The sequence below is a fragment of the Beta vulgaris genome, chromosome 6 (assembly GCF_026745355.1).
Source record: "Beta vulgaris subsp. vulgaris cultivar EL10 chromosome 6, EL10.2, whole genome shotgun sequence".
Lineage (NCBI taxonomy): Eukaryota > Viridiplantae > Streptophyta > Magnoliopsida > Caryophyllales > Amaranthaceae > Beta > Beta vulgaris.
Window position 1 is genome coordinate 27,605,878 of NC_079207.1, and position 60,948 is coordinate 27,666,825.

Here is a 60,948-nt window from a genome sequence, read left to right on the forward strand (position 1 = left end):
TTGTGGTGGGTTTTTGGGAGTGAGGAGATTTTGGGTGATTGTTATTTCTGTTTTTTGGGGGGTGGGTTTGTGTTGGTGTTTTTTATGTGGAGATTGTAAATTGTAATGAATAAAATTGGTGGAGAGAGGTGGGACATGGGAATTGATATTGTTGCGAGGCATAACATTATAACAATGGAGTAATGCCAGGCTGGAAAGATGATAGGGACCTATTTTTCTAGGTAGGTTGCACCAAAAACAATTAAATGATCGTATAGTCTCAAGATCCGTGATTGTCTGATTGAGATAGAATTGGGAGTTCTATTGTGGTTCTTGGTTGGAACAAATCTCTTGCGCCATTTGAGGTTTATTTCATGTCCCATGGAAAACAGGAGCTGTGTAGGAGGACTAAACTGCAAAGGAAATTGTGGGAAGGAGTTTCCATAAAGTTGGGTTTGAAAAAAAAAAGAAAAAGCATGAAATGACATAAACTGTGGCATAAAGTGACGGCTGAGGACAAAAAAAAAACTAACGTGTGTATTTGTGTGAAAGAAACAGGAGGAGAGAGAATTATCAGTACTCTTGACTGAAAGATAAAACGAAGAGAGAGAAAGCTTTGGAGAAGCAAAAAAAAATCGTCGGAGAAGACAAAGAAGAAACCTGCGTCGATAATGTAAGTAAAATTTGTGAATATAATTAAATTATTTAAAAGTGGTATTATTATATATTTACTGGTGGAAAAATCTGAATTCTATATTTATATTGATTTAAAAAAATTCATGTAAAAATAGTGATTTTTTGTAAATTTTAAAAATTAAAATTGTATAATTAAGTGCGCGAATAATTGAATATAAATTTATATTGAGAAAAAAAATTTTGTAGTAATGCACTGTGAAAGATAGGAGTTGATGTGAAAATAAAAAAAGTTATAATATTTGTAAATATAATGATGGTTAAAATCAAATTTGAAATGTTGATATAATTGTTGAGAACTTGTGTTCGAAATTTTGTAATCTTCATTTTAGAATAAATTTCAATTTGTATGTGTCATTATGATCTAGAGGTTAAATATAAATTATTGTGTAATTTCTGCTGGTACTAGATATTATAGAATCTGCTAGTAGATAGTATAGTTTGCATTCCAACTACGAATCTGAATATAATTGTATGTATTTTGTTAGTGTAATCAAGGAGTATTGCAGAAATGGCGAAGAAGCAAAAGGTAAAAATTGTTGTAATTTGGAGTTATGAGTGCTTTTAATTTATAATGTGATTATTGGAAGTTTGTAACTGATATAGCTATTTAATAATTTCAAATGGAGGTGTCTGAATTCGATGATGTGCATGTAAGTGATGACAATGAAGAATCTAGTACCGAGGATCTTCATTCAGACGAGGAAAGAGAGGTACATTTGATGTTCTAATTGGCATATATATATATGATTTTGTTATTTTTTTGTAATAATGATATTATATAGAAATGGAAAATAGGTAATAGGAAAGAAATCTGGAAGAGCGTATAAAGAAATAGAAGCACGAGTGTATCGGGTAAGTAATGTTATTGAAGTTCTTATTATTGAAGTTTTGATTAGACGGTGAATAAATGAAGTATATAATATGTAATGCATGTAACTTATAATAGGAGAATGATCTAAGCAAAGGTGGATGCTTGAAGGCAGAAGGCAAAGTAATTGCTACACAACGTGCCAGGAATAATAAAAGAGTAATGTTATATGATGATTAGATTGTGTTTTGTTATATATTTAAAAAGTTGATTTTGATATGTTAAATTAGGGGTGAAAGTTCGGTGTGCGGTTTGGATTAGGTGCTAATCCAATCCGATCCGAATAAAATTTGATTTTCAATTTTTCAATCCGAATCCAAACCAATTAGGGTCTGAATCCGATCCAATCCAATCCGAATTTTCTACTCTAGATTGGATCCGATCCGAAAATCGATTTTTTTAAAACTCTAGTTTTTCGATGAAATAAATTAAGCACACAACTTAGTAGCTTTAGGAAATAATGAATTAAGTGCACTTAGTGTTTTAGGGAAGGGTTGAAGTTTATGTGTAATGGGCTATGAGAGTTTTTTATAAAAAAAAATCAGTTAAGCACTTAAGCTCAATCTAAAACATAATACAAGCCATATTACTATTTGTTATATTGGATTTTTGGATCCGATTGCCCTCAATCCAATCCAATCCGAAGTCCAATTTTTCAAAAAATCTCAATCCGAATCCAATCCGAACACACTTCAAATCCGATCCGAATTACTAATTCGGATTGGATTGGATTGGATTTTGGATTTTATCCGAATAACTTTCACCCCTATGTTAAATGCTCATATATTGTTTATTTTCATGTAGGAGAGTAATATGAATTGTAGAGTAGAGACATTTGGGAAGGTTGTGAAGGGATTTGATGAGAGGAAGCGAAAGCTAGTGACGGAGATGGCTTTGGTGGTCTTTTGTTTTTCGCTGGTAAAAGTTTGCCTAGGACCTTTGTTATTGGCTGTGTACAAGGGTTGATGTTAAGAATAGGGTGTTGTTGATCCCGATGGGCTAGAATTCCCTCTTAGTAAGACACAGGTTTATTGGGTTATGGTATTCCGGCGGCCGAAGATGTACCATTCTATGTGATGATGATGAGTTTTTGATGTATATGAGTATACTAGTCGTTCTGGTTTAGGGAATTAAAGCTAGTGTAATTAAACAAATTGTTGAAGGTGAAATATCTTCAGATGCTGAATTTAAGAAGGCCTTTCTGATGATGGCCTTAAATGATCTGATATGCCCTACGACATGTCAGAGATTGGCTGTGAGTATGTTGTATGCTGCATTTGTAGCAGAGAGAGCTCATGAGTATGATTGGTGTAGTTTGTTACTGGATCATCTCATGAATGCGATTGGTGGATTCAAAAAGATTCTACCTTGATGGATTTGCTAAGGGGTGTGGGGTGCACTATGTTCTTAGCGGTAAGCCAATGTTATAATATTTGTAGTATTTATGATGTAGTAGAAAATTATTTTTGCTTTAGTAATTTTGATCGGTTGATGTAGATTCTATATCTTGATCGGTTGCGCCGACCACCATTGATGTGGGCGCTTTTCCAAGGATACAGGCTGGAGTACCGTAGATGTGAACAAGGTGAAGAAGGAAGATTTGCTGGCCACTGGTGATTATGGCAAGCTTGGGGTGTGTATATTATGAATCCGTATTGCCTATTTGGTTGGGTTATTTTTATGCGTTTAGAATATTAATGTAGATGTTGAAAAGTTAATTAGGGTATTGATGTCGCTTATGGGGAAGACATCCTCTGGAGGCTCGGGATGTCATGCCAACAGTAAAGATATTGAGGTACTTTTATATCTAGCAATTGGTTTTGATTGAAGACATCATCTTCAATAATGTTTTTTGAATGCAGGAAATGAGTCGTTGTAGTGTTGGCATTAGCACGAAGAGTAGAAGAAGGAGAATGAAGAAGAAAGCTCCAGTGCATGAAGATCCAGTGCATGAAGGTCCAGTGCATGAAGGTCTAGTGCATGAAGAAGTTGGTGAGCAGCGGCCGGAGTTGGAAAACGAGACGGGCCCCAATGATGGCTTAGGAGAATATGGTAAGTAATGGGTTTAGTAAATGTAAAATTGGATGCATCTTGGTGAAGTAATTAATAAATGTTGGAAATGATGTATTAATGTAAATGTTTACTAATTTTCCCAACCCCAACCCCATACAGAAACATTGCATCTTCGTGAAGTAATTCATGTTATTGGTCAGAATAATAATGTCGGTGAGGATGACCCAGTTTGTGGAAGTCAAGGGGAGGGGTCAAAATACTGTTGGGAAGATTTTGGTGAAATGTTTGTGAATAATGTTGTTGGTGGCAGTGGCAGTGGTAGTATTGGAGCTATAGGTGAGCAGGTTGGTGGGAGTGGAGTTGTAGGTGAGGTTGTTGGTGGCAGTGGCAGTGGAGCTATAGGTAAGCAAGTTGTAAATAATGTTGTTGATGAGATGAGGTTGGTGGAAATGGTTCTCGAGGTATAGGTGAGCAGCAGGGTGTGGTGTTGGTGTGGTGAACGGTTGGAAATAATAGGATGAGGATGAGGATGAGGGGTAAGGGATAGGGGGATGAGGATGAGGGGGGTAAGGGGGATAAGGTAATTGAGTATGAGGATGAGGATGAGGGTGGTCGAAGTCGCAAGCAACGAAAGACTAAGTGGTCGATTAAAAGAATTGAAGGTTATAAGGAGACATGGCGGCCATGCCAATACAAGCAATACAAGAAAAAGCTAGGGAGGTTTGTAAGGATAATTATCGGAGTGCGCTGAATACAACAGATATGATTAAGTGTGACAGAACTACGCGTCTTTACAAGGTTTTGCTTCTGTCGCACGTCCTAGGGGTGGGTTGACATAATGTAAGTATTATATCGTATTTTTGAAATGTATTTGTGTATAAAAAACATGTTAAGATCCTTAATGCTACACGTGTGGTTGCAGTATGTTAGGTTGGCAGCAATTTTATACACGAAAGTGTGGGAGAAACGTTTTCCAGGGAGGAGTAGGAGGTTTATGATTAACCCCACATTTGCGGTTAGATTGAAATTAAGTGCTTAAAAAAATGCAAGGAATGTTATAATTAGGAAATAAGGCATGTGTGTTATGTTATCTTGTAGATACGAGTACTCCAGGATGGTATAAGAGATGTAGAGAAACTTGTATCGTCTTATGCGAAGCAAATGGTTGGAACTTCTTCGAAAAGGATAGTACACGTAAGTACTGAAAGTTGTGTAAGTATTTGTTTATGGGTATAGTACAATTTCAAATTAATTGAACATTGGTGAAGGTATTTGTTCCGGTTCTTGAGAATAAGCATTGGTGGTGCGCGGCTTACTCTCCAAATAGGGGAGAAGTGTTGGTGATGGATTCATTGGAGCCAAAGAAGGCACCGGATTGCCATCATCTCAGCCTCACAACATTGGTAAAGTACCATTGACCTTTTTAAGAGAGTATATATTTATAATGAATGTGGTAACGTTGAAGGAACAAATATCATTGTAGGGGTATGCTATGGATACGTTATTTAGTGCTTTGGATCCATCTTGGAGAGTAGGGCGCATACATACTTGGCCGACTGTGAGCTTGGACATGAACATCCAAAATGACACGTATGATTATCTTAAGTTATATTTCGTGATTGAAAATTTAACTATTTATACAGGTTACAATATAACGAATTGTATTTTTTTCATGCACACGGATAGACATAGTTGTGGTGTCCATATGCTCATTGCGATTAAAGCTTGTGCGGATCGTTTTGTGGAGAGAGTTGTTGTGGTATTTGTTTCTTTATCCAAGTACTTACTTAAGATATTTTTTTGTAAGTAACATAAGTTTACTCACACTTAAATTCCTTTGTATCCCTAATTTATTAAGGAGAATATGTCGAAGGAACGGGAGCGGCTGCTATGTGAAGACGTTATGTCAACGGAGAACGAAGCAAGAAGTAGTGTTATTGATCTATTAAGTACATTGTGACTTGGTGTTTGAAATTTAATTGTAAATGGCCATTGTAATTAACAACATTGGGCCAATGGGCCCTTTAGTAGTATGGGACCTTTGTTAGTTGGTCTTCATATTACTATTACTAATTTATAACGAGGGAGAGCTGGGCTACTAAGGAGTTGGTCATTGTAATTAGTAACATTGCAATTACAAATTGGGGAATTAGTATGCCATAATCATGTATTACTTGGATTTTATAACGAGTAAGAGCTGGTCTACATACTCGACCCCATGAAATCATTATTCAATCCAGTCCAGAAGAATTTAATATTAAGTTACAATAAGTTAAGTGATTTATTGTCCATTACACCATAATGAAATTTAAAACTTAACACAGACCACTTTGTGAATTGACTATATACTCGAACTTCATTTATGTATTTCAATTGTTGGGAAGAGAAAATCATACCTAAATAAATCTTCATTACGTATTTAAATTGTTGGGAAGAGACAATCAATTAGTGCGGAGAGATCATTATAATGATAGTGTCGACGAAAAAAATTTATAATGGGGAATTATACCATAATAAGGATTCACGTGATTGAGAACACAAATATTTACAACGCAGATATTATACAGTTGTCCAAATTTTTAGACATATCATAGTGGTTGACAACAGAAATTTTAAATATATACATACAACTATATTAGGATAAATTAAATATAAAGACGTATTAATTACACCACTTGTCCAAATTTGATAATGATAATGATCATGTAAACAAGTTAAAATTAGGATAAATACTTACATACTACTATATTTATGTCTTTATGACAACACAAATACCAAAACAAAAAATTTAGATTAAAGAGTAGTGAACAGTACGTTTTTGCATCATTCAATTTTGTTAAAAAAATATGTAGAATTAAGGTATATTTTAGTAACTAAAGAACGTAAACTACAAGCACACCCAATCTGTTGACATGGTTGCATGTAGTGTCACAGCATCATGACGGATAATATGATTAGCCATATCCGCCCTCTTCTTAATGTCATACCTTTGCCATGCAGGTATATCTTCATGACGAGGACGGAAAAACTCCCTCCATAACCTGCATGTTCTTTTGATTGCTACTTGTGTATCCAAATCACACCTTGGTAAAATCAATTCTCTCATTACGTGTTCTACGGAGAACATAGGGTACAATATTATGGTAGAGGTTTTTCTTACTTTCTTTGTTCTTGGTTTAGAAATGTAAAAATAGAGTAACAACCTGTGTTTGGTATTTATAAACTAATATATTATTAGCTGGTGTCTAATCAATAGTCACTCTCTTCAGTTCTTACTCTACTCTACTGTGCGTCATTATTGTCCACAGTTAATTTCTGTAATTTCACGCTCTTCAATGTTAATCTGTGCCACTTGACCTGGGATAATTAATCTGGACCATTTAACAAACTGGTAATTTCTTATGGCCAGAAAATTTAGCCAGAGATTATTAAATTTTTTTTTACAGTAATTGCAAACAAAAAATTGACATATATTATAATGAAAACTCAATTCACAAAAATACCATGTAAACAATTATAAACCATAATTCCATACAAAAAAAACTATATATATCATAATAGAAGTTCATTATAATTACAACGATATATATCATAATTCCATACAAAAAAAAAACTCAGATCACCAACTACAATTATATTTATCTACGTACTATATACTATATAAAAACTTAAAGTAAAGTAGAATTAACTTATATTTACGTAAATAACTAAATAACATGCAGTATAACTACACCCGGTTCTTTTTGCTGCATCCTTCGTCTTCAACCAAGAAATCTGTTGCCTTCCTTTTCCCCTTCCCCTTCTTCATGTCTGGAAACATGTCTTCCCCGAAGAGAAGCGGAAACCCATCACAAAAATCCACCCAATCCCTTGACATCCTTGCATGCAGTTGTACGGCGTCGAATCTAATGATATCCCTAGCAATTTCCTCCCTCCTCTCCATTTCAACACTCTTCCACACATTTATAGGGGGGGTCTTCAGGACGGGTAAATTCATACCATAACCTGCAAGTCTGTTCCATTTGATCTATTGGAATCAAGATGACATCTGGGATAATATCTCTTTCTGAATCCTAGTGACACTTCGGAATAATATGTTCTCTCATTAAATATTCATTTGAGAGAACAGGGTGGGCATCCGGTTGATCAGTTCCTCCCTTCCACACTAATTTTTTTTTTCTTTAATTGATGCTCCCCAACGAGCATCTGCCTCTCTTTGTTTCTCACTCAAGTTTTCTTCTGACTGTGGGTTTTTTCCATCCATTTCTCCCTTCTTTCTTTCTAGTAGGTTTTTTCAACTGGTGTCTTACTTTCTTTCTTTTGTGTTTGTGTTTGGTGCAAAATGAACAAGTTTCTTGGTATTTATATAGAGACGTAAGGTGACGTTCCAAAATATGACGTTTCATTTATTTTTTTGTTGGGAAATGACGTTTCATTTAATTAAGTGACTGTTAATTGTATTTCCCCACTTTGGGCCATATAATTGTTTAGTCATCCATAAGTTAATTAAGAATTATAAGAATTACAGGCCCATTTTATTTAGAACCCCAATTTTTATTGATTAACAGGCCCAATTACTAACTTAATTACATCCCCTATTTTTTAATTTAATACAGGCCCATTTATAATTTAATTAACGCCATTATCATTTGGTTCATATATTTGTTATGTATGGGGTTTAACTTAATTATGGAGTTGTAAAAATAGGGACATACATTTGTCATGTAGTAAATTGTCTTGTTTCTTGTTTATTATATGCACATACTTGTTTATTATATGCATATACTTGTTTGTAATATGCAAAAACTTGTTTCTTATATACATATACTTGTTTCAATTATGCAAATACTTGTTTCTCATATGGACATACTTGTTTCAATTATGCATATATACTTGTTTCAATTATGCAAATACTTGTTTCTTATATGCATATACTTGTTTCTTATATGCAAATACTTGTTTCTCATATGCAAATACATGTTTCAATTATGCAAATACTTGTTTCTTATATGCAAAAACTTGTTTCTTATATGCATACACTTGTTTCTCATATGCAAATACTTGTTTCAATTATGCAAATACTTGTTTCTCATATGCAAATACTTGTTTCAATTATGCAAATACTTGTTTCAATTATGCATATACTTGTTGTCATATGCACATACTTGTTTCAATTATGCATATACTTGTTTATTATATGCATACACTTGTTTATTATATGCATAAACTTATATCTTATATGCATACACTTGTTTATGATATGCATAAACTTGTTTATTATATGCATACACTTGTTTATTATATAAATACACTTGTTTATTATATTAATACACTTGTTTATTATATGCAAATACTTGTTTCTTATATGCACACACCTGTTTCAATTATGCAATACTTATTTATTATATGCAAATACTTGTTTCTTATATGCACACCCTTGTTTCAATTATGCAATACTTGTTTCTTATATGCATATACTTGTTTCTCATATGCACATACTTGTTTCAATTACGCATATACTTGTTTCTTATATGCACATACTTGTTTCAATTACGCATATACTTGTTTCTTATTTGCATATACCTGTTTCTCATATGCACATACTTGTTTCAATTATGCATATACTTGTTTCTTATATGCATAGACTGGTTATTATATGCATAACTTGTTTAGTATATGCATAAACTTGTTTATTATATTTATAAACTTGTTTCTTATATGCATACACTTGTTTATTATAATCACATACTTGTTTCTTATAAGCATACACTTGTTTATTATAATCACATACTTGTTTATTATATGCACATACTCTTATTATATTCACATACTTATTTCTTATATGCATAATCTTGTTTAATATAATCACATACTTGTTACTTATAATCACATACTTGTTAATTATATGCATATACTTGAAATATATTTAAAACTATGTTTTAATTAATAATATGCCCAATTTATAACTTCATAACTTTAACTTTAATTAATTAGCGGCCCAATTTATAACTTGATAACTTTAACTTTAATTAACTAGAGGCCCAATTTATAAGTTGATAACTTTAACTTTAATTAATTACAGGCCCAATTTAGAACTTCATTACAGGCCCAAATTCTTTTTTTTATTGCATGCCCTATTTATGATTTTATTGAAGCCCCCATTTATAACATAATTACAAGCAATGTCATTATCAGACTAACGAATCAATTCTATTACAAAAAGGTAAGAAAAAAATCATATAGTTCAGTTTAGAAATCTTGGCCCGTATTATTGTTTTTTACTAAAGTGACAGTTTGGCCCATGTTTGTTAATGTAGTGAAGTAATACATGTAAATTTGGGCCATTTCATAAATTTGGGCCACAATGTAACAATGAACTCAATATGGGCCGACATTTGCTTAAATAGATAATGTTTTAACAACAACATAATACTAACTACAATTATAACATAGAAGTAAATAGAAATAGGGAGGAGAGAGGTACAATTATAACATAGTACTAAACATGGACACTCCCACTCCATTTGTTCGTTTTCATTGCATGGGGAACAATACTTGGTGTTTTGTTAGTTTGACCATTAAAAATCGCTATTCCACCTGCAACACCATCTGCATCGGCCATTGAGAAATTTTTCACTTTAAATTTACGCAAAGCAATTCTTGCCATTACCTTTGACGCCTTGCACTCTGACAAAATAACTATATCAGGTGTATGTACACCCAATATTTCTTGTACTTTTGCTGGAAATGTTTTCCGACCTATACCACGACAATTCCACACCGCAAAAGTTAGGAACTTCGAAATGTTGAGTTTTCGTCGCTTACAAATAGTAGTAGAATTGTTTAATTTCTCCAAACTCAAATTAAAAGTACGACCATCTCTAACATCATTGGTCGTTTGGTGAGAGTTAGCTATTACTCGTAATGCTATTTCATCACTTGTAAATGGGATGCGTATAATTGTTAACCTGTATTGGAAGCTGCGGATTGCCATCGTGTACTTAGTGGATTGAAGTACAATAACCTCAACACGTGGAGTGAGAGGAGAGCAAATGTCAATCAAGTGTAGGTTACTCATGACATCTACTCTCTTTGAATTTACAAGGAGCCATGTAAGTACACATTTAAGCCACTTCGGATGTAATGCTATGTCCCCAACGTCTGGACAGAAGTATGGCGTGATGACGTCGTCGCTGTCGATTTGAACTAGATCATGGGCATTGAAGTTCGTATTTGGGTGGAGGACACCTTGAAGAACGTCGTCTATGGAGATGCATTCCATGGACAACAAGTTGCGTGCTGAACTACATGGCTTTACAGCAGCGACACTTTTCGACACCCCATCGTGCTCGACATTATCCATGGTAGAGTGTAGTGTTCGTGGGTGGCTTTTAATTTCATGGGTTTTTATCAGCACATTATCCATGGTAGACGAAAGGAAAATTTTAGTTTGGAAGGTTATGTGTGGTTGTGAATAGAAGATTTATGGGAGGCCTCCCACTATTTATCACATGGTCTTCGCGCGCAACAATAGAAAATGAAATTTCCAGTTTTTGTTTTCTAATTTTCGGCTCTATTTGGCGGGAATTTTCCGGTTGTAATAAATTAACAAGGTTCATAGTATATATGACACTTGGCAACTCATGAAGGATTGTTACATATTGTTTACTGCAACACACTTGTTAAAGATTAATAACACAGAATGTACGTTTCAGTGACGTCCAACAACATCTAATAAGTTTCAATAATTTCCAATAAATTCAGTTTAGGTTCAATAACTTCATTTCATATAAGGTCGAATAAGCTTCAATAAGTTTACTGCAATAAGTTCAGTTTACTGCAATAAGTTTATTTTAGGTTCAATAAGTGCAGTTCAGATATGGTCCAATAAGGTCAAATTAATTTCAATCAGGTCCAATAAAGTCAAATAAGTACCAATAAGGTCAATAAGTTCAAATAACGTCCAATAAGTTCCAATCAGCTTAAGGGTTTCCTTATCTGAACTGAACTGATTGAACCTAAACTGAAGTTATTGGAACTTATTAACGGTGCGTTTTGTTGAACTTCTATAATTAAGTTTCAGGTCCAATAAGTTCAGGTAGGTTTAGATAAGTTTAGATAAGTTCACATAAGTTACAATAAGGTCTAATTAGTGCAATAAGTTCCAATTAGGTCTAATAAGGTCCAATAAGTTCGCATCAGGTGCACTAAGTTCCAATCAGGTGCAATAAGTTCCAATCAAGTCTAATAAGGTCCAATGAGTTCCAATAAGTTTCAATGTTCAAATAGTTAATGTTTAACAAACATTTGTATTTTTGTCTATTATTTTGTTATTCATATTTTCATATCACTATTAGCGGATTATGTTATTATGATACTTTTAATTAAAGTATCACAATCATTATATAGTATTATACTTGTATTATGTATATTATTTTATTATATATTTGTATTATGTCTATTATTTTATTATTCATATTAGTATTAGCTTATTATGTTATTATTAGAAATTTGTACCACAATGTATAGTATTATACTTGTATTATTGTCTATTATTAAATAATATTATAATCATGGTCTAGTAATAATAATAATTGTTAATTAATTTATGATTATCTACTAGTGTTTTATAAAATCAAAACAAGACTATTACATATATTATATTACTGATTGAAACTTATTTGACCTTATTAATAAGTGTTTGTTTTAAAAAGGCATAACTTAATTATGAAGAGGCACACTATAAATTTAAAATAGTGAAGAGTCACACCACTTCAAAACTAAACTTCATTATCTAAAGGGCACAATTGAAAAGACACGTTTATGTCGCACCACTTCACAAGTAAACTAATTATCTAAAGGGCACAATTGAAAAGACACGTTTAAGTTGTGTATAAATAAGGCAAAATAATCATTAGTCATTCATAATTGACATACAAAAGAGAAAGTATAATAGAACAAACAAGAAAAAAAAAATGGAGCGAAAAAACGAACAAGATAGAAACATGGATGGCGAAAACAAACAAGAAACGAATATGGATGGAGTGAACGAACAACAAATTAATGTTGTGGACGATACTGAAAATGTTGATGTCCCTAACCCTCGCCATCCTTTGCTGTCAATAGAACACATCATGAGACATGAAATTTTTGAAAGGTGTTCGGACGATGACAGAGACGCACTTCGTGGCACATGCAGGCTATGGAGGCTATTCAATGATGAGTTCCTTGAAGAATCTAACTGGATGAAGAATTGCATGAGGAGGAGAGCGGAGATGGCAAGGGACATTATTTTTTTTAATGCCATTTCTCTCTACAACACACTTTCAACTGACTGGGCAGACTTCCTTGATGGGTTTCCTCTTCTCTTCGGGGAACAAATGTTTCCAAAACCTAACAACGGAAAATCTGACGAGGGAACCAGCAAAAGGAAGCGTAACGATATGGACGAGGGAACGAGCAAGAATACGAAAGCGAAATGTACCCATTCCGATGAGGGAACGAGCAACAACAATAAGAGGAAGGAAACCGATTCGGACGACAAGGGAACAAACAAGAAGAACAAGAAGAAGTGCGTGTAAACTAATATAGTTTATTCAATGAATATAATAAGTATATATTTTCTTAAGTTTGATAAGTTTGTTAAGATTCATAAGTTTGTTAAGTTTGATGAGTTTCTTAAGTTTCGTAAGTTTGTTAAGTTAGTTGATAAGTTGAATATAAGTTGTATATATGTATTGAAAAATTGTGTTCCTAAATTGTGTAAGTTATAAATTGTGTAAGTTATAAATTGTGTTTTAAAGTTAAAAAATTGTGTTTTAAAGTTGTGTATAAGTTGAATATCAGTTATAGATTGTGTTTTAAATTTATAAAATTGTCTTCATGGATTTATAAGTTGTGTTCGTAATTTCACTTACATAATCATTTCATGCCCATCCAATTACATGTGATATGCGAAGTGGAGAGATTGCACTTAGAGCTATCTTCAAAACGTGACTATTAATTTCGTAACCAAACTTAACACATTACTACTATTACGTAATTAATAATTTCATTTCCATTACACTTTCCTAATAAAACATAAATAGTAATTGGTAGATTCCCATAACCCTTACATGTTTGGGGGACTATTAATCATGCACTTATGGGAATGCATTCAAAATAACTTTAGGCATTCAAAATAACTTTAGCGTACCATAAAGGTTACATCGTAAATGCTAAACTTGTGGCCTATGCATTACTTGGGCATATATGACTGCCCCATCATAAATTTTTGCCTTCTTAACTCGCATGTTTGGGTTCAACGGAGTTGCATCCAACCACATGTGAACTTCTTCAATATCGTATCCTCGATTTCCGGCCCACTCATCCATGAATGTTCCAACAAACGATTCTTTCTGAACCCTAGTTTTTTCAATATTAGGGTTCGTTCGTAAATCTTGAATTGTGAACACCACCCAGTGCGACGTAGCCACAAGTCGTGGGTTAACGGACACAGCAACAAAATCCCTACCCTGTACATATTAAAAAAACAATTATTTTAGAAACTAGAGTACACACTCATTTTTATTGTTTAATTAGTTGTATTTGGAAATAGAAGATTACTGACCCTCAAATATGCGAGAACCACGTCATTATCTCGCATATTCACCTTCAATGGTGTGGCAATTGGGCTCAAGTACTTTGACCTATACTCCAAGAACAAATCCCCCACTTCGACCCCCGCTCTCCTTGCGTAATCGACATAAACAACACTAAATTTTTTCGTTACGCATATATCGTACACTGCCCCAAGGTCATCAACGCGACCACCCTTGACGGTGAAGTTGCAGGTTATAGCATCTGCCCGACCTTCTTCTACGGTACTCTTTGAGACCTCACTCCCAGAAGAGCCACTTTCAATGGCTGCAACATCGTTTGAATTCTCCTGGCTACCTTCGGACATGCTATCTTCAGACATACTATCTTGAGACATTTTTTCGTTGAGTATAATTTTTGATTGTATGAGAATTGTGTGACACTAACACTACATTAGTTTTATAGGCACAATTGGTTAGTAGCATTTAATGCCCATGTCATTACTTTAACTCTATCACTTATTTGATGTATATTGAATATTGTGGTTGATATATTAAGTAAACACACAACCTGATGTCAGCTGCAATTAATTGTAAAGGGTATAATTGTCTTAAACACAGTGGTTCAGATAAACCAAAATATAAATTACTTGGAACTGGAGTACATTAAACCTACAATAACGCATATTAGGCCCAAAATAACACAAGATTTAATGGCGTCCTTCCTTGCTTTCGTTTTATCGGCGGTCTTCATATCATGAACTGCAATTTTCAGATCTCTCACTTCCTCCTTCAAACGATCTCTGTCTTTCTTCAGTTTTGCAATTTTCTTCGTATGATTTGCCCGTTCGACTTCAATTTCGAGCAATATAGCTGCCCTTTCGTCTGTCATGGCACCGGAGTCGACGACCTCTGAATCCCACCGGAAAAACCCGCAATCTTTTTCCTGCATTATATGTTTGACGATTTTACATTACTAAAAAAAATATAATAAATCGCGGGTTTAATTTTAACAACTTACAGGCCACATTGAACATCCATGGAACTTTTTCCCGTAGTTTGGACCATATTTTGTTACTCAAAGAACAGCATCCAAATTGTGATTGCATTTAATTCGTGGACTTCCCTTCGTGAATGAGGTAGACTGAGAACCAGATGAATGTGAGTGTTCGCGTGCCATAGGCGCTTTGGAACCCCAAAATTACAAACCGTATACTACAATTATCCAAAATATATAGGTTTCAAGAAGAGTCCATTAATAAATTTCGAAATATTACCGTTGAAATATTGTACAAGTGTAACAATACATTTAAATATTAGCGTTGAAACTTACTTGACGGCCCAAAATTAGGGTGCGTATGAGGAAGTCCTCGGTTAACACGCAACACATATTCTTTAATAAAAAACATGTGTAATATCATCCAAAACAAGTGTTTTTCATTAGGATACATGTTAACTGTTGCAACAAAACATGGTCAGCCACATAAGAAACAAGTCTACTATAACAAGGCAGATGTATATTTCCTTAACTAACATGTGTTGTGTGAAATTAAACAAGTTCTTGTTTTCAAAAGAACACGACATTCAAACTGTGGCATAGTGTTGCGTACAATATTGTAGATGGTTATTTATTGACCGTTGACGAAGTCAACATTCACTGCATATATTGCCTACAAATAGCTATAATTCTCACATTCTAATTCAAATTTCCAAAACAACACCGCTTTCATTTCCTTTTCTTATAAATTATATCTTGTGCCTATTTTATCAATGGATCCAGCATTTTTCAAAGATGTCAGAGATGTAGTGAGTGCTTCTATAGATTTATTAGAGCAATTAGCCGAATATCGTGATGGTATCTACACATCAGTGGCGAAATTGGAGGAATTTGAGAAAGAAGGAAAATACCCACTCCCCACTATACGTAAAATAACCAACATGGGTAAGGCAACTTATAAGCTTGAGGAAATTATTGGCAAAATTGTTGAAGAATTGGAATTATATTCGAAGGATGAGTAGAATCATATACTTTAAGAAGTTCATATTATTTATGTGTTTTAAGTTTTTAACTTTGTACGTTATTGTGACCAATGAATTTATTTGAATTACAAGTGTACTCTACTTTAATTTATTTGAATTACAAGCGTACTCTAATGAAATTTTTATTTGCATGACTGGTGTACTCTATTAAAATGCCTGTGTTTTGTAGTATAAAACAAGTGTATATGAATGAGAAACCAATGTATGGTATGATGATATCAGTGGGATGATAAGTGTTCAGAGACGACACTTATTTAACAAGAAACAAGTGTCTATGACTAAAGTACCAGTTCTCTTACATGCAGAACAAGCATCTTTTAGACTAAACAAGTGTTTTTGAACATATAGACTAAACAAGTGTTTACTATTTGAATTTGGACAAATTCCATAATTTCAAATTCCTTACCATCCAAACAATAGATTTCATCCATATTCAGAATTTGAAATGAAATCTTGCTATCCAAACATAGCATTAGGTTTATTGAACTAGTAGTAATGACAATCGATAGTCTATTGTTCTAGTAATGTTGAAATATATATGTGATCACAATAGAAACTCTATTGTTTTAAATAGAGATGTGATCACAATAAAAAGTATAATGTTTTTGTTAATTTCAAATATAGACATCATCACGACACCGAAACACTATTGTTTTATTAAAGATCTATTAGAAACTCTATTGTTTTAAATAGAGATGTGATCACATTAGAAACTCTAATGTTTTTGTAAAATTCAAATATAGACATCATCACGACACCGAAACACTATTGTTTTACTAAAGATCTAAAAGAGATGTGATGACAATAGAAACTATATTGTTTTAGTAATGTTCATGTTTCTTTCAAAAATCGAAATGCCATTGTTTAACTTTATTCATGTTTCTTTCAAAAATGCTTTTTTATCTTCCTACATAATTAAATTGTTAGTTCATTTTTTTATCGACTCTAGTACACTTGTTTGTTAATTAAATACACTTGTTTCTGAATTTAGAACACTTGTTTTGTTATTTAACGCAGTAGTTTGTATTTCGAAGACAACTGATATTTTTATATGACATACAGTTATTTATGTTCATTTTTACTTGTTTCGTAATCAAATACACGTATTTCGAATTCAAAACTACTTGTTTTTTTTTCCCAATTACACTTGTTTCTTATTCAGAAACACGTTTACTATTCCAAATTACTTGTTTTGTATTCAAATATATACTTGTGTTTGATTCAAATAATCTTATTCAAAACTACTTGTTTTTTATTGAAATACTCTGAATTCTTATTCAAATAAAGTTGTTCCTTAAAGGACACTTGTTTCTTGTTCAATTACACTTGTTTCATATTCAAATATACTTGTTACTTATTCAAATAAACTTGTTTATTATTCACATTTTCAGTTATTTGTTTTACACATACACTTGTTAATCAATTAAAATAAACTTGTTTGCTGATTCAATAACACTTTTTAATTTTCGCACTTACATTTTGGTTTTTATGACAGTACACTTATTTTTAATAGTTATAACCCAAACTTCCAAACACTTATACTTAAACCCTAACTAAGTCACCCCAACACACAAAAACTATCATACCCCCAACCTCCAAACCCCCCCAACCTCCCATAAGAAAATATTCAATGGCAAACAACCACTCAAATTTTTTCCTACCTAATGGATGGAGTTTTGCTGAACATTACGACCTTAATATTTATGCAACTCCCCCACTTAAATGCCCGGAGATGTTCCCAAACAATTGGAACTATTTCTGGCACCATGAATTCTTTGGTCTAACCAAGCTTAGGCCTGAACACGTGAGGGAATTGGTTCGTTACCCGACTATGGCGAAAATGATAACAAGGAATACAGAACTTTGGCCATGATGCGAGATGGAAAGGCTGATATTGCTCATCTTCCGAACAGGTATGATGTCAACATGCAAATTCATGCAACATTTCAAGTCTTCCTAGATTGGAGTTTCGAGAAAATGGATAAAACAAAGGATCAACAAATTCTCCCCCTATTCGCTAGCATCATCCTCGACCCTAGGCCAACTTTGCTTCATAGGAACGAAATCCACCTACTACGTGAAGAAAGGGTGCAAATAGCAATGGGTGCATACACTGACGCAATTCACGTTATGCATGTCGCATCACCTTTGACAAATATTGCATTTGGCATTTCGTCCATTCAAAGAGTCAAATTCAAAGTTTATGTTAAGTTCAATTTGGTGAGGGTTCTAGGGAGCTTGTTAAACGATGCTGAAACGAACAATGTGTTGTTTGATGAGCACAGTCCTATTTTAATTTGGAATGTGAAGGGAGCTTCAAGACCATCGTTCGTGGGAAATTTTTTGAATCTGGTTGGTTTACTAAAGCCAAGTGTAGTTATTTTGTTGGAAACAAGAGTGTGTAAGGCTGAATTTAATTTAATTCATAGACAATTGGGGACATCCATGGATTGGAGTGCGGTGAATGGAGTTGGATTAGAGAATGGGATTGCAGTTATGTGGAGTGGAGAGAAAATTAACATGACGGTGAACCGTGTTACTCACGGTGAGCAAGCGGGGTTTATTGCCAATGTAAAGGTAAGGTTGCAAGCTAAATTCCATAATTATTCTGCTGTTAATTAATTGCAAAATTAAGGTTAAAGTAGTTATGCAAAAATTATTTATTGAGCAGTTTTTATTGTTTATGATTTTAACTAGTAATTAGGATAAATCTTCCATAATTATTCTGCTGTTAATTAATTGCAAAATTAAGGTTAAAGTAGTTATGCAAAAATTATTTATTGAGCAGTTTTTATTGTTTATGATTTTAACTAGTAATTATTAGGATAAATCTTCCATAATTATTCTGCTGTTAATTAATTGCAAAATTAAGGTTAAAGTAGTTATGCAAAAATTATTTATTGAGCAGTTTTTATTGTTTATGATTTTAACTAGTAATTATTAGGATAAATCTTCCATAATTATTCTGCTGTTAATTAATTGCAAAATTAAGGTTAAAGTAGTTACGCAAAAATTATTTATTGAGCAGTTTTTTTTATTATGATTTTAAGTAGTAATTAGGATAAATCTTCTATAATTATTCTGCTGTTAATTAATTGCAAAATATAGTACTTATGCAAATATTATTTATTAAGAAGTTTTATTGTTTATGATTGTAATTAGTAATTAGGATAATTCTTCCAAAATTATTGTTGTAAGGTACTTTATTACTCCACTTGTTTATGAATACAAATTCCATAATCTATAATTTTACTAATTAATTAGGCAAAGCCACCCATTGCGTATCGCCGGAGAAGACTCTATGGTGCGTAGATAGGTGCATCGTCCCCCTACTTATATGTAAGCGTTATATCTAATTTCTTATGGACGTTAAATATTCGGTTAAGACATTTGGATTGTAATGGATATTAATGATTTCTTATCATGTTTTAGAACTGTTGTTAATTGTTATGTTCTTTATTTGCAGTTTCGTTATTATGTGCACATAAATTTGTTATTTAAACTTATATAATTTATTAATAACTGGATATCGACATAAACTTTGGTAATGAAATTAATTGATTATTATATTTATAATATTGTTCATTATATAAGGTTTAAATGCAAACTTTAAAATGCAAATAATAATTAATCTTATCTTAATAGAGATTAAATAAAAAGTATGGGAATTCTCAAAATTATTAAAATATAAAACAGATTCACAAATTCATTTTTCGAACTCTTCTACATATTATTCAAAATTCAAACTTTCATAAAAGTAACAATTTAAAAATTTTATACAGACTAGTTGTTGCTCCGCGCGCCTCCGCGCACGGCGCCCCAAAATAGTATAATTGTGATATTTGTAGTCTGTTAGCTTAAGTGTTGAAATATCTATTTAGCACGTATTCTGAACAGACGCTGAGTAAACACGTTGTATTAGTCGCATCAGGTAAACCAATGAAGTACGGTGTGCAAACACGATTTATTTACTCGTTAATTTCATTTGAAAGAGAATACATAATTAAGTTTATTTGAAGTGCAATTCCAATAGCTAAGGTAACAATTTTGATTTAGAACTTGTTGTTAACTTGTAGGTTTCTCGCATGCCTTTGAAGTGTTTTGAAATGGAGCTATAATCTATTCCTGTAGATAGTTTTTTCCCCATTGCAACATCCTATTTCTGGAAATTGATGCAGCTGTTGTGATTTGAATCAAGTATTTTGGTTTCATTAGTTCACAAAAGATGTTGGTAAAGGCCTAGCAAGAGGATGCAAATAGTAAAGGAATTATATCAATGTACATTTAAATCAAGTGTGAGTATGTGCGCAAAGTAAGAAAAAAGTGTTAAGTGCAAGAATGCTTACATTAGTCGATAAATTGCTAACATATTCGGCTGGCATTTTAAAAAGCACTTCACATCGTTCATAGGCAGCAATGATCGAAGAATGTTGTATTTGTGATATTCGAAGTAAGTTAAATATAATTAGTATATTGAATGTCAAGCTATATGCTAAGATATTTGATGCTTTTTCTCTAAAAAAAAAGATATTTGATGCTTTATACTATATTAGATATTGTTAGCGATGTGTGTGCGAGGGGGGTATCATTCTTCTGATATGTGTTTTTGCGACTATAGAAGATCTTTGAAAGTGCTCCTCTCTCTTTGTCCTCCCCTCTTTCTTGGTTGTTATGTTTTTGTTTATAACATCAAATACAACATTATCCGCCTCTCTTTTCCTTTTCCTTTTCTTCGTTCTCTCTCATCTTTTATGATTTTTTGAATTTTTACAAATTCTCTTACAAAATAGTATGATTGTGATATTTGTAGTTTGCTATTATTGAGTAGTAAAATATTTCTTTAGCATGTATTCCCAAAAGGTGGTACATACTGAAGGTGTATTACGTGCATTAGCCAAATCAATTAATAACGATGTGCAAACACGATTTTTTTTCTGATAACTTTCATTTGCAAAAGAAAATACATAAATAAGTTTATTTCAAGTACAATTCTAATAGTTAGGTTAACAACTTTGATTCAAAACTTGTTGGTAACTTGGAGCTTTTGCGCGTGCCTTTTGAGTGTTTTTAAAGCGAATCTACAATTTATTCCCGCAAGATATAGAGTATACTCCATTGCAGCACCCTGTTTATAAAAGTTGATGCTAACAATGGGTAGTTATACATAGAAACAAGGATGTGAGCATGATGTTTTAACCGCGTGCCTACGCGCGCGACACTCCAAAATAGCGTACTTGTGATATTCGAATTACGTTTTTTTCAATTAGCAAGATGATTGTAAAGTAATTATTCCAAATCCATGGGTACTTGCTGTTTTGAGTGCATGGGGTAAAGCAAAAAAAAGTAAGGTGTAAATCCACAATTAATTGGTGGTTGTTTAAAGTGCAATTTAAAGATTAAATATAACAATTATAGAGAGTTCTCTAAACTGGCACTTATTGCTTAGTCGTGATTAATTCACATGTCTCTAAAGTGCTTTTGAAATGGAGCTTCAACCTACTCTCACAAAATCGATATAAGCTTCCATTGCATGACCCTATAGACTATAACAAAATAAAAAGTATTTATATAGTACGACTTCGTCGCACCTAAGATGCAGCATCCCATAAGGACTCGTATCAAATAGCGGTTATGTCGTCAAGGGAAATTAAAAACGGAAGTATCACTCTAATCACAAGGCGTTCATGTTTAGCAAGAATTTAGATAATTGAAAAATATAGTAATGTTCAATACTTAATTTTAAAATTTGTTAGGTGCATTTTGTCACTGCATAGTGTAATTGCGGTACTCATAATTTGTCAAATGCATTTTAGATTTCAATACTCTACGCATGCAGCACCCCAAAATAGTTTAATTTTGGTATTCATAATTTGTTAGGTGTAATTAGTACGATAACATTATTTGCAATTGGTTTCAAATAGGTGGTAAGCACATGATGTGTTTGAATTGCATTAGGCAAATCACGGAGGATATGTGCTTGTACTAAAACTGGTTACACGTCCATATAACTTTAAAAAAAAATGCATGGTATTAGTTGTTTAAACTACAATTTGAACGTCATATCTAGCAATTTTCAATAGCAATAAAATGTTGAACTGGTTAACGTGGACGTCGTGGAGGCTTCCAACATGTCTTTGAAGCATTTGTCAAATGAAGCCTTGGCTTATTAACGTAAGATGTTTATAATGTCCTAGCGTAGCACCCTATTTCTGAAAAATGATGTGTTTGGTGTGACTCGGATTAAAAAAGTCGTTGTCTTCAGTTCATGAAAGATGGTGGTAAATTCCTGTTGCGCGCGTTATGCTAGGAGTAGCTAGATTGGTGCAGATTTTGGCCAAATATCATACATGTATTTACACTAATAACATGTTGATGACTTACAATGTTAACATTCTTATTTATGCAACTTGTTATGGACAAATCAAGCAATACATAAAGAGTAATTCCTTATGTCACCAATAACATGTTAATGACTTACAATATTCAAGGTCGAACTCCGACCATCAATTACTCTCGATTCAAGTTCATAAAAAATAATAATAAGAAGATAGTATTGCTATAGCATTTTTCGAGATGAATCTAATGACATAATTTTTATGATTTTTACTTATCATAATATAAGAGATGTTTATGATCAAATTTAATTTTTGTAAAGCATGAATGCACTATATTTTGAAACGGATGAAATAGTTAATATAATTTAAGTTAGTAGTTTTGGAAACAAGCATATTGATCATAAAGGATTTTTAGTTGCAAAAAGGATACAAATAGCATTAGTTTTGGATGTTTCCCTTAACGTTGAATAAGCCTTTCGACAATAATCTAGTGAATGTAGCAAGATAATTTTGTTCAAGTTTCCTATTTATAGCCAGCTAGTTAATATAATTTGAGTTCGCGTTTCAAGAGTAATTGAAGTTGCGACATATAGCACAAATTTGGGATAGGTCTTGTGGTTGATTAAATCTCTCCTTAGCAGTGAGATTAGAGAGAGCGAAGAGACAAACATAAGTTCATGAATATACATTCCTTGGAAGATTTATACAACCATTTCTGCCATAGTAACCTCTTTAAAAAAAATTAGATTGCGGCTACCACTAAACATTGAGGATTTACCCAAGCATTTTATTTGGGATAAACTTTGCGAGAAATTTGGCTCAAAATTACACTTAAGCCTTTCTACACATCACTCTTGTTGCTCATCCTTTTAAACATCTGCTAGTCTACTTTTAACACACTTTTTAAACTACAAAGCTGGGAATTAATTGAACATAAGCATTCTTACAACTTAAAAGTCTTGTCACACTATCAATACCCACACTTGCACTTACTTACAAACAACTGGAACATTGTAACACATCTGAAATAGGAAACTCATCCCCACCCTAATCCTCTAAAATAGTTACACCTAGGAGATCCCTCTTCATTGCCTCCTTAACATAATCTTGAGCAAGAACATGAATTTTCGAATTCTCCTCCCTTTCTATCCCATATTTAGCCAGCAGGTGAGCCACCATGTTAGCTTCTTTTGATATGCAGAAGCTGGGCCTCGAAGTGATTTTTGATATATTCAGTTATCTCATGTAACATTATGACCCCCGATTGTTGCAACTTTTAACAAACACAATGGGCTAAATCTCATCTCCTGTGTACATGGAACCCATTGAATTAAAAAAGCTTTGTTGGGTATCTCTACAAACATTTCTAGATGGTATGCGATTCTAGTATATGTGAATGCAAAATAAAGACCTAAAAACATGACTACCTCAAGATGTTATACTAACAAGAAGGGCGAAAAGTTTCATAAAAACATTATAGAGGCACCGTTCCTAAAACATAAGAAGAGTTTCAAATACCGTGCCAGCTAGGGTTCTTTGTTTGTTATCATTGGCTCATCTCACATCAATTATTGGGGAGCAACTTAACTGCACAAAATCTGATTTCAATTCACAAAAATAGAAATGTGTAAAGCATATACCAACTGAGTTATCTGAACTCAAGTTTTGAATAAAGAAAATGTGGTGAATTTATGCACTATCTCTAAAAATACACACACTTGATTTTCATCGCTATCTCTAAAAAAACACTTGATTTTTCAGAAACTCAAAATAAGGTTAGTCATTCACATATTTGAGAATCGATGTCGTAAACATTATAGGAGGTGAGTCAATTGTAACTACTATTATTGCAGTCATACACAACAAACACTACGCCAAAATTCACTTTCGACGTACCCACTAATGGGGTCAGAGTAATTCAAACTGCTAGGAGAAGTTAAAGATAAAATTACACATAGAAATGCATCCCAAATCCAAGCACCCATAATTATCCTTTCCTAATTATTATTCTACTTTGAGCAAAAAAGTGCAGGTTTCTTACTTCCTTCAGTTTCTTCTATAAGGGCCGCTATTCCCAATGTTAAACCAATTTCCCCCTCCTTGATAAGGCTGAACCTCGATCGCTAGCAGAACTATTATATATATATCAACCTACTAACCATCAAATCATAGCATAGTAAAGAGTGAACCAAATTGTAAACAAGAACTGAGGAAAGATAAGAAAAAAAAAAAGCCTGATTAGAAAGCAAAGAACCAAACATGGATACATATAAGCCTAAATGATGATAGAATAGAGAAGAGATATCTACCTCAATCAGCAGAGGTGAGGCAAGGCGACCACCCAAAATCCAACATCTGGATAAGAAGGAAAAATATATCTTATAAGGGCTTCTTGAAGGTGTGAAGAACACTTAGACAACCATTTTCGTTAATAGATAATTGCCAAAACAGACTACAAAGTTTTGGAAAATGCTAAGCTAAGACATCATGATTCTTCGAGCTAATTTCTATGTGAGGAGGATAGAGATTATAAAACCTGTCTACAACCATCTCTAATAAAATATGTACGACAGATAAGTATTCATTAAGCTCACGTTTCCCTCCAATAAATTCATCCAATATAATAATATGTTAAAATGGTCCCATGGTTGCGGTACCTGTAAACAACGATCATTCTATCAAAAGTAGGTTCTTGAATAGTAATCTTGCTCAACAGATTCCCAAAACTGGAGGAAAAAGCAAAGCAAGAACATTGATTAGGAGCAACCATCAACAACAAAAAAAAAAAACAAGGCAACTGAATGATGAAGCATCAGCATTCTATATTGCATCGGAATACACAAAGACAAAGATTTGTACAAATATCAGAACCCATCATTTCTGTATATTAATTGTTTTATCATGATAACTTATAATAGTCTTGGCCAGCACAACCTGTCGTAAGGTAAATGAGCCCTTGGACTTGGTTGCTTGAAGTACGAAAGAGGTTCCGGTAAAAGCGCGGGTAGAAGGCTTTATTAGATGAAGGACAAGTTTGTCTGCTCATTTTAGGAGAGATTGGCTTTTATATTCTCTAAAGTAATAACCCATTCTCATGCTACTCCAAAAAAGGACCGAGAACTAAGAAACAATAAGAGGGATGAAAGGCTATGCGATTATGCAATTTGCATACCCAGTCACTTCTCTCACATACCCAAAATCATTCAATCACCCGCTTCATATTCAAAGTAATAACCTCCCTGAATGAGGATTGGTGGATTACTGATATCCTTGTGATCACCCACTTTCACAAAATATTAATCCTTCCTATGTAATCTTCGTTCTTGAGTACATTTTGTCTCTTTTCACCTGTATTGATCTCTACAATTTATTTTAAAAAGATACCCATGGCCGGCAACTAAGTTGGGCAACGAATTGCAGCCTCTAGCAAGCTCCAAATCACGAAAAGGGTAACATTTCCTACATGTATCACATCCACATTTTGGATCATGTCTTCTATTAACACCCCTATTGGGTCACCATCTATTTTCTATGTAGATTGATAATATGGTCGAGTACGAATCAGTTAGTTGACTTCTTTGCATAGATTTGCGACTTATTTTTTAAAATTTTCTAATAATTTAAAGAACAGTTGTTAATCATTCATGGTTTCTGGGGTTTTGAATTTATGAGCTTCACACCATCACTTACACCAATTCCTCTTATAATTGTTGGTCGTGCTATTTGGGAAACAAAATGATCAAAATTGTAATATCCACTCATCCCAGCATATCAGGTTACATTCTTCTCATCATTTCTAATTTCTAACAAGAAGTGATGCAAAATTGGCAATTTTTCTCCTCTAAAGATACTTGTAGGAGACCTTATCCCACAATAACTTAAGAGACTTGTAGAGAACTTATCCCAGAATCACAGAGAACTTGTACCTAATTAACCTTTCATCAAGTACGCTAACGATGTTCAACAGTTTCATGGTAAGGTCCTTAAGTCAAACAATCATTTCATCTAGATGATTACCATCTATAAGCTAATGTTCATTTATAATCGAGTCAAAGATCCATAATTCTTTCACTTTTGAATTATAAGGTGTTGATTCAAATAGTTCACTAAAGTATAAAGCTGCTGCCTCAAATCATTCTAAAGTACCAGACTTCAGTTGCTAAGAGTCACTTAGGAATAGCCCCTTAGCTCCTATACTAACCCAAGATTTAAGATCATTACAAGTAAATTATCAGTCATATTAAGACAATCTTATTAGATAATACTTTTGACATCAAAAGAGATTATTGTTGAATTGAATTGTGCTAACAGTTAACAACAGAATAACGGAATCAAGAAAACAAGAAGCCAGAAATTCTGTCGAACCTGCTCATTTATGCTTCTCATGATAAAGTTTTCTCCTTTGAATGTGAACATGTGCAAGTTCGAGTTTTATCATCATCGATCAGTCTCTAAGATTTGGCAATTGATTACATCTGAGTGGGCCAAAGCAGGAGTTAATCTGTTATTTGCTGTGCAGCTTCACAAACTTGGGTTCCTACAATCTCTCTTCGAACAGTAGAAAAAAAGTAGAAAACATGGTCAGCAAACCTCCTTAATGAAGAGGACTAATTAATTATGATCCATCTCAGTCACTAATTACTTTTCACTCCAACAGAGTGCAAATTTCACCAATAAATAATATACAATTCTCATTCATATGCACAATGCATATGCAATTATTCAAGCACTCATCTCTTGAGTCCAATATCTCTCGCTCCTTTATCCCCTTTGTGGACTTTTTATAATGTTTCATATCACCACCATCAAACCTATATCAGATGTTTTCTCAATTTCAATCTGGCATAGCTGTTTCACATGAGCTACAAGACTTTTACTTTAATACCTAGTACATCTCAAAGTGTATCTTTGTACATGTCGACATGAGCTACTGACTTTTACTATTGACATGTCGAACCTGATGATTTCTGTCCCCGAAAGAAGACTTTTACTTCTGTGAACCTGCTCAGTTATCGACACGCTTTTTACACTTTTTATCATCTTTTTTTTAATGCTTTTGAGGGAAGGTAGTCCATAAAGATATTTCATACCGACTATGATCTTTATTGTCGTGCCTTATATGCCAATAGATAATTTCTTGAATCATGATTTACTAAATTTCACGTTATGCTAGAAAATTGTTGATTTCCCCTTAATTCAAGTGCTATTTGCAAAATTCACCAAATATGTAAGATCCAAGTTTTTGCTCCACATTCCTCTGAAAAATTCATTGGGCCTCCGTGCTTTGTCCCTTGTCCCTTTCTAAGAATTATTTTGCTCCACATTCCTTTGCAATCCTAAAGTGTCATTCAGTCCATATTACACTCACAATGACTTCTAGAACCCCCCCTCCCCTGGTTTGGCAGAGTTTTTTTGCCAATAGCCTAGACAGCGAAATAAAATTACCCGCAGAACATAACTCACTTCCTAGTGTGATGCGATGCCTCATATATTTTTTTTGTTTAGAAGAAAGATGCCTCATAATCTACTATGGCATGTATATCTGACAGACCTAAGAGCTTAGATCTCCGCCAACTTCTCAATAGAACCATTGAGCCTCATATTACAACTCAAAAGTTTCACTTAAAATAGGCAACCTAAAACGCATAAACTCAATATATAGTAGTGAAAGGGAGAGATTACTGAAAGTGTATGTTGTTGCTGCTACTGCTACGGACGGTGTGAAGAGTTTATTCCCCCCCAAGTTGAATCCAGGTGATCTTCCCATCTGAGTATAAAGTATTTTAGCATGCATTTCCGCAAAGCCAGCTGATGTATATATAGTCACTGAAGTGTAAATATTATCTCAATAATTAACAAGATACTCACAGAGAAGTGTTGAAATTGCATCGCTATACCATTATCATGAATCTGCTCTTTTTGCTGGAAATCCATCCCATAATCACCATTTCCACCTGCCCAAATATCAAATTTTGAAACTCTTGGATAAGTACCCCTTCAACTACAAAGGTCCTATGATTAGGATTTCTAGCTGAACAAAAATCCAATTATTGATGAAGTATGTAAGACACGAAAAAAAGAATAGTGGCATAACAGGTAAACCATCATAGTGGCTGAACATGCTAACTCCATCCTAGCACCTTTGTCTCAAATAAAAGATTCAACTTCTTAGAAAAACATTGGTAAACAAGTCTAAACTCTATATTGTGATAACTACTCATTAATTCAATGTTTATCCATATCCATGCATTACTACTCTTACCTAATCTAGAGCTATCCATTAATCAAGGACAACTATAGAAGCTCACAAAATTTTGTCATCTAATTTTGGGCAAAGAGAGTCCAAATTTACCAATTTGGCTGCTCCGAAAGGTCAAAATATACATCAAAAATCTTGTGTGCTACAGGTAATTATAGCAAATAGCAAACTTTAAGAAATGGAATCCAAAAAAAGAGCTGAAAAATAATTCTCCAATCCCGGATTTTACCCACTCTGAAAGGTGTGACTTACAACATTATGAGCCACATATTTAAAAGTGGATTAGTTAAAGTTGGGACACAGCAGTATTCATCAAGAGCTTAAAGCTCAATCAGTCACTAACATCACATAATAGAAAAAAAAAAACATTTCCCCAAAGCAGCAAAGATATCACAAGCCTGAGGAGAAGATTGGAGTGGAAGAGCAAGGAGCAGGGCCCAACCTTTAAAACTTGGTAAGGCAGGAAAAAGCCTCATTTTGGATGCTGAATTCCTGGTTTTGCTGAACGATCGGACTAACACCAAAACATAAAATTTTAAATCAATTCAACAGATCTCCTCCAAAACACTAATCCACTTTGGCTATGCATTGAGTTCTAGTTATGCTAGTAATCATATAATTTCCTCCTTTGGACCCATACATGTAGAAATTTTCCCAAATAGATAAGTTTTAAACAAGGATGAAATAGGTCTGACAGTTTGATCTTATTTAATTTCCCTTTCTCACCCAAAAAAAGTGTTTACACTTTAGAGAAAGTAATTCACATTTAAATCAACTTATAGTACTTGTCGTCCTAATGAAAGGAAATCCATGGCAGTAAACCTTTGGCTAACTCAGCTACTATACTTAATGTCAACGTGCAACCAGTTGCATGAATATTATGGGTATTAATGTGTGTTAAATTCAACTCATACAAACTTTCTCATGTACATAATTTAAAAAAGGAAAAAAAGGCAAAGTTATACAACCTGTCTCAAAACACTAAAACAGGAAAGAAACAATGCAAAATGGTGCTTAATAAACAGAACCAAAGAGCGCCTCAATTTCTAGAAACCAAAGGGCACATAAGATTGTTTTCACATATACAAAACAATTACTGTAGATCACCTGATATGTGTTCCATCTTTAGTAGTATACAGAAGAAAATCTCTGGACACATTTTTTTTCTTTTAAAAAACCTGATTATCACGTTAAACAAGAACAAACAAAAGCAACCAAAACAAAAGCATCTTAAAATCACCAACAAAAAGCTAATCTTACCCAGATTTATGAGTATCCATGAGAGTTCATGTAATTTCTTCAAAGGCAAACTATACATTCCAGTTGAGAAATGCTTCCTTTACCCGCCAGAACAAACCCTATGAAATCGCAAATAAATATAACAGAAATTAAAATTTATCAACGAAAACTGAAATTCATCTAAATTGTGGTTTCATAACTGAAAATATCGAAGAAATTAAAGATTAAAATAGAGAAAACTACCACGCTTTGAGAAAAACGTTGGATTTGTGTCCGTCTGTGAGTAGAGGTTTGAAAGCTGCAGCAAAATAGAACACGGGATTTTTTTCTTAATTTACAGGGAGTTCGGAAGAGAAGAGTGGATTAGAAAATCTAATTAGCTTTTTTCCCAAACTTATAGATTTATAGATTCAACATCAACACCAAACCCTGAAAAAAAAATCGAATTCAATGAAATATATTACTTACAATTCAAAATACACTCTAAAACTTGTTATCTTCCTCATTATCTCCCCCGCCTTGACCGCGAACAATTGAGAGGAGCTATTAATAGACTGACGAATTCGGAATCGGAATTGGAAGATGATTCTCATTGGTGATTTTTCTGGGCGATCTTCTCAAGCGTTGATTTGGCCTTCGATTTCTGCGTGCTCAACCATAGCCAAAACCCTAATTTTTAGATCTAGAAAATCGCGAAACACAACAAAATATGATAAATTCAAGGAGAGAGAAATCATGTTCACGAATTCTGACCTCACGAATTCAGAATCAGAAGTAGAAGAAGAAGAGTCGCATTGATGATCTTCTCTGGCGTTGATTCATCCTTGGATTCTCCGTGTTTTGCCATAGCTAAAACCCTAATTTTTCTAAATCTGGAGGAAAATATGAGGGAGAAGACAGAGAGATATGAGGAATAAGGGAGAAGGAAGAAAAACTGATCGTGCGGTTTAGATGTTGCAACGATGGAAGGCTCAGATTTTCCCATTCTTATGAACAGTGAATTTCGCTTGTTTGTGACTCAGAACACTGTAGAAATGAACAGTGCCCAACTTCCAACTTTTTAAGGGTTTAAGATTTAAGATCTAATAACAATTTGGAGGGAAGAGGGGAGAATTTGGGAATTAAATCTTTTATTATGCTCCTCTTTTGCCGTGCTGTCAATCACATCATACCTTTTCTTCCTCTTTTGCCGGTTTGCAGAATTATAGGCAGCCCATCAATCTTTCCTAGGCCCTAGGCCTACTGCTGGACACAACACTCTTCCACACTCTAATTTATAATTTTGTTCGGGTCCGCACTTTTTGTTCACCTAACATTTTCAATTCACTTATATATATATGGGCATATGGCATGACAATGAAGCCCACTCCCAAATTAATTTAACACGTAAACACTTTTTATGTTTCAAAGGCCCAACACCATTCCCCTAATAACGTGTAACAACATTAACCCTTAACCCTTTACCCTTAACCCTTACAATCCCATTTTCCTAAATCTACCCAAATTAAAGTAGTCCTAGTGTTTTAATGGCAAGCCCACAACCAATCCCGGCAGTCAACCTAATTGGTTCGCAAAATAGATTGCAACTTAAATGTTCACGTTGACAATTTGTTATTGGGAGGATTCTCAACTTCTATGATATCTGAATTATGTGGCGAGAGCGGATCAGGTAAAACACAATTCTGCTTACAGCTTGCTTTGGTTACTCAGCTACCACCAAATCGAGGAGGTGTATTCGGTTCAACCATATACATTCACATAAATAATGTCTTCCCTTCAGTTCGCCTCAATCAAATGCTTACAAGCATGAAGGCGAAATATGATGATGAGGCAAATAACTACATGTCACTTGATAATGTTTTAGTGAAACGAGTTGACGATTCCAAACAATTGTTAACCACACTAAACACAATAGAGCAAATGTTTGACGCACATTCGCATACTTCAAGACATGTGCGGGTACTAGTGATTGACTCAATAACTTCGTTATTTCAATGTGACTACGGCAACACCGCAATTGATATGCGTGCGAGATCAAAAATGTTTTTTTACTATCTCAGCTAAACTAAAAAGTATAGCGAATGCATACAATGTAGCCGTCATTATCACAAATGACATTAGAGATGCATTTGATAGTACCGGATACACAACAAATAATTTAATATTAACATCTTCCAATCGCTCAGTTGTTCCTACACTTGGTCTAGCATGGTCGAACTGCATCAACAATCGTTTTTTTCTTGGTAAAGAAATAAAAATCGATGAAACTTATAGGTTTTTTAGAACTATTTTCTCACCCTACTTACCAAATTTAGAGTGTGCTTTTTCAATTACCACATGTGGAGTAACTTAAAATATATGTTAATCCAGTTTATCTTTTGTCATATATCTATTTCTCCATTTAACCCACAACCTTCTCACCAACTACGTATTAAATAAGGGAAACTATTCATACAAGTGGGTATTAAATGTGCTATTTACCAGTTAACATTTACAATTTCAAGGTTAACATATAACAGTTAATAGATGCCTTAATTTCACATTAACCATCACACCTCCACAGCTCATTTTTATGTTCTTAATATCTTCTCTCACCACCACTTCCTCTCTCTTAAGTTTCTACACATTCCTAGAAGTAATCATCTTCTTCTCAAACATGGCATCCATCATAAAAATGATTCAACCACTTAGAGATGCTGCCAACGATGCTAAAACGAATGAGGAAGCTAATATTTGCAGATTACTTGCAAATTCAATTGCCGACGGTGGCCCTTACGCATGGAGTTTTTTCTATTCCGGCAAAGCAGCTACTAAACTCAGCAGCAAATCATACGAAGCCTTGCAAAAAGTTATGAAGGATGTGGAGAAAATGTTCAATCCCCCTCAATGTAAGTCCCCTTCACCCCCTTAATGTAAGTCCCCTTCACCCCCTAAATGTAATTCCCCTTCACCCCCTAACTCCCCTTCATCCTCTAAATGTAAGTACCCCAATTGTAAGTCCCATGCACCACCTAACAACCGTCCATACCCAATAACAAGATCATTTCGTAAGAGATTGTTAGAAGCAAGAGGGATTAAAATTAGTGAACCAAAAGGGATTAAAAGTACAGAACCCACTGAACAAGGGTGAGGGAAATCGAAAATTACTGAAACGCCCATGACAGGGCAAAAGGGAAAACAAAAAATATATGATGATTCGTTCATTTTGTTAAAAGAACCTTGTATCGAAGATAAAACCTTGCCATGGGTAGGAATGTTCTTTGGGAACGGTAGTTATTATGCGCAAGGTTTGAAATCCCATGAAATGTTTGTTGAGGATGAGGATGGAAATTTACGTCCTCTGGAGGTGTATGAAGATGTCCAGTACTCTAATTGCGAAGAGGAAGAAGAGGATAGAGATTACTGTCTTTGCGAACATGAAGAAGATGATAGCGATTCCTACGATTTTGACAACCCATATCACAACAATTCTCCATGAGGTGTGCGCTTAGCTTACTTCCATGTAGTACTTTCTAAAACTCAGTTTCATTAATATATGTAATCTTGTCATGAATTAAGATGTTTAACTATGTTTCTTGGTGTACTGTTATGTTGTTTGTTGGTGTACTATTATGTTGTGGTTGTGGGGGATTCGTTACATATATATATAGTACTCGTGCTGTTGTGTTTTCATTGAAATTCGCAGTTGTGTTTTGATTGATATTGGTCTTTGGAAAATAAGTAAATGTTCAAATTGTTTATGGTGATGTAATTGTTTTTGTGTCATTGGAAATTAACTATGTAGTTGTGGCTTGCTATGTTGAAGTTATAAATAGTTTGATATGTTCAAGTTATACTTGGGTTGATATGTTGAAGTTGTAAGTGGTTTGATATGTTGAAGTTCTAAATGGTTTGATATGTAATGTGTCATAAATTATAAATATGTGACAAGGTTGATTTATATTTCGTGATTTGCTTGTCTTTTGTAGCACTTGACGAATGCGGAGTCTTCATACATAGACGCGCGTACAACCCGCAAGACTTCGTCATTTTTTGCCTGATGTTGCCTTCCTTTTAACATGTAATTATTATATTTTGGAACTATTTTCCCACCTAAACAATTGTCTTATTTTAAATTGTCTTGTAAAATATCAATTACAATAATGTTGTTTTGGATAACTTATCTTTTATGCAAATCTGCAATGTGATTAAGTAATATTGTGATTAAATAATCTGAAATGTGATTAAGTAATGATTATATGATTTTCCATTGGAGAGTTGTGAAGCATGCCCAATTACTACATTTAGCTAATTATTCTAAGTGGGGCCTAAAATCTGGTTACATTAGTCAAAGCAACTTAATCTAAGTGTTGCATGTATGATATTTGGGCTCAATTTCAATTTTTGTAATGTTAGTTGAGTCACATAGTTAATTATTGGGCTAACGGAGTTAAATTGAAGCTGATTTACTGCTTTATTAGGCTATGTTAGTTTAATTTATTGAGTTAAACATAATGTTGGGCTTATAATCTTATTTACTTGATTTTTAAGATGATCTAAAATATTCAATCACACAAGTTATGCCTAGCTAACTTGCATTCAAGTTGCGACTCTTTCTAAAGAAGCTTGTATTGTCTTCAAGTGATATACATGTTATGTCAAAATTGAGATAATACAAACAACTAAGCATTATGTAACTCTTAAGCCTTAAGGTATTTTTATTAACTATGTCAGGTTATCACTATATTTTAGTATTTTCGAAAGCTAAGTGTATCATTGGGCACTCCTATCACCAAGCCCAGTCCGAAATAAATACAGCAAATAGAAGAGGCCAGTGGGTCCAACATAAATAAAACATGGGCTTTTTCTTCGACCTGCCCCAATATGCGAAGATTTGATTAAGTTGGTATTAAATCGACCCTGACCATATATTAACCTGTCCCCCTAATTCATGACCTTCATCGTCATCGCTCTCTGAATTGCAGGCTTCTTCATCATCATCAACCTAAAAAACAATGACAAATATAAACCCATTAATCTATATACCCTGCAAATTTCAGCACATGCATAGCAAGTTAGCAAGATTGAAATAAATAGTCAATACCTTGCCATCTTTGTTCCCTTTCTTCTGTTTTTTGGATCCTTGCCCTTCTCGATGCATGAAGGGAATCGAACTGAGCGCGATCCTTTACGTGCCTTCCGAGGGGGGTCCTTGACGCCCTCCTTCATGTTTACCGAACCAGGAGTAACATCCTGTCTAATTGTATTATTACCCACAGATGAAGGAGTGCCTTCTTTTGGTCCATTACTAGTCAACTTCAATGCCTTCCTCTCATTTATGCGATCATCAAGCACCTTAAGTGCATCGACTACTAGATCAACCTCACCACAATAAGCCGCCTTCAAGCAAATTGGGTCGAATAGGACCATCATTTTATCATAACACATTACCTCTTCAGTTTTGGAGGGATCATGATACGCCACTTTTATCATCGTATGTTTTGAATGACATCCTTCCTCCACCGATCAAGGATGTATTATGAAGGAATTTCTTTTATGTTCAAAACATCATACAAATTAATGATGTGCCTACACAAAATCCATGACACTCAAACATCTTACATTCACAACATGCCAAGACCGTACCTACGTCAATTTTCACCCGATAGTTCCTTCTTTATTCGTAGGTACCTCCTTCTTAGTATCCTTGCACATAACCCATATTCTATCTGCAAATGTGTGCTCCTCTATATTGTATGTTAATTTTTGAACCCCTCTCCAATGGACATACAACATTTTGAGACACTCCGCTTGCACTTCCTTAAACTTACCATCTGTGTATAATTTTTGGAACACAACCTCCGCTTTACAATCAGTAGCAAGTTGTCTTACGTACCTAATACTATTTGCATCTGCTACTTTCTCAGAATTTGCCCTACTCTCCATAGCATTGCAGTATTGTTCAGCAAAATCACACAGCTTCGTATTCTTATGCACATAACCGTCAAAAAAACTATTAATACTTTCTGAACGTTGCGTCGTCTTCATACCAGCCCAAAATATGTGCTTCATATATGCCGGAGCCCACATCATCCTCTCCTTATACAAACCTACATTAACACAAAATTAATCAATAATACTTTAACAACAATTACCTACTTACTCCTCCACTACAATTAAATATTCATATACACTACCAGCATCTAACCACCAATAATGTTGAATCATATACTATAACATCTCACCACAAATTACGTAACAAACCAGATGCTACTAATTTTATGATAATCATATACACTACCAGATGCTATGTAAAAGGCTATGTATAACATGCTACTGCTATGTATAACATGCTATGCTAAATAAAACGTGATTAACATGCTATGCTAAATAAAACGTGATTTACATGCTATGCTAATCATTAGTATATAATCACCTTCAAGCCACTTATCTTCCCCGAGTCCGTATTTTGATATTGCAGCACACCATTCAACTTCAAATTCTTCAGCTGAAACACTGTCATATATGGCATAGAAGTACCCTTTTGAACTCCTTATAAAGCGCGTACTTACCCAGCTTCTTACCAAACTTCATAAGAATGTGCCATAAACACCAACGGTGGCTAGTGTCGGGCATAGCATTCACCAACGCCTTCCTCATTGCAGCATCTTGATCGGTAAGAAAACAATTAGGCGCTTTACCACCCATACACTTCACCCAAGTACTAAAGACCCAAGTATAAGTTTCAGCATCTTCGTGAGATACTAAAGCACATCCTAGTAATATACTTTGACCATGGTGATTTACTCCCACAAAATTAGCAAAAGGAAGTGCATAATCATTAGTAAGGTAAGTAGCGTCAAAACATACAACGTCCCTAAAATACTCATACGCTGCACGACTTCTCGCATCAACCCACAATACATCTTTCATGTGACCTTCATCATCCAAACGATGCATGTGAAAGAATTGTTGGTTATCATCTGTCATTCTGTTAAAATAACTCAACATGGCATTAGCATCTCCGTCCTTAAATTTCAATCTACGCTCCTTTGCTACTATGTTACGCAAGTCCCTCTCAGTTATTGGCGTATTCTCGAGTCCATTCCTATCCGTAGCAATGGATTTGTGTATCTGAGATATACTCACTCCAGCAGCTTTATCATTAAACAACTTCCTCCGCACAGCACAACTAACTTCTTCTTGTCGAAATTTGCTTATGTTTCTAACCTTGCTAGGTGTAGAATTATGATTTTCATGTTGTAATATTGCTTTCCTTATTTCCCATAACCCTTCTTCATTTACACTAGCATATATCATCACAGGACAATTGCACTTCTTCGTCTTCCTACTAGATACGTCCACACCCTTTTTCCCAACTGTTAAACGCTTACCATCCACCGTTCGCTTCCTGTCTGGTTCACCTTCACACTCACATCTCCACGTATAATTACGCATAACCTTCACCTTCTCTTTCTTTTGCATACTACTACCACCACCTACCCTACGAACACCAAAACCCTCTTGTTTCCCGTATTTCACAAAGCATTCGTCAATCTCATCCCATGTACCAAATACCATGCCAACATTAGGAACATCAACCTTATTATTTGATGTATTATTTGATGTAAATGATCCACTTACACATTCCTCAACAATGTTATCCTCGTTGCACAATTCAACTAACTGTCCTGACTCCTCCTCCAAAAATTGTCAGGCACTTCCTCATTCAAATCAAAGTCAACTCTTCTACTTCTTCGCTGCTAATACAATCACATATATTAATTATCTTAAATTAGACAAACATATTGGTCAGATCAGATATTAATATTCTCCAACTAAAACACATTCTTCAAGTCAACTGTTTGACAACATATCTTCAAGTTAGTCAGTTTCATTTTTTTTTTTTCAAAAACACACTATTTTAACACTGAACCATGTTTTTTTTTAAGTCAACTGTTTGTTGTTTGGTATCCTACAAGTGTTTAGCATATCCAACTAGTGTTTGCAGATAACTAACAATGCTCGTTTGGTTTGCTATTAATGATTTATTAAAGTTTCTTTAAAAGACAATATCTAAACATTAATATGGCGCAATAAATTTATCCCTTTGCAACTATACTTTACTGACCAACTGGGTATTTCTATGCAGCCAGGTGAGCCAGCCATAAATTCTATGATCAAACTTGCAATTTATGTAAACATTCTCTTCATTTAGGAAGACATATTTATTACTACACTCACTTTTTACATATTTATACTTCTTTCTGATTTTTCCTATAAATTATATACTATTTAACAAACTATTTACATAAAGGTTTCTCCCCTCATTGTCTTCTTTAAATATGAACTATTTACCAAATTCTTAAAATTACTTTTAACATATTTATTACTTTTTTTTCCTGATTTCTTAGCCATTTTATTAAAAGAATGTGGGATAGAAACAAAAAATATTATAACTGTTTTACCAGTTCATGATTTGGTGTGCTGAATTCAATATCCTCACCCATCGAAGCTTCTTCTCAGATATTTTTTTCGTCTTTTCCTCTGTTTTTTCATCTTCTCAGTTTTTACAGATTTTTTGTTGGAAAGTTTTGACTCTTTTTTATGTTTTCTAACGGGTCTTTTTAATCTTAGATTTTTTTGTTTTCTTTACACTTCCCTTTTCTCTGTCCAACTTTTCCCGCTGTCCTTCCTGTCCTCTTTTCTGTCATCTGCTTTTTCCTCTTTTCTGTCATTTCATGCTTTTTCGCTTTTCATCAGCCAAACTCCTTCCCACATTTGTTCTTTGCAGTTTAGTCCTCCTATAAACAAAATAAAACGCTAGCTGCTAGCGTTTTATCACTCCTCTGGAAAACAGTAGTCAAGTTGTGTATCACCTTTTATATAAGTCGGAAATTTTATATGGTAGTCACAACCTTTTAGGTTTTTTTTTTTAATAAAAATGATAGCACTTTTTAAATTTTTTTATATTTAGTAGTTTCAAACTTTTAAATTTTCTAGCACTTCTTAAGTTAATTTCATTAACTTGTCGTTAGTTTTGACATTTATTAGACTGACACGTAAATCGAGACTTTTTCGACTCCTAAAACGAGTATTTTGGATTAATTTTTTAACAATTCCGGCATTTAATCGAACCTTTAAGGACAAAATTGCTCCCCTTTCATTCTAAAAAAAAAAACTGAATTACTCGTTTTGGGTGTACAAAACGTCTCGATTTGTGTACCAGATTAATAAATGTCAAAATTAACGACAACTTGACATAATTCACTTAAAAAGAGCTACCATGTAAAAAGCTAAAAGTTCGGGGCTGCTAAATATAAAAATTTAAGAAGTGCTACCATGTAGAAAACCTAAAAGTTGGGGGCTACCATGCATGTAGAATATACTCCCTCCATCCCATTTTAAATTTTCCGTTCCATTTTGGACATGAAAACTAAGAAAACAATGATTATTATGTACTTGTATTAGGAGTTGTTTTTTTTGGAATTATTGTGATAAAAAATGAAAAAGAATGAGAATATTAAATGGATGGGCATGTTAAAAGAGGATAGATAGAGTAAAAAATGCCTTTTGTTATACCCAACCAATAGGAGTTGATGAACATTAAATGAGGATGTCAAAAACACATGTGAAAAGGTGGAGAGAAAGAGAGTTAAAAGTGATGTTTAAAATTGGAAAAAAGAGAAATTGGAACAACATTTTGGGATGGAAAATGTTTGAGTAACCTTTAGGATTGCCAACCCTACTAGACACATTAAAATATAATATTGATATGTATGTAATAGATGAGGAGAGAAGTGATATAAAAATAATATTCTAATATATTCTTAATCAATGAAAATTCAATAATAAGAGAGTTGACAACCCTTAGGATCACTGAATCAATCTCCTTTTGGGACACCCAAAATGGAATAGGTTAACTATAAAATGGGACGGAGGGAGTAGCTTTTTTTCTTTTTCTTAAAATATACTTTTTTTTTCTAACATGTCAATATGTCATATGTGAATCACATAAATTTGTTATATATACTTTAATTTATCCCTTTTTCTAGTATTTATAATTGGATTTTTACACTATTTATGAATTATTTTTTAACCTGTTTTTTGTGATTTGAACATAAGATAATTAATCCGTTTTTCTAGTATTTATAATTGGGTCTTGTTAAATTTATTTCGATGTGCACTCTCAAAATATCATTTTTCCCCTCAAAAAAAATATCGTTTTTTTTTCTTATAAGTTTTACTATAATATAATCAAAGTATTAATGGTTAAAACTTGCAATTTGAGATTATATTATAGTTGAAACTTGAAAAAATGTCAATCATTAATACCTAGATTAATGGTTATATGATATAGTTTGGAAAAAATGGAGGAATAATTATTTATATATTACCTAATTTTTTTTTATAGATTTTAACTTATTCGAAATATATTTTTTAACCATCATTTTCTATAAGAGAATAACAATGAATTGAAAAAAGATCATAGGCGTGTTATCATGTTGTTAGTTAATTGTAGACATTTTATGTTAGAGTACAATGAAGGGTTTTAATCTTAAATTGCACAATACTTTAGCCAGTTGCAAATTGGACTTGATAGGGAGGTTTATCAAAACGTTGTAGAGAACATCTTTTATTATATACTTAACCTATTTTTTTTACTTATAATATTGAAGTATGACATAAGAATTTAGGAGAGCAGAGAAATAGAAAAGAGATAATAATTTTGCATTGAGAGTCATGGGTTTGAGTTAAAAAATATTTCTTTGGACTAATACTTATGATTTTTAGGTTAATAGTTATTGTTTGGGATTAATAATTATGATTTTAGGTTGATAATTATAGTTTTCGGGTTAATGAGTATGGTATCTTAGCTAATATTATGATATTAGGTTGATAATTATGGTTTTGTGATTATAAGAAATGATTTTCGGGTTAAAATTTATTCTTTTTAGTTAATAGTTATGGTTTTTGGTTGGAAGTAACTGTCTTGGGTTAATGGTTAGGAACGTTTTGGTTCATATTATGGTTTTGGGTTTGTGGTTTAATTTTGGTTTTCTTGTTAATAGTTATGGTTAGTCATGAGCTATGATTTTTAGCTTAACTAATTAGTTGTAACATCTATATAAATATCTAAAAAAGCATCTTTAAGACCACGTGGCATGAAATTAGAGAAATTGTGCCCACATGGGATGGAGTTAACTACCCATTGAGGACCTAAACTATACCTCTTTTTTCCATTGCGGACCTAAAGTATAATCTTGTTCCACCAAGGGATTATAATCCAACACCGTTAACTACCGTTAAAGTAGTAATTGAATGGGAAATTCAACAAAGAAAATAATTAAAGTTTCAAATAAAATATAAAATTGACGTGCAATTAATTAGTGTAGCCCATTCTTTATATCTTTCTTGTTACTATTTGAAACATCTTCCCCAAAATGCATAAATTTTGCTATATTTAATTCTTCAAAAAGCGAAGTTTGCAATTTTCTCCTACAAGAGTAAAGTATGAACATTAAAAACAGAAAACACTGTTCTAGAAGACTACAAAAAATACAATTGAAGTACTTAATGAAGCAACATAACAAAAAAAATGAGTAATACAAATATACTACCTTCTTATTTACATGAATTTGCTGCACTTTCATATCCTATATAAGCTGAAAATTCATCAAATGTTAAGGATGAAAAAAATTGTTACCTATGGAGATTCTCTCCATTGTAGAAATGATAGTGTATATGAGGTTTTGGCTATTTTTTCAATTTTTTAAAATTTTTTTATGCTTTATTAGTAATACCATGTATGCCGTTATGTTAAACTGCGTTCGTTTCTAAGCCCTTAGTGGAACAAATGCATAGTTTAGGTCCTTAATGGAAAAAATAGGTATAGTTTAGGTCTTTAATAGGTAGTTAACTCATATGGGATGCTCTATAGTTAAAATCAACTAGATAGTCCACGTGGCAAACAACTTCGTCAAAAAAACTTTCTATCAGTAGGAGATTTTACTCCTTCAATCATGCATTTTGATTGAGATTTTGATTGTAATAATTTAGGAAGGCTAAATTACGAAAATAATTATTGTTAAAGGAAACTAAATCTTGGCATATATGAATAAAATTGCTCAAGAAACTAAGTTTTGCCATAAGTATTGTTCAGTTCTAGCACATCGGATTATTGCCATATATGAATACTATTTTTTCTACCTAAATTTCATCAATCACCCACCTTTTTCTCTCCTCTGATTTTCTATTCTCAAATCTCAATGACTACTACCATTTAGTCAATTGGTGTTCCATCATCTTTCTTTCCTGCTAATTAGTTGGATTCCACAAAATTTCATGTTGGGTTTTTCATTTTTTTTTTTTGTAATTCAAGTTGGAATTTGGGGTTTTTGAGATCTCATCTGTAGACAAAGAAAAAAACTTTGATTTGGTGTAGCTGGAAAGAGGGAGACGAAGGCTCCGTTTGGTAGGGCGTAAAACATTTTCCTGGAAAACTGTTTTCCTCTATTTTTAGTTTTACATTGTTTGGTTGGCAAAAGAATGTAAAACCATTTTCCCTTAAGGTAAAATTACTCTCCCTATGATGGAAAACGATTTTCCCTTCAAAATGAAGGAAAACTGTTTTCCTTATCTATCTTGTACATCCCTCTCACTACCTCCTTACTTTCCCTTTCATTTTCCTTTCCTTTCATCATTTTTCTTACATGGAACCAAACAACGAAAAACTAATTTTGGAATTGTATTTTCCATCGTAAATTTGTTTTTCATGAAAATCATTTTACAGTGAAAATATTTTACGCCCTACCAAACGGAGCCGAGAAGCAGTCATCAACAAGGTAAAATATTTTCCCATTCATCTTCAACAGTTCACCGTCAACGGTGGAAGCATCCCTTTCATAGGGGAACGGAAAGGTAATTGAGATTAATTGGCAAAATTTCATGGTGGGTTTTTAATTTTTTTTTTTTTTTTTTTTTGTAATTCAAGTTGGAATTTGGGTTTTTGAGATCTCATCTGTAGACAAAGAAAAAAAAAACAATGATTTAGTGTAGCTGGAAAGAGGGAGACGAAAGGGAGTCATCAGCAAGGTAAAATATTTTCCCATTCATCTTCACAGTTCACCATCAACGGTGAAAGCATCACTTTCATAGGAAAAGGGAAAGGTAATTGAGATTAACTGACATGCATTAACTTTTTTTGGGGTTAGTGAACTTTGATAATTTTAGGGTGTTGAGAATTTCATAGTCTTTGTTGAAAATCTGAAATGGTCAATATACTAATTGAATTCGGTTAATTGAAGTAAGGTATAATTCATGAAACCGGAAGTTGTTGTTTGATAGTGAAAAAGAACGGAGATGGTTAGAGGTGAAAAGATGGAGCTCAGGGTGTTCGTTGGGGTGGAAAGAAGAAATAAAGGTTTTCTTTCCTTATTGATGGACGGTTTATCTCTATCATACAAGTTAAGGGAGTAGTTATGGTGTCCTCTTTTAAAAAGTCATTTTTGTCCTTAGCTAAATATATAATTGGATATTCAAATTTTCTACAATATATCTTTTCCTAATTTAAAGATGGGGTCAAAATTCTAATGATAAATTAAACTAAATAAGCATTAGCAAAGTAACTTGACACAATGAGAAAAATGGTTATTTAATTTTAAAAAATTACAAATTTAATTTGACTATAAGACCTACGTCTAAATGTTCATTACAATCTCTAAGCACTTTACATTATTATAAATCACACTTCAAAAATTATATTTAGATGAAATTTATTAAGAACATACCCAAACAATTGATGCATGCATTGCGTGTATAGAATGCTAGTATGAAATATTCAAGGTCTTTTGGGGATTGGGGGTTTGGCATGTGAAAAGTTAATTTATTATTAACTTTTTTTGATTATATTTTGTGAAAAGATAAAGATATCTTACTAGAAATAGGATAAATAAGAGTACTAAATAATGCTCTGCTTATTTTAAGTAAAAAAAATAACTTCATATAATATAAATTATAGAATAAGTTTTATTTAAATAATATAAGTTCATATATTATAAAATACTATCAGATAATGTTAAATCTAGGTGCGATTAAATAAGTAAAAGTATTGAAAGTGCAAAATTGTGATGACAAAATTAAGGTATGTTCCTAAAACTCTGATCATTATTGGGTTTAATTTCATTTTAAGGTGTAAGGAGAATCGATGGTTAAATCAAAATTAATAAATTTTTACAGTAATTATGTGATATACTCCCTCCATTTCCTAAAGATCTTCCCACTTACTGTTTCTACAGATACCAAGGAAAATCAAGTTGTGTGGGGCATCGTGTGAGTAAAGTAGGAGAGAGAAAGGGGTTAAGATAAATAAACAAATAAAAAGGGGTTAAAGTAGGAGAGAGAAAGGGAGTGAAATTGAATTAATAATGTAATTGTAATACCCCATATTTTTAGTATTTATTTAAATAATTAAATATTTATTTTATATTCATTTTCTAAAATAAATATTTTTAAGCAAAGGGTATTTTAGTATTTTACTGATTTTTAATTACTTTGGCGGGAGTATGGCGCCAAAATTGGATTTGTTAAGCTTTTGGTATTAAATCCTAGTCAAAAAAATTCAGAAAGCCAAAAAAAAAAAAAAAATTTTTTTTTAGGGGCCATATATTCCTACGGGATTATGGTGATTGGAGGGAGTTTTGTTTTCCTATAACTTCCAAATTTATGATGGAGGTTACAAATCTTGGTTTAATCTCCTAATTTATGGTGAAGGTTACAAACTATTTAATTTTTGAAATTAAGTACTACCTATTCTACTCCTATAAATACCCCATACCTTAAGCCATCTTTTCCACACAAAAACTTTGAAGAATCCATACTCTCTTACTTCAAAGTTCTTCTTTCTCTTCCTATCTATTCTAGTTTATATTTCTTATTCAAGTTTCAATTTTCTTTGGTTTAAGAAAAGTATTTTCATATTTCTTACTCAAAAATATTATGCTCATGATAGGTGATCATTCATGTTTATTCATGATTAAGTTCATGTGGTCAATACTTATTGGTTGGTTATAAGAAAGCTCAAGTATAAGAATAAGTGAAGATACTAGTATACTTTTGTGCAAAATCAAGGTACGTTATGTAGCTAGATCTTTTGAAATATGATTTTATGTGATAAAGTTGTTTATTGATTTAATGGTTGAATTGGTTTAGAAATTTGGTTTGAAATGGTTACAATGTTTTATTATTTACTCTTGGAATTGAAAAGAAGAAATGATTTTATCAATCATTTTTATATAGAAGTTTTGTTATCCTTTTTGGAAAATTAGATTATTTTTACAAGGAAAGGTTGATTGGTTTTTATGAACTTTGAATGTTCAAAAAAAGTTGTTTATGAGGAAACGAGGTTTATTCATGACTTACAAGTCATATTATTATTATTTCCGCTTGATTAATATCAAGAGATTCAAAGTCCACTTGTTGGCAATTATAGTTACCCCTTGATATAGCTCCGTGATGGGATGACTAGCTTGGGGGGTGTGCACACTTAGCAAAATAGAAGGGGTGATAAGAAGAGGAATTGTTTTCAGGATTATTTTTAATCCAAGTTGTTTGGAAAGAGTTTGTTCTTAAAAGGTTATTCTTGAATTATTATTCAAGTGTTTGGAAAGAGTTTGTTTTTAAAAGTTTATTCTTGAATTATTATTCAAGGTTTGAAAAGAGTTTGTTCTTAAAAGGTTATTCTTGAATTATTATTCAAGTGTTTGGAAAGAGTTTGTTCTTAAAATGTTGTTCTTGAATTATTATTAAGTGTTTGAAAATAGTTTATTCTTAAAGAGTTATTCTTGAATTATTGGTAATGGAGTTTTCGAAACGAAAAAGTGTTATGAACTAACAAATGTGTTACTTATCTAGTACATTTCGTACTCAGTTTTATACTGACGCGTATTTCTTTTTCCTATTTGGCTTTGCCCTGTTTACCTTTTTGGTAAGCAGATTTGCAGGTGAATTTTGGATGTGCATGGGAGCATACTAGGAAGGGGATCTTCACCTAGATTAGTGTTTCATTTATTTTGAGTATTGAGACAATATTTACTTTTATTAATAAAGAAGTATTATTATTTTTGGTTAAAGTCTTCCGCTGCAAGTTATTTTGGTTAGTTAGTAGTTGGTTGCCGAAAGCGTGTTAGTCACGTGGCGGTAATACTCCTAAATTACTCAAATATTATTTATTAAATTATTTATTTAAAATGAGTAATTTGGGGTGTTACAAAGTGGTATCAGTTTTTCAGGTTTTGAAAAGATAAAGTTGAACATTAAAATTGATGGGTAGACATAAGATGGGCATATAGAGTTTCGCATTTGCATTCTAAATTGTTTTTGTTAAGTTTAATTTTTTCTTTTTGACATTTTGTATAGATGATCTTGCTTAGTACCACTAAAAGGTATATATATATTTATATTTTTTTATTGGAAAGATGAAGGGTGTAGATATGTTGGGGTGACAAGCTCTGTCTAGGATTAGGAAGGCTCTCCCCGACGCTGTGGGTAACTTCCTTACCTGGGAGCTATAATCACCTTGGCTATTCTATATCTTGAAATCAAGTACACTTTAAAATTTTTGAAATAAATATTTTAAGCCATAGTGGTGCATTTAGTACAAATTTTACAATATTTTTTTTAGTTAACATATATTAATATTACTTTTATGTTGTTCTTGTAATATTTTAATTCTTTTTGCTTTTATATGATTTTTGTTGGAAGTTGAAGAAAAAGTTTATGTTATTCCCTATGTATGGGATAAGCAAGGAGTTATGCTGCATTGGCGAGCAAATAGTAGTACTATTGTATTTTTTTTTACCTCTCGAAAATACTCAGGCCAGTCTGATTATATGGCCATTATGAGTTGGAGAATGTTATTAGACAGACTACGTACCAGAGTTTGAAGTTTTCAGTAACCTAGACATAATAGTTTTGTTTTGGCATGAAGCGCCTATTGTCTTAAGAATATTTTGATACACTCAAATATTCTAGTAGATGTTATGTATAAGGCTAATATTTGGCCATGATATATGAAATATGTGATTGTTGTTTTGAACTAGTTATACTTACTGCTTATTGAATTGTTTGGTAGTTACACATTTTTATGAATGTTAGTTGAGATTTATCCTCAAACACCCTTATATCTAGCAGAATGGCAGAAAAAGGAGAAGGAGTATAAGTTCTATGGTTATAGGCTAGCAAAGATACTGAAAACTCATTCAGTGATAGATAATCAAGAAAGCAAGTAGAGTGAAAAGTTTTCGTGAGGTCTTTAGAGGGTAACAGTGTCAAACCTCACTTACCATGGGAAAGAGGACCCTACTAGCTTAGAAAACTAGATCACAGAATTCGATAAGCTTTTTGATGCATAGTGTGCCTGAAAACCTTAGAGTTAATAATGTGTTGTTTATTATTTAGAGATGAGGCAGACCTATGGTGGAAACAAAGAAAGATGATCTTTTAGAGGATCCGACTTAGGTGGAACGAGTTTAAAGAGCCTTGAGGACTAAGTTTTATCCTCGTACTTAAGGAAGCAAAAGGCTATGGAGTTCACCAATCTGAGGATGGGACTATGTCTTTAATGAGTATTATAGCAAATGTTTGGAGTTAATGAGGTTCGCACTTGAGATAGTACCATTTGAGACTTTAAAGGCTCAAAGGTTTGAGCAAGGGTTAACCTTAATCATACAAAGTAAGCTGGGAGGTGTAACTTTTGAGACTCTTGATGAAATTTATAAAGAGCTCCTCACTTATATGGGATTAAAGAAAGGAAGATTGCAGAACTTCCTCTGGGGAAAAGAGGAAGTATAACAACAATGGGAACCAACAAATTGAAGATAAGAAGCCTAAGCCTAATGGTGGATTTCAAAAACTGAAAAGACAATAGGTATCCTAGTCGGAAGCCTAATGGGAAGCCAAGGGAATGGGAAGAAAGTGAGCGAACCTTTTTCTGAAAAAGGTGTGATAAGAACAAAAGATTGTCAAGGCAACTTGGTGACATGCCATTATTGTCAGAAATTGGGGCACCGTGAGTATGAGTGCTTTAGAAAAGCTGGTGGAGAACCTGCAGTCAAACCTGACCCGAGTAGTAAGGCACCTCAGAATGATCAACAAAAGTTAGCTTCTTCCAGTGCTGGTGTTAAACCAGGGATGGAGAATCAGTCTAAAGGCAGAGTTTCATCATGAACCGCCGTGAGGCTCAGAATGTTTTGAGGTAGTAGTTGGAACCTTTTTCATTAATTCCTTGTCTGTCAAAGTGTTATTTGATTCAGGAGCATCTCATTCATTTATTTCTAGCACTTTAGTAGACAAGCTCCAGTTAAGCAGTCCAGTGTCTATTTCTTTGGAAATTGCGTTGCCATCAGGGAAATGTTTAATTGTACTAGTTGCATAGTCAAGTACCTTTAGTGATAGTTGGGTGAATTTTCATCCGACTTAGTTGAGTTTGCTTGTCAGACCTCGATGTATTTTGGGGATGAGATTGGTTGGGAAGATTAAGGCTCAGATTGATTGTGAGGCCCAGAAGGTGTCCTTAGTCGGTCCCAAGAAAGAAAGGGTGACTTATAGGAAGCTTGGGAAGGAGAAGGGAATGAAGATAGTGTCTGCGATGAGAATTCAATCTTATGTGAAGAAGGGGTGTCCATTATTCTTATGTGGAGTTCAGAGGATTGAAAAGGAAGATGAGAATAGGGAGATCCCGGTCGTATCTGAGTTTCCTGATGTGTTTCCTGAAGAGATACCGAGTGTGCCACCGGTTAGGGATCTTGAGTTCACTGTAGACTTATGCCAGGAACCGGACCTATTTCAAAGGCTCCTATAGAATGGCTCCAGCTGAGATGAAAGAGTTAAAAGTTCAGTTGGAGGAGTTATTGGAAAAAGGGTATATAAGACCTAGTTCGTCTCCTTGGGATGCACCTGTATTGTTTGTGAAAAAGAAGGATGGTAGTTTGAGGTTGTGCATTGATTATCGGGAGTTGAACAATGTGACGATCAAGAATAAGTATCCACTTCCGAGAATAGATGATTTATTTGATCAGTTGAAAGGAGTGGGGATTTTCTCGAAGATAGATTTGAGGTTGGTTATCACCAATTGAGGATTGCTGAGGGTGATATTTCTAAGACTGCTTTAGGACGCGTCATGGTCACTATGAGTTCACAGTGATGCCATTTGGTCTGAATAACGCACCTGCAATGTTCATGGATTTGATGCATAGGATTTTCAGGCCATGCTTGAATAAATATGTGGTTGTGTTTATAGATGATATTTTGATATATTCGAAGGTTAGGAGCAGTCATGAACTGCATTTGAGGGAAGTTTTGTCCACCCTAAGAGAGCATAAGTTGTACGCCAAGTTCTCTAAGTGTGAGTTTTTGGTTGGATAAGGTTGCATTTTTAGGACATGTTATCTTAAAGGATGGAGTTTCAGTGGATCCTGCTAAGATTCAAGCGGTGCGCGAGTGGCCAATACCAAAGATAGTGTGTGATATAAGGAGTTTCCTTGGGTTAGCTGGTTACTATCGAAGATTTGTAAAGGATTTCTCGAATATCTCGAGACCAATGACTAGCCTGATGAAGGAAGAATGTAAGTTTGTTAGGAATCCAGAGTGTGAGGAAGTTTTTTTTTTGGTGTTGAAGGAAAGGTTGACTACAACACCTGTTTTGGCTCTACCTGATGAAAGTCAGCAGTATGATGCTTCGAAATTTTCATTAGGGTGTGTATTGATGCAGAACCGGAAGGTCATTACTTATGCTTTTAGGCAGTTAAAATTATATTAGGTGAATTATCCAACCTATGATCTTGAATTAGTTGTAATAGTGTTTGCTTTGAAGTTATAGCGAACTACTTGTATGGGGCAACGTGTAAGTTGTACACGGATCATAAGAGCTTAAAGTATATTCTACTCAGAAGGAGTTGAACATGAGGCAGAGGAGGTGGTTGGAGTTGATCAAGTATAATGATCTAGAGATCCAGTATCATGAAGGGAAAGCTAATGTTGTTGCTGACGCATTAAGTCGAAAGTCGAGTCATTCAGTTAATGCAATAGTGTTGCCAAGTCAGTTATGTGTCGAGTTTCTAGAAAATGCCATTGGAAGTAATAGAAGAAGAAGGTGTTGAAGAATTATTGGGTTCTTTGTCGATTCAACCCTCAATCTATGATGAGATTAGGGAAGGTCAATCAAAGGATGAAAAGTTAGAAAAGATTCGAGAGAAGATCCAGGATAGTCAGGTATCGAATTTCAAATAGCCGATGATGGAAGTATTCGGTTCAAAGGATTGTGGTGTATACCAAATAATAGAGATGAGTTGAAGCGGAAATTGATGGAAGAAGCTCATAGCTCACCTTATTCAGTACACCCAGGTGGTGATAAGTTGTATAAGGACATGAAGCAAATGTTTTGGTGGCCAAACATGAAGCGAGAGGTAGCAGAGTTCGTGGCTAAGTGTCTCACATGCTAAAAGGTCAAGTTTGAGCACAAGAGATCGCAAAGGAAGGTTCAGCCCCTGGATATTCCGAGATGGAAATGGGAATTCTATATCAATGGATTTTGTGTCTGCATTACCAAGAATTAAGGCTGAAAATGATACAATTTTGGTAGTGGTAGATCGTTTAGCTAATCAGCAACTTTCATCCTATGAAGAATACTTGGTCAATGGATCAATTGGCTAAAGCATATGTGAAATGGGTGGTGAAGTATCATGGTGTGCCTAAGGACATTGTTTTGATCGTGATTCACGGTTCTTATCAAATTTTGGTAGAGTTTGTAGAAGGCTTTGGGAACTAATTTATTATTGAGTAAAGCTTTTCATCTGGCTACAGATGGACAAACGGAAGAACAATTCAGACTTTAAAAATATGTTGCGATCTTGTGTTATGGAGTATCAGGGTTCGTGGGAGGATTTCTTGGATTTGATAGAATTTTCCTATAACAAACAGTCATCATGCAAGTATATTGGTATGGCTCTGTTTGAGGCTTTATAGTGGTCGGAAGTGTAGACGTCAGTCTGCTGGAATGATATTAGTGAAACTGTGGTGCTTGGACCGAATTCCTCAAAGAGACGGCGAAAGAGGTGAAAGTGATTCAAGAAAAGATCAAGGTTTTAAGAGTTATGCTGATTTGAAGCGAAGGGATGAAGAGTTTCAGGTTGGGGAGAAGGTATTGTTGAAAATATCTCCAATGGAAGAGGTGATGCGATTTGGGAAGAAGCGAAAGTTAAGTCCAAAGTATATCGGGCCATATGAGGTGTTAAAGAAGTTCGAAAAAAGTGGCATATAAGTTGGATTTGCCAAATGATTTAAGTCGAGTCCATGATGTTTTCCATATATCTCAGTTAAGGAAGTCTATTTTGAATGTGTCTCATGTGCTGCAACCTGAGGCCATTGAATTAATGATAGTTTGACTTACGAGAAAAACTGTAAGAATCCTTGATAGTAAAGTTAGAAGTACTCAGACTTAGGATGTAAGATTAGTCAAAGTATTATGGTCAAACCATCAGACTGAGGAAGCAACATAGGAAGCTGAAGCGGATATGCGCAAGAAATTTCCAACGTTGTTTTCCGAGGTTAGTTGTCGAGTTACGGGGTCGTAACTCCTTTTAAGGGGGGTAGAATGCGATAGAGTTTCGCGCTTCTACTATAGCTATTGCATTTTAGCATATTTTTGAGTCATTATATGCATTTTAGACATGAGCATTTGAGTCAGAAACTACGATTTTGAATTTTGATTCGTTTGTGGAAAATGATTATGACTTTTTGTCTGAGCATTTGAGTTAGAAACTACGATTTTGAATTTTAATCCGTTTTTGGAAAGTGATTATGACTTTTTGTCTTAAGTTTCGAGGTCGAAACTTCTTTTAAGGGGGTAGACTGTAATACCCCATATTTTTAGTATTTATTTAAATAATTAAATATTTATTTTATATTCATTTTCTAAAATAAATTTTTAAGCAAAGGGTATTTTAGTATTTTCATGATTTTTAATTATTTTGGCGGGAAGTATGGCGCCAAAATTGATTTGTTAAGCTTTTGGTATTAAATCCTAGTCAAAAAATTCAGAAAACCAAAAAAAAAAAAAAAAAATTTTTTTTTTAGGGGCCATATTTCCTACGGGATTTATGGTGATTGGAGGGAGTTTTGTTTTCCTATAACTTCCAAATTTATGATGGAGGTTACAAATCTTGGTTTAATCTCCTAATTTATGGTGAAGGTTACAAACTATTTAATTTTTGAAATTAAGTACTACCTATTCTACTCCTATAAATACCCCATACCTTAAGCCATCTTTTCCACACAAAAACTTTGAAGAATCATTATTCTTACTTCAAAGTTCTTCTTTCTCTTCCTATTATTCTAGTTTTATATTTCTTATTCAAGTTTCAATTTTCTTTGTTTAAGAAAAATATTTTCATATTTCTTACTCAAAAATATTATGCTCATGATAGATCATTCATGTTTAAATTCATGATTAAGTTCATGTGGTAATTACTTTGGTTGGTTATAGAAAAGCTCAAGTATAAGAATAAGTGAAGATACTAGATATTTTGTGCAAGATCAAGGTACGTTATGTAGCTAGATCTTTTAAATTGTTTTATATGATAAAGTTGTTTATTGATTTAATGGTTGGATGGTTTAGAAATTTGGTTTAAAATGGTTACGATATTTTATTATTCACTCTTGGAAGTGAAAAATAAAATGATTTTATCAATCATTTTTATATAGAAGTTTTGTTATCCTTTTTGGAAAATTAGATTATTTTTACAAGGAAAGGTTGATTTTTTTATGAACTTTGAATGTTCAAAAAGTTGTTTATGAGGAAAGAGGTTTATTCATGACTTACAAGTCATATTATTATTTCCGCTTGATTAATATCAAGAGATTCAAAGTCCACTTGTTGGCAATTATAGTTACCCCTTGATATAGCTCCGTGATGGGATGACTAGCTTGGGGGTGTGCACACTTAGCAAAATAGAAGGGGTGATAAGAAGAGGAATTGTTTTCAGGATTATTTTTAATCCAAGTTGTTTGGAAAGAGTTTGTTCTTAAAAGGTTATTCTTGAATTATTATTCAAGTGTTTGGAAAGAGTTTGTTTCTTAAAAGTTTATTCTTGAATTATTATTCAAGTGTTTGAAAAGAGTTTGTTCTTAAAAGGTTATTCTTGAATTATTATTCAAGTGTTTGGAAAGAGTTTGTTCTTAAAATGTTGTTCTTGAATTATTATTAAGTGTTTGAAAATAGTTTATTCTTAAAGAGTTATTCTTGAATTATTGGTGATGGAGTTTTCGAAATAAATTGTTATGAACTAACAAATGTGTTACTTATCTAGTACATTTCGTACTCAGTTTTATACTGACGCGTATTTCTTTTTTCCTATTTGGCTTTGCCCTGTTTACCTTTTGGTAAGCAGATTTGCAGGTGAATTTTGGATGTGCATAGGAGCATACTAGGAAGGGGATCTTCACCTAGATTATAGTGTTTCATTTATTTTGAGTATTGAGACAATATTTACTTTTATTAATAAAGAAGTATTATTATTTTTGGTTAAAAGTCTTCCGCTGCAAGTTATTTTGGTTAGTTAGTAGTTGGTTGCCGAAAGCGTGTTAGTCACGTGGCGGTAATACTCCTAAATTACTCAAATATTATTTATTAAATTATTTATTTAAAAGTGAGTAATTTGGGGGTGTTACAGTAATGGTGGACCATATGATAGTGACATGAGAGGGTAAATAGGAAAATTTGTTTTTCCAAATAAGGAATAAAGCAAAAGAGGGAAGATCTTTTGGAAACACCCTTAAACGGAAAGAGGGAAGATCTATAGGAAACGGAGGGAGTATGTGTTAATTGATGGTGTTATCGTAATTCATTGTGCGTGAAATTGCAAGAATTTTTGGGGTTTTAAGGGCCCAAAGCTAAATACATGAATGTTAGTCTAATATAAACACTGGATCAACTACAAGAGGGGGAGGAGGTGAATTGTAGTTGGGGAGATTTACACACTTTTTGCGGATCTAAATTTGAAAGTTAATAAAGAGAAGTAATGACAAGTATGAACACAAGAAGATCCTTTTAACAAGGTTCTCTTCCTCAACACTTTCGGAAGCAACCTTGATCTTTTGATTTATAAAAGTTATTACAACTTATTATAAATCAATCCTCACTCAGTTCCTCTAGGAACCAATTCCAGTCACCTTGTTCCTCCTGAACACGTGACTTTTCTCACTTGACTTCACTAGAAGTCTTCTCTTTCTCTTTTCTCTCGTTTGAATAGAAGGTTTTTCTTTCTCTCAACCCAAACTCAAATACAATGATTGTAATAAATTGAAGAATAGAAAACCGAATAAATTTTCTTAAATGTAATACATGAAAATTTGGAAAGTCTTAAATTTCAATTCAATTTTCTAATGCTATAAATAGGAGTATCTGCTGCTCCATGTTTTGCTCCATTAGTACGTTGTGGGCGCTATAATGTAGCATCCCAACAACCACTTCTGTAGCCGATTCCACTTAAACAGCCTCCACTCCTTCAGATTTGCGCGTGCCAAACATAAGGCAGTTGGTTATGCTCCCTAGAATCTAGGAGCCAACTGATCATCATCTTGGTTCCTTATTTGCCGCGAGGTAGTTAGATAATGTTGCACGTTCATTTTGCTTATACATTCCACCTGCGCATATACCACTAACTCCACAAACATTATGGAATTCAAATTTGTTAAAGTTAAAATTCCATAATATCAAAATCATACAATCATGTAATGAGGTCGACAATATAAACAATTAGTTTAAATAACTTAATTTTGATTCAACTCATAATCAATTCTCCATAAGTTATTAATAAGCTAATTGTATAAAGCAATAATAAATCTAATCTATACTACTAGAATAAAATCTAATTAAAGAATAAAATTGAATCTAATAAAAAATAAAACTAACCTAAATAAGATTTAACTAAAATAAAAACCACATTATTTGTCATCATCAAAATAGTGAATACAACAATATTCCCCCTTTTTGATGATGGCAAATAATATTGGTAGAGAATTTTTTTTTTTAAAACAAAGTAACTAAAAACAACTTAACACATCAACCTAAGTGACAAGACTCAACTATAACTGGGAACAGAGACTAGGTAAGTTCAAAAAGGCTATAGGGACTAAGTTAGTTCTGAAAAAAAAATTAAGTACCAATAACATCTCTCCCCCCTTTTGTCATTATCAAAAACAAGTTATGAACCTCCAGCACTAGAGAGTCAACAGTCTAGGCAGCAAGCAAGTAGCTCAAACAAATATCTCACAATATTAGCCATCCTAGCACCACAAAGCATGTAAGACAGGAACTATGACATGGACAGCAAGAAAAGAGCAAAGATGCACAACACACGAGCATAAAAAAGATAGTAGATAATGGAGGACTTCATGTGTCACAGAAGGACATAGGAAGAGAGAGGAAAAAAAATTGTTCAACCAATATTACAGCCCCAAAAAAAACTTGTTCAGTTAACCAAAGTTTAAAGAGGAAAAGGGGAAATTAGGTTTTGGGGCGTTTGAAGAGACTGGTGACCACATAGACAATTTTGGATACCACACCATCAACCTTGTTCCTGGTCCCAGTGTCTGCCTGCTTGATAGCGGCCAAGCCCTGCTGCTGCTGAGAGTCCAAGTTGGATACAGTGGCTTTTATTGCACCGACCCTGGAATGCAGTAGGGTCAGGGACTCTTGAATATCCCTTAGCATCCCATGAAGACCAATGGTGGAAAGCAGAGGAAAATCTACAGCAGTAGAAGGAATTGGATCCGCGTCCAAATGAATTAGCACAACATCACCCTAATCCTGCTCCTTGAGAGACTTGGAACCTGCCAGTCTCTGGCTCTTCCTAACAGATCCTCCAGCGCTTCCTTCCTGAAACAATTTTCGTCTAGACCCTGTCTCAACTTTAACTGTGGTCTCCTCTCTTTCAAAGTCCGATCCAGTTTACCATTGAACACCCTTAAACTGAGTCTAGACAAAGTTTCTTTTGGTTAAATAATTTTTGGGTTCCAGGGTAAAGGAGGGACTGGCAGAGAGTTCGACTTTGCTCTGTTTGACTATGGTGGTAATGAGATTACCATACCCAATTTTGGTATTGTGAGAAATGCAATAGGAAAGATGAGAGATCATCAAGGAGGGGAAGTTTATCTTGATATTTTTGGCGAGGCAATACATAATGGAGAGGTCCATTAGGTTTGCTTGGGTTCTTTTGGAGGATCTTGGTAAAACAAAGCTCCAAGTAAACTGAAAGAAAAGCTTATGAAAAGGAGAGAGATCTTTTTGGTCAAGAGAAAGAGCAGTAGGGTTTCCATTAAAGAAGGTCAAATTTTTTTCATTTGAGGCTCCATTAACATTCAATTTTGCCCTTCCCTTGATGTATTCCTTGTACCCTTCAGAAGGTACTTCAAACCAATCGCTCAGTTTTTTCTCAGTTAGGGTTACCACACAACCAATCACCAAAATTACACAAACACCCTCAATAACATTAAAACTTGAACATAAATCACTGATTTCTTTTTCAAACAAACCTTCATCCAGACTAACCAATTTCATCCATTTTTGAAATTTCCAAATGTTCAAAAATTTCAACCATTTTGATTTTTTGCACCATGCAAGATCGACACAGAAACCCACAAGAAATTGAGAAGATTTTGTTTTCTTACCCCGCTTAGTAGGAATCTGAATTTCTTTTTCTTGCTCTCTCAACTTCGTCTTCTCCATCCTCATGCTTTGGAGAGAGAGCTTCATGAGCAGTAGACGGAGTCTTCGAATCCATTGAGTCTTCTTTTGGGTGAGAGGATTCTTGATCACTTAGTTCAGCCAATGAGGAAGTTTTTTCCGCCGGAAGGCTCTCATGGTCACCGAAATTTGTGCTTTTGGGAGACATTTTGAGGAGTTTTGAGAGGGCTTGAAGAGAGATGAAGTGAAGGATGGCTGTGATGGGATGGCTTGGGTTTAAAAAGAAATGATGAAGCCGTGTGAAAAGTGAATAAGAAAGGGTGTTGGGTTTTTTAAAGAGGTTTAATGGGTTCCATGTGTATTTAATGAATTTTCTCCTTTCAGCTTAGATTAACTGAATTCGTATATTGGGCAATAAAAATGGTTGAAACATTGAATCATAAAATTTAAAAGAAATAAGTGGGATAGGAAGATGAAAGAATTCCGGAGAAACAAAAACAAAAGAAAATAGAAAATATGAAAATAAAAATTGCTCTTGCTTGTGTTGAACTTTTTACAAATCGTACATTCCACTTACGTGTTCAATTATGTGCATGGATAATAAGGGTAATATTTAAAGATAAATGTGAGTCATTATGCTTGACCCTAGGTGTATGAATCAATTCATGAAAGTTGCAGGGCACACTTAGTAAGAACTAACTCTTAGGGAATTAATATTAATGCCACTTTCAAACAATTTTGATCATTCCTAATTACAAGCTAATCTTTTCAAACCTGTCCCTAGAGAGTGGTTTGGTCAAGATATCAGCTATTTGATTTTCAGTGGAAAAAAAGTCAACTTTGACTAATCCTTTTTCCACATTGTCCTTTAAAAAATGGTGACGAATATGAATATGCTTGACCCTAGAGAGATGTATTGGATCTTGGAAATACATATTATTGCACTAGTATTATCAGAGAATATAGGAAAACACTTAAATTTTATGCCAAAGTCGAATACCTGTTGTTTAATCCATAATACCTGGGAACAACAAGCGACTGCTGCTACATACTCGGCCTCAGCTGTTGAAAGTGCAACAGTGTTTTGTTTCTTTGAACTCCAAGAAACTAAGCTTGTTCCTAGGAACTGGGCAATTCCATAAGTACTTTTTCGATTTACCAATAAGCTCCAACATAGTCAGCATCAGAGTAGCTAACTAGATCAAAGATGTCACTTTGAGGATAGAACAAACAAAGATAATCACTTCCTTTCAAATACCTAAGAATTCTTTTGACTGTTCTCAAGTGTGATTCTTTAGGATTTGATTGGAATCTAGCACATAAACCAACACTAAAGGAAATATCAGGTCTACTTGCTGTTAAGTAAAGTAGGGATCCAATCATACCTCTATACAGTTTCTGATCTACTGATTTACCACTTGGATCCTCATCCAACCTTGTTCCTGTTCCTATCGGGGTATGGTTGGTTTTTGCTTGTTCCAGCCCATATTTTTTCAGTAGTTCCTTCACATATTTTTGCTGATGGATCATTGTTCCTCTTTCAGTTTGCTTAATTTGCAAACCAAGAAAGAAGTTCAATTCTCCCATCATGCTCATCTCAAATTCACTACTCATTAGATCAACAAATTCCTTCAAAGAGATTCGTTAGTAGCACCAAAAATTATATCATCTACATAAATTTGACTACTAAATGTATTGTCTCTTTAGATCGAAGGAACAGGGTCCTATCAACTTTACCTCTTATGAAATCACGAGAAAGCAAGAATTTTGAGTCTTTCATACCAAGATCTAGGAGCTTGTTTCAACCTATAAAGAGCTTTATCAAGCTTATAGACATGGTTTGGAAGATCATTGTTTTCAGATCTGGGAGGTTGTTGCACATAGACGTCTTCCATTAAATATCCATTTAAGAAAGCACATTTAACGTCCATTTGGTACAACCTAAAACCCATAAATGCAGCAAAGGCAATCAAAATTCTTATAGCTTCTATTCGAGCAACAGGAGCAAAGGTCTCATCGAAATCAATATCTTCTTGTTGATTGCACATACCCTTTAGCTATAAGTCTGGCTTTGTTCCTTATGATTGTTCCATGCTCATCCAGCTTTTTCCTGAAGACCCATTTTAGCCCAATCACCTTTTGGTTCTTAGGCTTGGTCTTAAGGTGCCACACCTTATTCCTCTGGAACTCATTCAGTTCCTCTTGCATGGCATTTATCCAGTCAGACTCTAGTAAGGCATCATTGTGATCTCGAGGTTCTGTCATGGACAGAAAGGCTTGGAATGCACAGAAGTTTTGAGATCTTCTCTAGGTTCCCTTCTCAATATCACTTATGATCAATCCAGTGGATGGGATTTGGTGTTCCAGGTTTGGTTAAAACCTCTTGTTCTTGTTCCTTGCTTGAGGTTCTTCATTGTTCATTCTTAGGTGATTTTCTTCTGTCTTCTCATTGGTTCCTTCATCTGCTTGTTCCCTTTGAGGAATAGGATCAGGAACAATTATCTCATTTTTAGGAATATGCTTCTTATCAGTACCTACATGTGTTAGTTACTCATCAAAGTTGGCTGACTCTTCAGAACGAGTCAAACCAATTTCAAAATCATTTATATGATCTGGTTCCTATAGAGAGTTAGTTTCATCAAAAATAATATGGACGCTTTCCTCAACACACATTGTTCTTTTGGTATATACTCTATATACTTTACTATTTAACGCATATCCTATAAACACTGCCTCATCACTTCTAGCATCAAATTTTCCTAGATTGTCTTTACCATTGTTGTGTACAAAACATCTACAACCAAAGACTCTAAAGTAAGAGATATTGGGTTTTCTTCCTTTGAGTAGCTCATAGGGCGTCTTCAAGGTAATAGGTCTCAGCATGACCCTATTGATGATATAGCAAGCGGTGTTCACTGCCTCTGCCCAAAAGTTCTTTGGAAGATTGCTAGCTATTAGCATCGTTCTAGCCATGTCCTCTAGAGTACGAATTTTCCTTTCTACCACGCCATTTTGTTGTAGGGTCCTAGGAGCAGAGAAGTTGTGATATAGTCCTTCATTGCTGCAAAAATCATCAAACTTGGACTTTTCAAACTTCTTACCATAGTCAGACCGTAAATGTTTCAATTCAAACCCACTTACCCTTTGAATTCTTTTAGCAAAGGTTAAAAATTCATCAAAAGTTTCATCTTTGCTATGAAGAAAAATAACCTTGAAAAATCATCAACCATAACTAGTACATATCACTTACCTGATCTGCTTTGTATACGAACAGGCCCACACAAGTCCATGTGAATTAATTCAAGTGGACTTTGTGTACTTACCATCTTCTTTGGTTTGAACAAGGACCTAACATGTTTTCCTTTTGCACAAGCGCCACACACTACATGATTTGAGAACTTGATTGTTGGAAGACCAACAACTAAGTCCTTACCACTTAGCTTATGGAGCAATGTCATACTTGCATGACCACACCTTTTGTGCAAAGGAAGTGGTCATTATCTATCGCACTTAGCAAGTCAATTGTTCCTAGGAACCAGGTTTAGGTCAACAACATAAGTGTTTCCCTTCCTAGTTCCTTCAGAATCTGTGTACATGTCCTCATCACTTACTACACAACACTCATCAGTAAACTTCACGTTGTTCCCTTTGTCACAAAATTGAGAAATGCTAAGTAAGTTATGTTTTAAACCCTCGACCAAAAATACATTATGTATGGAATGTGATTGAGATTTTCCAACCTTACCTATAACTACTATATTACCTGTAAGATTGTCTCCAAATGTCACAGTGCCTCCTTCATAGACCGAAAGTGAGAGAAATTTGGTTTTGTCTCCAGTCATGTGCTTAGAACAACCGCTATCGAGGTACCACAGGTTGTTCCCCCTCACTTTAGCCTATATATTCAGAACAATTAGTCAGTGGTAGGAATCACTTTGACTTGGTTCCTCTGTCGGGTTGAGTTCCTTTTAACTTTCACACTTGCTTAACTAAGCGAGTGTTCATTTCAATAGTTCTTCTCTGAGGAACGTAGACACTAAGTGACCACTGTTCCCACAGTAAGACATACTCGTTGCTTGGCAGATCAACATATTTTTTCATTTTATTTTTCTTCTTATGATTGAAACCTAGTCCATTCTTCCTTCATTTTTATACTTTTGTATCCACTTACTGGATCAGGAATTTTGTTCTTAAGATTCCAATTTCCCTTTAAGTACCAGATT

At 33.8% G+C, this 60,948-nt stretch overlaps 4 protein-coding genes across 4 annotated transcripts in view; 2 read left to right on the forward strand and 2 right to left on the reverse strand.

Annotated features, from left to right (window-relative positions):
* LOC104908406 (probable galacturonosyltransferase-like 3) overlaps window positions 1-138 on the reverse strand; it is a 2,170-nt gene extending 2,032 nt beyond the window's left edge. Inside the window, exon 1 of the mRNA XM_010697525.4 lies at window positions 1-138. This exon is cut by the window's left edge and continues 219 nt beyond it. Coding sequence (XP_010695827.2) covers window position 1 — 1 coding nt within the window. The 5' untranslated portion in view covers window positions 2-138.
* Window positions 139-242: 104 nt separating this feature from the next.
* Window positions 243-4,029, forward strand: LOC104908407 (uncharacterized). Its single transcript, XM_057395713.1, has 13 exons — window positions 243-652; window positions 1,161-1,201; window positions 1,302-1,385; window positions 1,471-1,527; window positions 1,622-1,702; window positions 2,348-2,461; window positions 2,522-2,584; window positions 2,670-2,798; window positions 2,858-2,956; window positions 3,041-3,156; window positions 3,266-3,338; window positions 3,406-3,595; window positions 3,716-4,029. The coding sequence occupies exons 2-13, from the start codon at window positions 1,184-1,186 to the stop codon at window positions 4,021-4,023; spliced, it is 1,332 nt and encodes a 443-aa protein (XP_057251696.1). The 5' UTR covers window positions 243-652; window positions 1,161-1,183; the 3' UTR covers window positions 4,024-4,029.
* Window positions 4,030-4,548: 519 nt separating this feature from the next.
* LOC104908418 (uncharacterized) lies at window positions 4,549-5,779 on the forward strand. The gene is made up of 5 exons (XM_057396049.1): window positions 4,549-4,750; window positions 4,825-4,959; window positions 5,040-5,146; window positions 5,243-5,315; window positions 5,415-5,779. The coding sequence occupies exons 1-5, from the start codon at window positions 4,718-4,720 to the stop codon at window positions 5,514-5,516; spliced, it is 450 nt and encodes a 149-aa protein (XP_057252032.1). The 5' UTR covers window positions 4,549-4,717; the 3' UTR covers window positions 5,517-5,779.
* A 29,864-nt stretch (window positions 5,780-35,643) lies between these two features.
* Window positions 35,644-60,015, reverse strand: LOC104908419 (protein FAR-RED IMPAIRED RESPONSE 1-like). The gene is made up of 5 exons (XM_057395714.1): window positions 59,976-60,015; window positions 59,106-59,259; window positions 55,601-55,709; window positions 36,558-37,686; window positions 35,644-36,095 (listed from the first exon to the last, which is right to left on the reverse strand). Exons 1-5 carry the CDS (start codon window positions 60,013-60,015, stop codon window positions 35,644-35,646), a joined length of 1,884 nt encoding a protein of 627 aa, XP_057251697.1.
* Between the last annotated feature and the right edge of the window lie 933 nt (window positions 60,016-60,948).

Excerpts from the sequence above, each read along its gene's own strand:
- LOC104908407 (XM_057395713.1), top strand. Across the intron at positions 3,157-3,265 it reads GGAAGATTTGCTGGCCACTG|GGTATTGATGTCGCTTATGG; the intron begins GTGATTATGGCA and ends AAAGTTAATTAG. Across the intron at positions 3,596-3,715 it reads TGATGGCTTAGGAGAATATG|AAACATTGCATCTTCGTGAA; the intron begins GTAAGTAATGGG and ends AACCCCATACAG.
- LOC104908418 (XM_057396049.1), top strand. The coding sequence starts at position 4,718 with ATGGTTGGAACTTCTTCGAAAAGGATAGTACAC. Across the intron at positions 4,751-4,824 it reads CTTCGAAAAGGATAGTACAC|GTATTTGTTCCGGTTCTTGA; the intron begins GTAAGTACTGAA and ends ACATTGGTGAAG. Across the intron at positions 5,316-5,414 it reads TTGTGGAGAGAGTTGTTGTG|GAGAATATGTCGAAGGAACG; the intron begins GTATTTGTTTCT and ends TAATTTATTAAG.
- LOC104908419 (XM_057395714.1), bottom strand. The coding sequence starts at position 60,015 with ATGGACTTGTGTGGGCCTGTTCGTATACAAAGCAGATCAG. Across the intron at positions 37,687-55,600 it reads GGAACAAGGTTGATGGTGTG|GAGGAGTCAGGACAGTTAGT; the intron begins GTATCCAAAATT and ends CAATTTTTGGAG. Across the intron at positions 36,096-36,557 it reads GAAGTTTGGTAAGAAGCTGG|GTTTGTATAAGGAGAGGATG; the intron begins GTAAGTACGCGC and ends GTGTTAATGTAG.